The following is a 72,089-nucleotide window of genomic DNA, read 5'->3' as shown; positions in this document are numbered from 1 at the left end:
CCAATGCACTGTTCATGACGTCACATATTACACCACTCATGACATGGTCAGTGACATCAATGATGACATCACTGATGACATCATCCAGTGACTGAGTGTTTCTAAAAAGTTTAAGAATGTTAAAAATATATATATATTACCTACTGGCGGTCGCCAGTAGGTATATATAGTTAGGATTTTTTCCCTATGGGATTTTTGAAAATTCTATGTCTAATAACTTTGGCGTTTGTGGACAGAATTGGCTGAAATTTTCTGGAAAATTGAACATTTTGTTTCTGAGCAGCCCCTGGAAATTTGGGGGGGGTTCGTCAAGGGGGGGCCGAGAAAAAAGGGGGGTCACAAAACGTGTTTTTAACATTGAGTTTTCCATAGGGCGGTTGGCCTCACTTTTAGCCCGAACGGCTGAATGGATTTCCACAAAACTTGGCAAAATTGTAGGGACTGGTAGCCCGATGTGCCTTTTCTAGGTCTCAATATATGTGCTTCAGTGGATTTTGAGAAATTAACGTTCAAAAAAAGATATATATCTGTAACAGCGGACCGGGCAGCGCTCCGGTTCGCGGACTTTACGCGTAACGGAACTTCGCGTAGCGAAGCTGATTGGCTCTCCGGTGTCTGTCAACATTCTAAACAGCACGGAGCGGCCGCCATCTTGTCTCTCGGTAGGATTGAGAGACAAGAGGAGGCCAAAACAAAGGGGGAAATGACCATAAGGGGGCATAGTAGATCCTCCCTGACCCCCTAGGTTTAATGTGGAGTCTTTAAAAGAGCCCCGCGGGGCAAAAAAAAAAAAAAAAAATTGTTTTTTTGCGTGGGTAGCGCCCGGTTCGCGAACCGGGAAGCGTTCTGGGCAGCGTACTATAAGGAAAAAAGAATGATAGACTTTTCAAATACTGTATGTTAATTGATTGTTGGTTTTGTTGATTATTTTTGATTTTTTTTATTTTTTAAGCAATTATTTATTATTGTGATTGTGTTTGAAAATGTAATAACATTTCTAACATTTAACTAGTTTATGAATTACATATAAAAATGATTAAAGACTCAAACAATTTTTTAATATTACATACAATTTTATTTTTCGGATTGTTTTTCAAAATTTAATAGAACGTCTAGCATTTGACTGTCCGATATGTCCTCTTGTTGAGTGAACATAAGTTCCCACATTTGACCGTCATCATAATGAAGTAAATGATCCACAGATTCTACACATTGAACTAATTCATGGTCCCGTGATTCATCCATGAAATCTGAGTCATCATTGTCCTCAATATCTTTTTCTGTGTTGTCCTCCAGAACAATTTCGAAGGAAACATTCTGCTCACCTTCCATTTTATTGCTGTAATTTGCATAAAAAATAAATATATCAGTAGAGATAGGGCACTGTTGGGTTTAAGTTCAGACAGGTACTTGTGAGTTTATAACAGAGAAGTAATCTATGGGCACTGTATGGTTTCAGGCGTGAAGTAGTACTATTAAAAAGTGCCTGTGAAGAAGCCTAAGTAAATTCATAATTATACCACAGAAACCTAAATCAATCCATAATTATAATAAAGAAGCCTTTCTCAATGTCTAACTCTTACAGAGGGATAGTATATAACTATCTGAAAATGTTTTCAAATTTATAAAATAATATCTCAACTTCTAAAAAGAAGTTTAAGTTGTGAGTGAAAATGATCTTGCAATGTAGTTCAGGAAGTAGTAGTCAAAATGGCTGTGTTTCTCTCTCTTCCTTTATATATATTCAGGTACATAGCCAATCAAATGTCAGGTAAAAAAGTAGAAAATGAAAGTAACATTTTAATTGGTTGTCAATTCCAACACTTCAGATGTGTTTTGTGAAGTAATTTACCTCAGGGTATTTAGAGAGGTCTACAGGCTAAATGGTTAAATGGAATTTCAATCAAATTTGTGAAAATGGTAGGCATTGGTATGTAGTATGAGGTAATCTATATTTGGTGAAATTGTCTCCAGTCGCTTTTCTGTAAACTACTTTCCCACCTTTTTTGATGGTGCGCTTCCCAGGGAGCGACCCGGTACGCGAACTGGCGAGCGCCCCGGTACGCGAACCTTAAGCGTTACGGGAGTCCACCATTTTGTGTTTCGGTCGAATTAAGATACAAGATGGAGGGCAAATAATGTTCAGAATGGGTAGAAGGGGGCACAGTAGACTTATCTTGACCCCCTAGGTTTTCTGAGGGTGGCTGAGGAGGCCCATATGTGCGAAAAAAAAACATTTTTTTAAAAATTTAGCGAGGTTAGCTCCCGGTTCGCGTACCGGGTAGCGCCCCAGGGTGCGTACTTTGTTGAAAATTAGTGAAAAATTTTAGAGTAAAATAATAATTGTGAGTGATCAGATGTAGGGTAGCTCTGAGAAGAGCTTTTGGGTTTATGGTTCATTTAGGTACTTATAAGTAGGTACCAATGCACAGTCTTAAATTCAGAATGAAAATTCTGTTGCCCTCATCTGAGAAGTGAACTCCATCTCCTCTGTAGATATCTTGCATGTAGTAACGCAAGTTATTGTTGTACAGGGAGCCCATTCCATGGTCTCTCATGTAAGCTGAAACAGATTTGTTTACATGCTTCCTCGACTTCTCAATTTGTGGACAAAATTGGTTTGACCACCTCCATTTCTGTCTTTGGCATATATTTGAATATACCAAGGCAGTCTGAGGAAAAAGTGCCATCAATTGCTCAAAGGTGTCCTTTAAAAGCATTTCCAGACCTACCCCAGTCAAAGTGCCCAAATCATTACCTCCACAGTGCACAATTAACAGGTCAGGTTTTGGCAATTGCATAAAGGTTTTCACCAATGGTATCAATTGGTGACATTTTAATCCTCTGTGGCCAAACCACTTAATTTCCACATCTTGTAAATTGAGGTTAGGTAAATTCCTGTTCTCAGCATACCTCTGAGCCCAATAGATGTAACTATGTCCAACAATCCAGACAGAAAACATGGTGAGAGAAGGTTCTCCTGCAGTCAGATGAAGTGTGGCAATGAAATGGCAGTTGAAAAAATAAGAGTTTAAAATGAAAAAAACTGTGGAGTTTCTGTGTTAATGAAGCAGTAACAGTGATTGGTGGATTTTGATTGCTGAAAACAGAAAGTTAGGGTGCATGGATGAGTTGTTTGAAAGATGTATTTTGAGTGGTCAAGAAAAAATCATTAAATGAAAGAATGCACTGGATATGAGGTGCACTGAGAGTTCAGAGTTCAATTGCAACATTGTTGTGTGAACTTGCAAACACCAGAGGTCTTCCAAGACGTGGTTGCCATGCAGAAAAGGCAGAAAGGGCAGAGGGGGGAAGGGTTTTCATTTGAAAAAAAGTGAGGGAAGAGTTTTGATTGGGTGACATGAGAGATATGTGTGAAGAATTACAGCATTTCTGTGCTTTTGATAGCTGCAGACTCTGGAGTGCATACCTTTTGCTCTGCTGAAGACAAATTGGTGTGTTTCTGAGACTGTTTTGAAACTCAAAGTATTTGCTAAGGTGAGAAAAGATTTCTTTAATTTAGATAGAGAATAGTGTGCTTTAAGGAGAAAATTATGAAGAAAGTTGTGTTCTTCAAATGTTGCTTTGTCTCAAGTGTTTTACAAATAGATTTTGTTTCTTTGAGAAAATGTAATTGGAGAAAATGTGAAGTATTAGTACTGACAGGGTGTTATTGTGCATAGGAGCTGTGGAGTCTTTTCAAATTATGACTTGAAAATCGTTTTTGAGGAAAATGAATGGTTATAATATTTATGACAAGGACATAATGGTGTATGCTTCATTACAAGGCAAGTGAGTGTCTCTGATGTTATTTTTCCCATTTTAATGTAAGACCTTTCTCTGTGGAGCAAATTGCTTGTAAATATGCTCCCACCTGTGCATGGCAAATTTAGATTTTGAATGTTTGCGTTACATAGCCATGTTAAAAGTGACACAAACATGCTGCAAAGGCAATGAAAAAACGCTTTTATGTGTCTTAAGGACATTTTAAGTCATTTCTCCATGTGCAGTGTTTTGAAATTATGATTTGAAAATCGTTTTTGGGGAAAAGGAATGGTTTTTAAATTTATGACAAGGACATAATGGTGTATGCTTCTTTATAAGGCATTTCAGTGTCTCTGATGTCATTTTTCCCATATTACATTAAAAGACCTTTCTCCGTGGGGCACATTCCTTGTAAATATGCTCCCACCTGTGCATGGCAAATTTAGATTTTGAATGTTTGTGTTACATAGCCATGTTAAAAGTGACCCAAAAACTTGCAAAGGCTTTAAAAAAACACTTTCATGTGTCTTAAGGACATTTTAAGTCATTTCCCCCCGGGTGCAGTGTTTTCAAATTATGACTTGAAAATCGTTTTTGACGTAAAGGAATGTTGTTAAAATTTATGTGCGCCATATGCCCCCAAATTTCTTTTTCAGGGGTGCAGCAGGGTGTTCTTGAGACACCCCTGGAAAAATTCCTAATTTGCGATGAGCTAATTGCTAATCGCAAATTGCACCTTCATTCCTATGGGCCTCCTGGCCCATGCAAATGAATGGGTAATTTGCAATTAGCAATTTGCTCATTGCAAATTAGGAATGGTAAAGAATCGCTATTTATTCCTTAAAATTCGCTATTTAGGAAATGCAAAATAGTTTGATGATACATATGGCGGTTCATCTGTAACAAGATAAGAAGCTTAGGGATACATTTATAATGACTGGCGCAATAAAGTGGACATTACTTACTTCATTGGTAGGCCTTTACATGTATTATCTCCTCTGTATTGTTCATCAAGTGTAACTTTGATCTGCAATCCTGAGTAGGCCTCACCTTAAACAAACCTCTGGATAGGCCACACCTTATCGTCATCCTGAATTAATCATTTAAAATGCTAGGGACAGATTTATGATAGGTGTATGCCTCTTTTGCGCCACTGTGCGTCACTTTTCTGATGCAGCGGCGGTGCAAAAGATTTGCTATGATGCGACAAAATTACAAATTGATGCATTTAGGCAGATGTGTCATGGTGTAAAAAAACCGTGCCACATGAAACCGATGCAGCAGTGATGCAAAAGATGCACCATGTTGCAAGACAGGCCTCACTTGGGGCCATATGTATCAAGCTAATTAGCATTCGCAAAGGCCAAAATTCTGTGAATTTCAGCCTTTGCGAATGCTAATTAGACAAATGGTATGTATCAAACAAGTTTGATGCAAAATAAGGAATAGCAAAATTTGCTATTCCTTATTTTGCGATTGCACTGAAGGATTTGCAAATTTTGCGATTCCTTAAATGCAATGTATCAAACAAAAAATATGCAAAAAATGCCATTAAGGATTTGCAAATTACCACCAACTTCTAGTTGGTGGTAATTTGCGAATTCTTTTCAAAAAGCTTTTTTTCCAAAAAACAAAAGGTGCCATATGACGCCCATACATGCCCTTAGGGCATGTATGTGCACCATATGCCCCCAAATTTCTTTTTCAGGGGCTGCAGCAGGGTGTTCTTGAGACACCCCTGCACCCTTGGAAAAATTCCTAATTTGCGATGAGCTAATTGCTAATCGCAAATTGCACCTTCATTCCTATGGGCCTCCTGGCCCATGGAAATGAATGGGTAATTTGCAATTAGCAATTTGCTCATTGCAAATTAGGAATGGTAAAGAATCGCTATTTATTCCTTAAAATTCGCTATTTAGGAAATGCAAAATAGTTTGATGATACATATGGCGGTTCATCTGTAACAAGATAAGAAGCTTAGGGATACATTTATGATGACTGGCGCAATAAAGTGGACATTACTTACTTCATTGGTAGGCCTTTACATGTATTATCTCCTCTGTATTCTTCATCAAGCGTAACTTTAATCTGCAATCCTGAGTAGGCCTAACCTTAAACAAACCTCTGAATAGGCCACACCTTATCGTCATCCTGAATTAATCATTTAAAATGCTAGGGACAGATTTATGATAGGTGTATGCCTCTTTTGCGCCACTGTGCGTCACTTTTCTGATGCAGCGGCGGGGCAAAAGATTTGCTATGAGGCGACAAAATTACAAATTGATGCATTTAGGCAGATGTGTCATGGTGTAAAAAAAACGTGCCACATGAAACCGATGCAGCAGTGATGCAAAAGATGCACCATGTTGCAAGACAGGCCTCACTTGGGGCCATATGTATCAAGCTAATTAGCATTCGCAAAGGTCAAAATTCTGCAAATTTCGGCCTTTGCGAATGCTAATTAGACAAATGGTATGTATCAAACAAGTTTGATGCAAAATAAGGAATAGCAAAAATTGCTATTCCTTATTTTGCGATTGTACTGAAGGATTTGCAAATTTTGCGATTCCTTAAATGCAATGTATCAAACGAAAAAATATGCAAAAAATGCCATTAAGGATTTGGAAATTACCACCAACTTCTAGTTGGTGGTAATTTGCGAATTCTTTTCAAAAAGCTTTTTTTCCAAAAAACAAAAGGTGCCATATGACGCCCATACATGCCCTTAGGGCATGTATGTGCGCCATATGCCCCCAAATTTCTTTTTCAGGGGTGCAGCAGGGTGTTCTTGAGACACCCCTGCACCTTTGGAAAAATTCCTAATTTGCGATGAGCTAATTGCTAATCGCAAATTGCACCTTCATTCCTATGGGCCTCCTGGCCCATGGAAATGAATGGGTAATTTGCAATTAGCAATTTGCTCATCGCAAATTAGGAATGGTAAAGAGTTGCTATTTATCCCTTAAAATTCGCTATTTAGGAAATGCAAAATAGTTTGATGATACATATGGCGGTTCATCTCTAACAAGATAAGAAGCTTAGGGATAGATTTATGATGACTGGCGCATCACCAGGGATGTGCCAGTCATCCTGCGCTGCTGTTCCGCCACCCATGGTGTGCTGCATTTACAATGCGGCGCAGCATGGGGCAAAAATGGCACAGATGCGTGACGCATCTGTGCCGTAAAGGTGGCGCATTGCTGGAGTTGTATCGCAAGTGTGATGCAGCTCCAGGAAGGCTCAGGGGTGCCCCATCTCCACAATGTTGCGTCAAGACCTATGCCTGCTTCAAGCAGGCGCAGGGTTTTGACGTAGCTTTCTCCTATCTGATTGTAAATGCGGCACACCATGAGTGGCAGAGCAGCGGTGCACGTTAACTGGTGCATGCCTGGGGATGTGCCATTTAACATAAATCTGCCCCTTTACATTTAAGTATGTGCAGGGGACACAGAGTCGGTGAGGCTTATCCAAGGTTAAGAAGAGATGAGTCCTGTTCACTGAAAAATTAGACATAGGCTTCACCTGCTCAGCATCGTTGGACATGGCTATATAATAGCTGCAAAATGTTACTCTTGTTAAACAATTTTACTATTATAATCTCTGAGATTTGTCTCTTACTCTGCAACATATCATTGTTGTTATCTTTCTTTAAAGATAAAGACAACATCAACATGAGCGACAATCAGCAATCAGTTGATATTGACCTCATCATTGAACTCGTAATTGAAACATCAGTGGATGTTGATCCCTTGGATGATTTAAATCCCTTGGATGAAGAAGAACGTGATGAGGATGCAGATTTGTCCGAATTATATGACATAGGATGGGAAGCTGACGTGCTTGAGCCTATGGAACTATAAACATTTATTTTAAAAATTTATAATAAATAAAAAGTAAAAATGTAAACCGTTTAATTTAAAAATAAAGACACCTTCAAAAACAGGTTATGTGTAGTGTCTTCAATAAAATATTAAAATATGCTCATAAAATTAGATCAGATTCACATATAAAATAGCACAGGTAACATGAATATAAATTCCATTTCTTTTCTGCTATTTCTGTATTCTAAATTTGCCAAGCACTAAAAAATCTTCTATGTAAAAATGTCAAGTAGTGTTTTAAGTTTTTGATTACTGTTATTGATTTACTGTTGGGTAATAGTGGTTAATAACATTTTTTATTATATTTTACCACAGATTCAACTGCAGATCATTTCAAGATTTCAGCATGCCAACCAAAGAAAGAGTGAGAAAGGCTGCAAAACGTCAAAGACAGCAGGTTAATGAAAAAAAGCAGCAGTCCTCTAACAAAAAGATTTGTCAAGTCACCAAGAAAGCACCGGGTAAGAGTACAAAAACATTCATAAGAAATATTTGTAGTAAAAAAAATATTACTACAGAAAATGTTTCAGTCCAGAAAAAGAGAAGCAATTCAAACGGAAAGGAAAGGCCAATGAAAAATGTTACTGCTAGAGCAAGAGATAACTCTGTGCATGATAGTAGAAGGAAACAACAGTTTAGGGACATTCGTAAACGAATGTTCCGCAACAGGATAATTGGCAATTTGTTAAAAAATATTAAGAAAGGTCAACAGAAAGTGGTTTTTTATAAGAGAAAAAAAAAAGTTGAGAAAGTTATTGATCAGCATTTGAAATTAAACGTAAGTTATTTATTTTGATAATCAATAGAATTAGGAAGCTAAACAAGGCAATTTATGATTTCAAAAGAAATAGTAGATGGAAGAGAATAGTTAATCGTAGTAATTTTTGTGAAGTTTTTTCTGGAGAATGGATGCATAGTTCAAGCTGTGAGGCATTTTTTAATGAGGAGAGTTATTTCCAGGATAATGATTTGGTGCATGCAGTTGACACCAGTGGTCGAGCTTATGAAGTGAAAGATGGTTGTCCAGTTGAAAAAGAAAAACTTGTGACAACAGAGGCAGAAGAGGTGTTAGGTAATGAGGTTTTAGGAAGACGTGCTAAGGGTCCTGTGTACACCTGGAAGTGTAGTAGTATTTGCAGTGTGCGACAGGATTCCATCAATTTGCTTTGTGATTTTGTACGGTCATTTAATAAGAAAAGTTTGAAGCAGAAAATGAGGTTGTTGCAAGAATTAGATCCTTGCAGAGTGAGAGAAGTGACAGGTTTGCATGGTCATTCACTGGCTTGTCTTTCCAAGAGAGTATGCCAGAGTGTTTTTCATCATTTCAGGATGCTAGCAGTGCATCATAATAAAGTGAGGAAATTAGTTAGAATGTTGTATTATGCTAAGAGTCCAGCAATTATGCTTAAACAATTATGCGCTGCTCTTTTGCATGGTTCTGAAATAGATGTGAAGAATATATGTCAAGAAATTGAGTTTTGTTACTTTGGAAGTAAAGAGGAGAATGTTGAAATTGACCAAGAAGAAGCGGGTAATGTGGAAGATAGTGTACAGGTTTCCAGTACAGATAATTTCCAGAGGGAAATTGCGACGTTTCAGGTCAAATCAAGTGAGAGGCCAAATTTCACTTGTGTGTGTTGTCGACGCACTTATTATAAGAATCAGACTAAGTTAGTGGATTTATATGCAAAAAGTGAAAGGGAAAATAATAGTGAATGGAAGGATTTCGCAACATACTTGATGGCAGAAAATCGTTTTGATTTGGCATTGGATCAACGTGTGTGTACTTATTGTTGTTGCAAATTAAATCAAAACCAGATGCCTGCTAGAGCAGTTCAAAATAATCTGGAATTGGTTGAGATTCCTTCTGAATTGAAGGATTTAAATACTTATGAATCTATTTTGATTCAAAGTATCCATCCCTTTCAGGCTATTGTAAGAATGGAGCCAAAGACAGGGAAATTGCCTCCATCAGATTTACAGAGAGGATTAAAGGGAAGAGTTGTTTATTGGCCTCTAGATTTGAAGAAAAACATTAACACAATTGGAGTAGAAAAAGTGGAAGAGGAACCTCTGGTTATCTTAGTTAATGGGGTTCCGACAAAGAATAAGAAAATATGGCAAGATTTAGTGGATGTTAGGAAAGTTAAAAAGGCAACATTGTATTTGAAAAAAAATAATAAATACTATAAGAATGTATATGTTGCAGAAGAGGAAGTAAGTGAGGAAGAGGATAGCGATTTGTGTGCTGGTCAAATTGAGAAAGTAGAACCCTCTACTAGTGAAGAAATATATGAACATTATAGTGTTCATCCTTTGCATTCCAAGGAAGTCATGGGGAATGCTATTGAGTTGTTTCAAATGAAACAAGTCAAAGGGAGTCCCATTAGTGTTTGGGAGGAAAGTTTGGAAGCTCGGTGTTTCCCACAGCTTTTTCCAACAGGTCAGGGAGGAAGATATGATGAGCGACCTCATCAAATTCCTGCTTCTGAATACCAGACTTTGCGATTGTATGCAGGAGATGCTAGGTTTCGACAATGCATTCCTTATTTGTTTCATCTCCTGTTTGAAAGCGATCTGTCTGGACTGTCATATGCAGTGAACCACATCTTGAAAAGTGGTATACACATGCAAAACATCTCGGCAAGTGACTTTATGGATAAAGTCAATGTCCAAGACAGTATTTTGGATTCTCACCTGATTAATCTCATGGCGTGTCAGCGTGGTACTAATGAGTACTGGTACCGTCGTCATGGTGATTTAAAATGTATGCTGAGGAACTTAGGAACTCCCACATGGTTCCTCACTCTGAGCTGTGCCGAGTATGGCTGGGAAGACTTACTTGAATTTCTACGAGAGGCAAATGCTAACGTAGAAAACATCGAATTCAAGACACCCGGAGAACTGTGCTCTTTGGATCCAGTCAATGTATGTAGGTACTTCAATCATAGATTTGAAGCTATGATGTCTTTCATCATGAATAAGAAGAATCCACCTCTTGGAGAGGTGTTGGATTTCTTCTGGAGAAAGGAGTACCAAGCAAGAGGTGCTCCTCATATACATATGTTGCTGTGGATCAAGGATGCACCTAAATTTGGAACGGATCCAGAAGACTCAGTGATGAGTTTTATACAACAGTATTCTACGTGTGCTGTTCCAAACGCAAAGGAGAAGAAAAGCCTAAGAGAAAAAGTTCTGCGTTTCCAAAGCCATCGATGTGGAAAGTACTGTCGTCGTAAATTCCGAAACAAGGACAAGTTCTACACCAAATGTCATTTCGGCTTTCCACGACCGGTGATTTCTAAAGGAAGAGTAAACAGTTTGATGTCTTCGCTGCGACATAATGTGATGAAGAAATCACCTAAAAACACATACAATTTGAAGAGGAACGAAGAGTCCAAGTACATCAACGACTACAACCCGGTGATTTTGTCCATGTGGAATGCTAACATGGATATACAGTTTGTGGCTGATAACTGTATGGCTGTGGCTCGGTATGTGACGTCTTACATCACCAAAAAAGAGAAGACAGAATTGAAGGATATGTGGGAGGACATTTCCCATGAAAAGAGCCTCAGCAAGAAGTTGTACAGTTTCAGTCTGAAGATGTTGTCGCATCGAGAAATTGGAGCGTACGAATGTTCTGTCCGGTTGTCTTCAGCAAGTCTGTATGCCAAGTCCAGGAGTATCGTTTGGGCGAGTCTTGGTCTTGCTGCAACGCGTAATCGAGTTCTCAAACCTGTGCGGGAAATTGAGTATTTGGCGGAAAAGGAGCCAAACAGTACCGACATTTTGAAGACCAACATGTTGGATACATATTATCCAAATCGAAGCATTCACCTCGAGAATGTTTGTCTGTATGAGGTTCTTCAAAATTACATATTCAAGAGGAACATCAAAGAAGATACTGAGAAAGGAGTGTATGCTGTAATAGGAAGTGAGGGATGTCTGGTCAAGCAAAGAAAATGCCACTTGGTAAACCATCGAAAATTGAGTGGCGAATCTCCTGAAAAAAAGGAGTTTTTCTATTTAGCACTTTTGCAACTTTTCAAGCCTTGGCGTGCAGAAGAGGAACTGCTTGGAGATTTTCTCTGTTATGAAGACTCTTTCAATGCCGCCAAGGAGACCATAGAATGTCCTGCTTTTCCCAAATATGTAGAAATGTTGAATGCGGAAATTGAGCAGGAAGCAATGATTGCAGCCGAGATTGCCAGAGATAGTTCTCAGGACAGTCAGAGTTCTGCTTCATTGAGTCAGGATCCACTAGGAGGACCTGTTATCGAAAATGAAGCTGCCACTGCTATGAATGAAGTGGAAAGAGCCATGGCACATGCTCAGGAGGATGCGGTTAACTTAGAAGAGTTGGAAAGACAACTCAACGTTGAGCAGAGGAAAATATATGACGAAGTTACCATGCAAATTGATCATGGATTAAGTCATGACAAGAAAGAGTGCTCATGTACGTCGTTGAAGCCTGTCCAACTGTACGTGAGTGGAGAAGCGGGAACTGGAAAAAGTTTCCTTATTAAAGCAATTTCATGTTATTTGCAGGAAAGGACAGAGTCATCGCTGTCTTGTGTTGTCACCGCTCCAACTGGACTGGCAGCACATAACATTAAAGGGATTACTTTACATCGTTTACTGATGCTGCCAGTGGAGCATGACAACAAATTACAATATCACAAGCTATCTGGAGATGCTTGTTTTGAAGTTTCAAGAATCTTGAGGAAAATGAAACTTCTTATCATTGACGAAGTAAGCATGGTTTCCAATGTCATGCTTGCCTTTGTGCATTTGAGAATGCAAGAAGTTCTCAAAACAGAGTATGATGTGTTATTTGGTGGCAAACACATCATTGTTTTCGGAGATCTTCTGCAGCTGACACCAGTGAAAGGGCAACCTGTGTTCAAAATGCTCACGCATGAAGATACCAGGAAGTGCCTAGGCAGCATTGGCAACGTCAATATATGGTTAAACTTCAATTATGCTGAACTGCATGAAAATATGCGTCAGGCGAAGGATGAAGTTTACAAGACTATTCTACAAGATGTTAGAATTGGAAAAGTGACCGAGCATGGGAAAGAAGCTTTACATGCACGATTACTGTCAAATTTATATCCAGAACAAGAAGTTGTGCCTGAGAATATTTTTCAGAAAATTACTGAGAAGAAATCTGGAATATGTTTGATGCCAACTCTTGCAGAATGTGCCAAATTCAACAACAAAATGTTGCATTTAGAAAAGCAAGAGATTGTGAAACTGGAAGCTATTGACAGAGTAGAGCATATGGGATCAACAATTATTTTGTCTGAGAATCTGAAAACAAAATTGGATTCATTAGAGAAGAGTATATCTAAAACTGCAGGTTTTGAAAAGACTCTGAATGTGTGCTTGAACTGCCGTATAATTTTAAGAAGGAATTTACATGTTGAAAGAGGTCTGGTAAATGGATCAATGGGTAATGTTGTTGATTTTGTAAAATACAGAAATAGAGATGGAATTGAATTTTAAAAAATTAAATGTGATGGCATTGAGGAAGTACAGCTAATTGGTCGTTGTTCTGCTAGATTTTTGCTTGTAAAAGACTTATATGTTCGCCGTAAGCAGTTTCCTGTTTGCTTGGCATATGCGGTTACAATCCATAAATCGCAAGGTTTAAGTGTAGACAGTGCATTGGTGAATATTGGCAGTTCTGTGTTCAAGGAGGGTATGGCATATGTGGCATTGTCACGAGTTAGAACTTTATCGGGATTGTACTTGATTGAGTGTGATGTCACAAGCATTTGTGCGGATCTAGATTGTGTTAAGGAATACAATAGGTTAAGAAGAGAGTATGCGCCACATTTGCCTCAATATCCTTTGTTTGAGAAACGTGTGGTAGGCCGGAAACGAAGAAATGTGACCAATACTGGGGAGGTTGTAGCAAAAAGACGAAAAGTCGATGAACCTGAAATTATAAGCAGAAACAAAAAGGATTCTGTTGAAGATGTTGTTGGTTTTCAATTTGAAAACAGTTCTGGTGTCAACTGCTATGCTAATGTAGTGGTTAATGTTTTGTTTTCTCTAGAAAATGTAAAAGAAGAGATTGTGGTCAATTCTGATCAAAGATTTTGCAGTTTGTTAAATTCTGTCTTAGAAAAATGTAGCACTGATAGAACAAACATAGAAAGTGTGTCTGAAATTCGAAATCTGTTAGACAGATGTTCAGGCCAAACACAATTCTCTCAAAATATTCAGCAAGATTGTCAGGAGTTTTTAATGTATATGCTTGATGTATTGCATGCTGAAGGTGTAGATGTAGATCAGCTGTTTGGGCTTTCTTATCAATGGCAGCATGACTGCGAGAACTGTAGGGTATCAAGTACTACTAGTGTAGACTCAGAAAGATTTATATATTTAACTTTGCCAGACAGTAAATCAGTCTCCTTTAATAAGCTAGTAAAAGCAGCTGATCACAACATGGAGTGTAGCCAATGTAAATCTGAAATGATGTCCACATTATTTATACGAACATATGGCCAGTATGTCATTTTAATGTTCCAACGATGTAGGCCTGATGGAACAAAATTGACAACTTTAATAAAAAAATTTGTGGCTTCGCAGTTGTCAATATCAGGAAGGACTTTTGTAACTGCAGCAATTATATATCATGACGGTCCTTCAACAACATCAGGACATTACACAGCTTATTTAAAGTCTAGAAATGGCTGGTCATTCTGCAATGATTCTGTTTTAATTTTCAAAAAAAAATTGCCGTATGACCTTAAAAACACTTACCTGGTGTTTTTAAAACCAAAATTTTAGGGAAAGAATCTCGGGATGTGCTCTGAGGAATTTCAAGAAGTTCTAATGGCTCCTACACGATTTGGCCTTGAGGATAAGTGTAGTTCAGAGACATAACTTCTAACCATAAGACTGGACGTCATGGAGAAATAAGTGCACTTTGAATGAGTTCAGAAAAACTATTTCTTTTTATAAGCTAATTGAAGCAGCCAATCAAAACATAGAGTAGAGGGAATGTAAGTCTGCAATGCTGTCTACTGTTTTACATTGCTTTGTGATTAAAAGTGATGTAGAGAATTAAATAATTGTAGTAGTCATAGAGGTAGTGTAAGTCTGCTTCATAGTAAGCAGTATCAGTGTCATAGGAAATGTAGAACATGACTGAGGAAGAAGGGGAAGATATTACTAGTCCAGGATTGTGAAAATGATCTTCAACATTTTAATTCTGAAAGTTGCAGAAATGCCAAATGACGGGATTGGCTTACAAGAAATCCAAGAGTTATAAATGGCTCTGACAAGATTTGGCCTTGTGGAAACTTGTGGTAGAGAGCAAGAAGTCATTTATTGTATGTAACATGTTTTTCAAAATGATGGAGGTTTTCTTTCAGAAAGTGGTGGGCTGAAAGTAATAACAGCACAACAGAGTGTAAGCTGTTCATAGGACATCCTTTGACGTCATGGAAAGTAAGTTAACTTTAAGGAGTTCTGAATTCTGATTTGTTATGTTGTATGGGTTTTTTAAACACAATCATTTTGATTGTGTTTTTTTTTCCCCGCTGTTATATGATGAATACCTTCAAGTCACTGTTTTTAGTGAAATTTGATACATTCTGAGAACAGCAAAAATAAACCATTTAACATGTATAATTAATTTTGTACTGTTTCCATTTATGATGTACATTTAGAACTGTGTAGGAGGCATGGAGAAGGAGAGGCTTCTGTAAGTGTCAAAGTTCTTGCATACAGTGCTCATATTCTACGTAGTCTTTCATATGATAGACTACATTTCCACAATGAGATACCTAAGCAAAGGAAACACAGGTCATATGATTGTGGAATGAGCAAAAAAAATTGCATGTTTTTCAATTATATTACCTTTGTTTCCTAACATTACACACCACATTGTGTAGATGAGGTTTAGGCCTGTTCCTGGAGACAGAGGAGGTCTGACATTTGTTCAAGAGTGCAGTGGACATTACTCACTTCGTTGGTAGGCCTCCACATGTATTATCTTCTCTGTATTCTTCAACAAACCTAAATTCCATCTGCAACCCTGAGTAGGACTTACCTGAAACAAATCTGTGGATAGGTTACACCTTATTGGCATCTTGAAACAATCATTTAAAATGTTAGGGTCAGATTTATGGTGGCCGTGCGCCTCTTTTGCTCCATTGTGGGTCACTTTTGAGTAAAAGATGCACCATGTTGCAAGATAGGTTTCAGTTCATCTCCAGCAAGATACCATCAGTTTAAAATGTATATAATTAGCATTGTGTAGGGGGCATGCAGAAGCAAAAGCTTTTATAAGTGTCAAAGTTGTTGCATGCAGTGCTGCACTTCTAGGTACTGTTTAATATGCTGGACTACATCTGCACTATGAGATACCTAAGCAAAGGCAACACAGGTGATGTGATTGTGAAATGAGGAAAAGAAACTCCACATTTTTCAATTACATCACCTGTGTTTCCTAAGTTTATGAATGACATTGTGCAGATGAAGTTTAGGTCTGTCCACGGACACAGAAGAGGTCTGGCCTTTGTTCAAGAGTGAAGTGGACATGACTTACTTCATTGGTAGGCCTTCACATGTATTATGTCCTCTGTTCTCTTCAAACAACTCGAAATTTCATTTGGAACCCTGAGTAGGTCTCACCTCAAACAAACCTCTGGATAGGACACATCTTATTGGCATCCTGAAGCAATCATTTAAAATGTTAGTGTCTTGCGACACTTTTCTGAGACAACAGCAGTGCAAAAGATGCACCATGTTTTAAGATAGGCCTCACTTCATCTGCATCAAGATACTGTTAGTTTAAAATGTATATCTTTAGGACTGTGTAGGGGGCCTGGAGAAGCAGAAGCTTCTGTCAGTGTCAAAGTTGTTGAAAAACTGTTTGTCCTTCAATCTTTTCCCTTGTCTTTTGTAATTTTTAAATACATGTTTTAATATTTTTCAAATGTTTGTTCTCTCTTTCACAGATTGAAAGTATAAAAACAAAAAGTGAGTAATTTAACGACAATTATAAGGTAAATGTTTTGTATTCTTTTCGTTACATTTCTATCACATACACCTACTATTAGTTCCACAGCTTCATTTCTTTAACCCTCAGTTTCCTGCCTTTGCTACTTTCCTCATTCCTTTCTCTTTTACCTACTTACTCAACTCCTTCCACTCTTTTTCTCAGTCCCTCTCTTCTCATAGTTCCTCACTCTTGTTCACTCACTCCGTCTCTATTACTCTTAGTGTCTTTGACTGATCACTTTTTCACTACTTGTTCATAATGCTTTCTCTGTGTAGTTGAAGCACACTAAGGGGCATATTATGAACACAGCCAATAAAATTATTGCTGTTTTTATTGGCAGAAAACTGGTGCAAAAGTGGTTTTAGCGGCAGTTTTCTGCCGCAAAAGCGGCTTTGGTGACATATTTCTGCCGATAAAAGCTGCAAAACTTTTATTGCCTATGTTGATGATATGGCTCTATGTTATTTACATTTCTTTGCTGTTTCAATTAATCTTTTTCTGTTATTTTTGTTTTCTGTTTTCTATTTTTTCTCTCTGTTATTCCCCATGTTTTAATCTTATTTTGAACATTCACTCACATTCTCCAAGAAACTCTTCTTTGTTATTGTTCTACTCTCTTTTTTTTCTTTCACTTCCTTATCTATTTTGTTTTCCACAATTATACCCTCTTCCGTCTTTTCTTCGGTAAATAGATCTATTAAACAGTATCTCTGGTTTACTCCCTATAGCTGTCTTTCTTTTAACATCACTCTCTGTTTACTTTCCTTATACTTACTCTTCTTTTTAAAAAAAAAAATAAAATTTGGGTTCGCTCCCGGTTCGCGAACCGGGAAGCGAACTGGGAAGCGAACTAAAAGAAATAGAGCTTGCCAGAGTGCTAAACATTCTAGCAATTTTTTTTGAAAGGGGAGGTAGTTCTGAAAAGAACTTTTTTTTAATGTTTTTGTTGTTTTATATATTTTTTTAATTTTTTGAACATTTTTTGTTTTTTTTGAACAATTTTACATTTGTTTTGGTTTTTTGGGGGGGGGGAAACAACAAAAAACATGCATTGAAAAGGGCTCAACAGGAGCAAAAAAAAATTTACTGTCTGGGGCGGTTAGGGCAATTATGATTGTTATAAGCCAGGTTGATGGAATTAATACTCATGTTACCACATGATATCAATGCACCGCAGTGCAGACAAGTATATTTCATATGCCCAAAATTCTCCTGGATGTTTGGCACGGTTTCCCGTGCCTCTGCTGCTGTCAATGATATTAACGATGTTGACCTGGCCACAGGAGTTGCTGTTGGGTTTTGTTCCATGTCACGAATTTCCGCCCGGCTGTAATTGAGTGGATGCCACCTGCTCATGTGCCGATGCATGGTATAGTTCCCATAGCTATACTTTTTATCAGTCCCTCTTGATAATTTGTCTTTGCAAATGAGGCAGGTGACATACCTCACATTCACTTTCTTCTGCCCTGGAGGGAGTGAAAAAAACTGCCAAATGAAACTGGCTTTCCTATGGGAAACCCGGGGCACCTCTTCCAAGAACTGTGGTCCTTCTCTCTCCTCTTCCTCTAGTTCTTCCTCTTCCTCCTCTGTGTTGGTGATGACCTGGGGAGGTGGTCCTCTCTTCCCATGAGGAGGTGGAGGTGGTGGTGGGGGTGCACCAGCTGAAGCAAGTACTGAAGCCATTGCTCTACTATGAATAAAGGTCTTCCTCTCACAATGATGAAAGTCAGAGTGAGGAAAGAAGGAGGGGTTTTCATCATTTGGGAAAAACAATAGTTCTAAACCAATGAAAAGTGTTATTTTTAGGTCACCTGACCTAGCCTTACATGATTATGAAACCAAAAGTTAAATGAACCAATGAAAAGTTTTATTAACAAGTCACATGACCTCTCACGCTTATGTTACGCGCTGCGGAACGCGCCCCGGATCGCTTCCGGGTCGCTGCGCTTCGCGCCTCGGTTCGCGCTCCGGAGCACTTCCGGGTGCGCTAACGCGGCGCGTCATAAGACGCATTACGCGGCAACGCGATACGTCGCGCTTTCGCGAAGCGCCGCGGATCGCTTCCGGGGAGCTGCGCTTCGCGTCTCAGTTCGCGTACCGGAGCACTTCCGGGTGCGCTAACGCAGCGTGTCATAAGACGCATTACGCGACAACGTGATACGTCGCGCTTCCGTGACGCGTCACGATGTTGATTTCTAACGCGGCAGTTGCGCTAACGGAACGTTTACCGGTTCGCGGACGGGTCCCGGTATCAAATTGAGCTAACGGAAAGCTTCCCGGTTCGCGAACCGGGAGCGAAACAAAAAAAATATTTTAAAAAAAAATTATTAATAAACATATAAAATATTTTTGGGGATTTAAAGAAGAATACATTTTACAGCTATAGATATTAGCTTTTAAAAAACCAATGAAATTCACTGAAAAAACCATAGGTTATAGACCATATATAGTTAGGAATTAGCATTTAAAAAACCTTATTTTACTCACACAAAACCATTGAAATTCCATATATAGTTAGTTGTACTAACTATATATCGCGCACCCGCAATCCACTGCTGATCATGTCACATATTACATCATTCATGACATGGTCAGTGACATCACTGATGACATCACTGATGACATCTCAAATGACATCACTGATGACATCACTGATGACATCTCAAATGACATCACTGATGACATCACTGATGACATCTCATTTGACATTACTGATCACATCACTGATGACATCATTCATGTGATAATACAATGAACCTCTTCAGACTCTAATATAACCTTAGATACACTCAGTGTAAACATACACTCACAGACTGTCACTCATCCATGGAGTTACTCAGACACCTAGTCAGTCATGCAAAGAATCAATCACACCTCCATTTTCTCAACTATACAGTTATACACACCTTACTTATTCAAACATATACTAAAACATATTTACTCTCTTATACAATCCTGGATACAAGTTCACAATGATGCATACAGCCACTCACACATTCACTGGCTCCTATGCACAGTTATTTATATATGTCAACTCTCACATGTACTGTATTTTACATATGTACTTACTTTGACATGTAGCACTGAGATATCCATTCACTCACCAATACACTCATGCACACAGTCAACCGCCCATACAGCTGTTTCCACATGCACTTTTGAACCCATACATCTAGTGAATCAACTGCTCACACATCTATGCACAGAGTCATACACCTCCCAGCCACCCACACACACACTCAGTCTCCCATACAAATGCTTGGGCAACCAATCAATAACCCATATAGTTACTCATTTAGCTACTGATCAACACATGCATCAGATTACAGAACAACAGACACAATAATGCACAATTTAAAACAGTTTAGTCACTAACCCATGCACTCAGTGAGACACATTTAATCACTCACTCATACAGTCAGTCATGCACCTACTAAATCCTTCATCCAGACACTTATACATCCACTCAAGACATATTTTAACTTTACAGAAAAATACAGTCACTGGATGTTGTCATCAGTGATGTCATCAGTGATGTCATTTGAGATGTCATCAGTGATGTCATCAGTGATGTCACTGACCATGTCATGAATGATGTAATATGTGACATGATCAGCAGTGGATTGCGGGTGCGCGATATATAGTTAGTACAACTAACTATATATGGAATTTCAATGGTTTTGTGTGAGTAAAATAAGGTTTTTTAAATGCTAATTCCTAACTATATATGGTCTATAACCTATGGTTTTTTCAGTGAATATATATATATATATATATGCATACGCCAAGGTGTATTGAAGAATGAGTGGGTGTATCAGTGTTTGAATTGATGATTAGTTTTATATGTATCTGACTGTATAAGTGAGTGATTATACGTGTCTTAGTGAATGCATAGGTGAATGACTAATCTGTGTGAATGTCTGTATCAGTCTGTCAGTTGGTGTATAAGTGGCTGCATGGGTTGGTGAGTAACTACATGAGTGTCTATATGGGTTAATGATTGGTTTTCTGAGTACCTGTATTGTTGCATGAATTTCTGGGTGGGTGGGAGGTGTGTGACTCCCTGCATGGATGTGTGAGTGGGTGATTTATTGGGTGTATGGGTTCATGAGTACATCTGAAGGGGCTGTGCAGGTGAGTGTGTGTGCGCATGGCTGTGTTGTTGAGAGAATGGATGTCTCAGGGGAATATGTGGGAGTAACTACATATGTAAAAGGCAGTATATGTGAGTGTTGGAGTACATAGGTTACAATATGTGAGAGTGAGTTAATATGAGAGTAGCTGTATGGATGAGCGTGTGCTTGTGTCAGTGATTGTATAAGAGAGAAAGTATGTGCTAGTATCTGTTTGAATAAGTGAGGAGGTGTGGGTAATGTATAACTGTATAATGAGTAAATGGCAGTGTGATTGATTATTTGGGTGACTGACTAGGTGTGTGAGTAACTGTGGGAGTGAGTGGCGTGTGTAAGTGTATGTATGGGTGTATGAGAGCATATATCACTGGCTGTATTGATGAGTGACTGCCTGTATGAGTGATTGTGTGGGAGAGTAGATGTGTGTGTAGATCTATGAATTAGTGAGTGGGTATGTACTAACTGGTAATGGTGTCTATGGTTTCGAGAATGGTAATCTGTATTTTAGAGTGGGTGTATCAAATGTTATATTAGGGTGTGAGGAGGTGCATCAGATATTAAGTGGATGAGGGCATCAGTGATGTTATCAGTGGTGTAATTTGAGATGTCATCAGTGATGTCACTGGCCATGTCATGAGTGTTGTAATAAGTGACGTCATCTTCCGTGCATTGCGGGGGCGCAAGTTATAGTTAGCTCAACTAACTGTAACAGCTGAATTTCTCTGGTTTTGTATGAGTGGAATGTCAGCCTAACTATAACTTCCCTGAAACCTGTAGTTTTTTCAGTGAATATCCAAGTTTAAAAAAAAATGCTAATCCCTAACTATAAAGTCCCTGAAACCTGTGTTTTTCACTGAATTTATAATGTTTTTTAAATGCTAATTTCTCACTATACCTACATAGATAGAACGTGAACATAAAGAAGAAGAAAGAAGCCGAAAGAAGCAAGAGAAGTGTAGAAAGAAGGAAGAGAGGTCAGAATGAGGAAGAAATGTGCAAAAAGAAGCAAGAGTAGCGCAGAAACAAGCAACAGAGGTACAGAAAGATCCCTACTTCGACTGTACCTTTCCACAGACTCAGACAAAGTCACCCAATCACTACTCCTTCTCCCAAGATGTCTTAAACCTCACTTTTCTCTTGAAGGTTTACTATTCATCAACTGCTCAGAATGTTAGGCCTACCAAATGTAAAACAGCAATCCTAATCATATCACTTTTGTAAGTTTGACCAACTTTGTGTAGGTATGCATGCGTGTGTCTCTGCTTTTACCTAGTGAAATGTACATAAAAATAAACAAACACATACTTGAACACCTGTTTTTCAAACAGCATACTCTGTAGATTTGTGCACAAAAATAGCATAGTTGAGGGGCTCTATAACACCTATATACATAAGACAGGTCTGCCTGTGCAACCGAATGACAGAGCAGAACTGAGAGAACATGTAACACCTATGGGAGAAGCTACCCACTTTTTAAACTACCAACTTCAGATGCATGACCCCTTCCATGCTCATGACGAGCTCAGCTCGTCATGCAGTACAGTGCTCCTGTGCTCATGACGAGCTGAGCTCGTCATGACCACACCCGTTTTTATTGCTGTCCAGCACAGCAGCAGAATCGCTCTAGCAGCGATGCGGTGAAAACAAATAAAAGTAGACATATACCTGAGTCATGGGAGCCTGCATACCTTTAAACTTGACAGCTTGCACTTCCTGTCTGAGTACAGAAAGAGGTGAGAAACCTACAGAAATAAACAAGAGGAGTGCGGAAAGAGGCAAGAGATGTGCTGAAAGAGGCACGAGAGGTGCAGAAAGAGGGAAGAGGGTACAGAAAGAGGCAACAGGCGTGCAGTTAGAAGCAATAGAGGTGCAGCAAGATGCAACACAGGTGCAGAAAGAGGTGAGAAGAGTACAAAAAGAGGCAAGAGGTACAGAAACACGCAAGAGAGGTACAGAAAAAGTGGAAAAAGGGATGCAGAAAGAGGAAAGAGGGGTGCGGAAAGAGGCAAGAGAGGTGCTGAAAGAGGCAAATCAGGGTGCAGGAAGAGGCAAGAGAAGTGCAGAAAGTGACAGAACAGGTGCAGAAACAGGCAAGAGGGGTGTAGAAAGAGGTAAGAGGGGTGGAGAAAGAGGCAAGAGTGGGACAGAAAGTGGCAAGAGTGATGGAGAAAGAGGTAAGATGAGTGCAGAACCAAGCAAGAGAAGTACAGAAAGAATCAACAGAGGTGTGGAAAGAGGCAAGAGAAGTGCAGAAAGAGGCAAGAGAGGTACAGCAAGAGGGAAAAGGGGTGCAGGAAGATGCCAGCGAGGTGCAGAAAGAAGCAACAGAACTGCATAAAGAAGCTAAAGAGGTGTAGAAAGAGGCACAATAAGTGCATAAAGAACCAACAGAGGTGCAGAAAGAGGAAAGAGAAGCACATAAAGAGGCAAGAGGTACAGAAAGAGGCAAGAGAACTAAAAAAAGAAGCAAGAGAGGTGCAGAAAGAGGCTAGAGGGTACAGCAAGAGGCTAGAATGTTATAGAAAGAAGCAAGAGAGTTGCAGAAAGAAGCAAGAGAGTTGCAGAAAGAAGCAAGAGCAGTGCATAAAGAGCCAACAGAAGTACAGAAAGAAGCAACAGAGGTACAGAAAAAGGCAAGAGGAATACAGAAAGCAGCAAGAGATGTGCAGAAACCGGAAAGGAAGGTACAGAAAGAGGAACAAGAACAGAAAGAAGCAAGAGAGGTGCAGAAAGAGGCAAGAGAGGTACGGAAAGAGGCAAGAGAACTGCAGAAAGTAGCAAGAGAGGTGCAGAAAGAGGCAAAAGGTGTTCAGTGAGAGGCAAGTGAGGCAAGAAAGAGGTGAGAGAGGCTCAGAAAGTGGCAAGAGGTACAGAAAGAGGGTAGAGGGATGCAGAAAAGGGGCAGAGGGGTACAGAAAAAAGCAATAGAGGTACAGAAAGAAGCAAGAGAAGTGCAGAAAACAGCTAAAGGGTGCAGAAAGATGCAATAGGGGTGCAGAAAGAAGCAACATAAATCCAGAAAGAGGCAAATTAAGTGCGGAAAGAGGCTAGAGAAGTGCAGAAAGAGACAAGAGAGGTGCGGAAAGAGAAAGAGAGCTGCATAAGATTGGAGAGGGGTGTAGAAAGAGGCAAGAGGGGTGCAGAAAGAAGCAGAAGAGGTCCAGAAAAAAGCAAGCGAAGTGCAAATCAACAGAGGTGCATAAAGAGGCATGAGGGGTGAATAAATAGGCAAGAGAAGTGCAGAACAAAAATGTAGAGAGAGGCAAGAAGATTCCAGATTCCAGAAATAAGCAATAGAGGTGTAGAAAGAGGCAACAGAAGTGCAGAAAAAAGTACAGAAACAGGCATGAGAGGTGCAGAAGGTGGGAACATGAGCGCAGAAATAGGGGCAGAGGGGTATAGAAAAAGGTAAGAGAGGTGCAAAAAGAGGGAAGAGAAGTACATGAAGAAGCACAGAGGTGCAGAAGAAGGTGAGATAACTACAGAGGCAAGAGATTTGTAGAAACAGATAGGAGAAGTGCCTGAAGAAACAAGAAAAGTGCAGAAATATGCAACAGACATGCAGAAAGAGGCAAGTGAAGTACAGAAATAGGCAAGAGAAGTGCAGAAAGAGGCAAGAGAAGTGCAGAAAGAGGCAAGAGAGGTGCAGAAACAAGCAACAGAGGTGCATAAAGAGGGAAAAGTGGTGCATAAAGAAGCAAGACACGTGAAGAAAGAAGCAAGAGAATTACATAAATAAGCAAGAGAGGTGCAAAAAGAGGCAAGGGAAGTACAGAAAGAAGCTATTGAGGTACAGAAAGAGGCAAGAGAAGTGCAGAAAGAGGCACGAGTGGTACAGAAAGGAAGGGGTTCCGAAAGAGGCAAGAGAACTGCAGAAAGCAGCAAGAGAGGTGCAGAAACAGGCATGAGCGGTGCAGAAGGTGTTAACAGGGATGCAGAAATAGGGCAGAGGGGTGTAGAAAGAGGCAAGAGAGGTGCTAAAAGAGGGAAGAGGGAAGAGAAGTACATGAAGAAGCAACAGAGGAGCAGAAGAAGGCAAGAGAACTACAGAAAGAGGCAAGAGATTTGCAGAAACAGGTAAGAGAGTGCCTGAAGAAACAAGAAAAGTACAGAAAGAAGCCACAGACATGCAGAAAGAGGCAAGAGAAGTATAGAAATAGGCAAGAAAAGTACAGAAAGAGGCAAGAGAGGTACAGAAACATGCAACAGATGTGCATAAAGAGAGAAAAGGGGTGCATAAAGAAGCAAGAGATGTGAAGAAAGAAGCAAGAGAACTTCAGAAAGAAGCAAGGGAGGTGCAAAAAGAGGCATAGGGGGTTCAGAAAGAAGCAAGAGAGGTGCAGAAAGAAGCAAGAGAGGTGCATAAAGAAGCAAGGGAAGTACAGAAAGAAGCAATTGAGGTGCAGAAAGAGGCAAGAGAAGTGCGGAAAGAGTCAAGAGAGGTACAGAAAGAGGGAAGGGGTGCAGAAAGAGGCAAGGTAAATGCAGAAAGAAGCAAAAGAGGTACATAAAGAGGCAAGAGAGGTGCAGAAGAAAGAAAAAAGAGAGGTGCAAAAAGAAGGGAGGTGCAGAAAGTGGAGTAGTGTGGCCCACTGGTTAGAGGCGGCAAACCCGTAAGCAGAGAACGGCCGGGGACCAGGGTTCAATTCCTGACGCGGCAGGCTCGTGACCAGGGTCAAAAAACGGACTCGATAATTCTCGCCTCGGTGCCTACTCTAACCAGGGAACACACTCGGCAACTCTGGGCATTAAGCTTGCCTCATCTCTACAACGGCCCCCCACAGACGCCGGGGATGCCTGGTTTCACCTTGGAGATACCCAGAAAGGGACCATCTCACAGGGAAAACCAGGACGGGTTCCCCAGTGGTCTTCAGCGCAGGATACTCCATGGAGTCGCAGTGCGCTTTACAAGTACACCCACATTTACATTTACAAAAGATGTCCAGAGAGAGGCAAGAGAAGTGCAGAAAAAGGAAGAAAAGTGCAGAAAGAAGCAAGAGAAATGCAGAAAGAGGCAAGAGAGGCTTGCACACCATTAATACCTATTTAACACCCACATTAGCAATAAGTAACCGGTGCCATTCCAGCTTTGCAAAGGGCCTTCCACCACCCTATAACACTTGTTGCTGCATTTTGGTACGGTTCGAGACGTTTGAGCTAGAAACAAGGTTTTTTTGTTCAAATCTGCAGCTTATGCAGCAAATGATAGATTATGTGGCACATGCGGAAAATGAATAATTATGCGAAAATGGCGGCAGTCGAACTGTCACATAATGCCAGTGGCCTGGCTCATACCTCTGACTAGGTCCAAAATTGCCCCTCAGTGGTTCCTTCTTTTTTTTTGTCTCATTGAATACATAGTTTAGCTTCTATGGAAACGAGGAAGACTGAACCGGAGGTTACCACTCCACAACACAGACTACCATACCACATAACTACTCTCCATAATGCATAATCCCACTCTCCATAATTCCTATACACTAAATACCACATACTTTCTATCCACATAATTTCATCACTGCACAACATACCACATAATTTAACTACACACAACATACATCCGCTCCACTCCACTCCACTCCAAAGAACATTGGTAAAACAAATTTTACATTTACAACGCCAATAGCTCCAACTCTCGCAAATGAGAGACCTATTGCATTGCAAATGCTTCGTTAACTACTAGTTGGGTTTGCAGACTGCTAGAGAAAGGGGCCTGGGCCTCCCACCAGTGCTTAGGAATTCTGCTGCGTTGGACTTACGGGAGGTAACAGGAGGGCTTCTTGGTCCTCAATGTCTCTCAGGAGTAAAGTGAACTTCATCCCCAACCAATAGTATGCCGGGGGCATGTTTGCAGAGTGGTGGTGAGAGGAGGGTATGGCCTCCAACGATCTCTTAGCAATTCCACTGTATGGGACTTACTGGAGGTAACAGGAGGGGTAGTTGGACCCCAAGGACATCGTGTGGGGCCAACTACAAGTACTGGATTTACAACTACCCCTCCTTTTATTTATTTATTTTTTCAGGAGCTTTTAGAGCGCACAGTTACTCAAAAAAGTATTCCGGCTCTATAGAGAGGCAGGAGAAGAATAGCAGGGCCAAACAAGCGGAATTAGTCAGTGCTGCTAAAAAGTAAGGTTGTTGCGAAACAGTGATTTAGAAGATCTAAGAGAAAGCGGCAGAGCTTTCCAAAATGTAGGGCCCAAAGCAAAATCATAGGGGATGATGGATGGAGTGTTGAACATTGCAAGCACTCACCCCCAATCAACTGAACTGGGTTTAATCCATCATCATTCTTTAGCTTACTCCGCCACCCCATTTCAGACTTGGCCATATGCAAATCAGTCTGACCATGTGCCTCATGGGAACAGTCCAGCCCGAACTGATAATCCATGTCTTCCGTGGACTGTAAACAAGCATCCTGGGACCAGTTTCTGGCTTACTAGCCATCATCAGCCAGGCTAGCTTGAATCCAGTGGCAAAGTGAGCAAGGGACCCACATCTGGGCATACCCTGCCAACTTAGGGCAAACAGAGCAAAACCAAAGGGGATGATGGACGGAGTGTTGAACATTGCAAGCACGTACCCCCAGTCAACTGATCTGGGTTTAATATATCATCATTCTTTAGCTCACTCCGCCATCCCAGTTTAGACATGGCCTTTTGCAAATCAGTCTGACCCTGTGCCTCATGGGAACAGTCCAGCCTGAACTGCCAAACCATGTCTTCCCTGGACCTGAAACAAGCATCCTGGGATCGGGTGGACTGTTCCCATGAGGCACAAGGTCAAGACTGATTTGCATATGGCTGGGTTCAAACTGGAATGGCATGGTGAGCAAAAAAATGATGGATTTAGGCCCACATATCTGTACTGGGGTGAATGTATGACACTATTCTACATTCTGTCCATCAACTGTTATTTTTGCATTTGTTACCCCGAGTGGGACGGGTATGCTCAGATGTGGGTCCTGTGCTCTCCATGCCACTGGAATCAAGCTATCCTGGCTGAAGAGGAGTGAAACCCCGAAACCGGTCCTAAGATGCTTGATTCCAGTCCAGGGAGGCCTTGCTTGGCAGTTCAGGCTGGACTGTTCCCATGAGGCACAGGGTCATGACTGATTTGCATATGGCTGAGTTCAAACTGGAATGGCATGGTGAGCAAAAAAACAATGGATTTAGGCCCAGATCTCTGAACTGGGGTGAATGTAAGACATTGTTCTGCATTCTGTCCATCAACTGTTGCTTTTGCATTTGTCATCCCTAGTGGGATGGGAATGCGCAGACATGGGTCCCCTGCTCTTCATGCCACTGGAATCAAGCTATTCTGGCTGAAGAGGGGTGAAACCCCAAAACCGGTCCTAGGATGATTGTTTCCCAGTCCAGGGAGGACCTGGCTTGGGAGTTCGGCTGGACTGTTTCCTATGAGGCACAGGGTCAAGACTGATTTGCGTATGTATGGGTTCTAACTGGAATGGCATGGTAAGCAAAAAACAGATGGATTTAGGCCCAGATCTCTGTACTGGGGTGAATGTATGACATTGTCTCGCATTCTGTCCATCAACTGTTGTTTTTGCATTTGTCACCCCAAGTGGGATGGGTATGCTCAGACGTGGGTCCCGTGTTCTCCATGCCACTGGAATCAAGTTAAACTGGCTGAAGAGGGGTGACACCCTGAAACCAGTCCTAGGATGCTTGTTTCCAGTCTGAGGAGGACCTGGCTTGGCAGTTTGGGCTGGACTGTTCCCATGAGGCACATAGTCAAGACTGATTTGCATATGGCTGGGTTCAAACTGGAATGGCATGGTGAGCGAAAAAGCCAAGAGATTTAGGTCCAAATCTTTGTACTGGTGTGAATGTATGACATTCTTTTGCATTCTGTCCATCGACTGTTGTTTTTGCATTTGCCACCCCGAGTGGGACGGGTATGCTCAGACATGGGTCCTATGCTCTCCATGCCACTGGAATCAAATATCCTAGCTGAAGATGGGTGAAACCCCGAAACCAGTCCTAGGATGCTTGTTTCCAGTCCAGGAAGGACCTGGTTTGGCAGTTTGGGCTGGACTGTTCCCATAAAGCACAAGGTCAAGACTGATTTGCATTTGGCTGGGTTCAAATTGGAATGGCATGGATTTAGGCCCAGATCTCTGTACTGGGGTGAATGTATGACAGTGTTCTGCATTCTGTCAATCAACTGTTGTTTTTGCATCTGTTACCCTGAGTGGGACGGGTATGTTCAGACGTGGGTCCCATGTTCTCCAAGCCACTGGAATCAAGCTATCCTGGCTGAAGAGGGTTGAAACCCCGAAACCGGTCCTAGGATGCTTGTTTCCAGTCCAGGGAGGACCTGACTTGGCAGTTCGGCTGGACTGTTCCCATGAGGCACAGGGTCAAGACTGATTTGCATATTGGACCTCGTTTCTTTGCTCTGTTACTCTGTTGGGTGAAGCGCTGGGATGCTCCAGGGTAACCATGCGCTGTACAAGACTGTTATAATAATAATAATATGGCTGGGTTCACACTGGAATGGCATGGTGAGCAAAGAATCAATGGATTTAGGCCCAAATCTCTGTACTGGGGTAAATGTATGACATTGTTCTGCATTCTGTCCATCAACTGTTGTTTTTGCATTTGTCACCCCAAGTGGGACGGGTATGCTCAGACGTGGTTCCTGTGCTCTCCATGCCATTGGAATGAAGCTACCGTGGCTGAAGAGGGGTGAAACCCTGAAACCAGTCCTAGGATGTTTGTTTCCAGTCCAGGGAGGACATGGCTTGGCACTTTAGCCTGGACTGTTCCCATGAGGCGCAGGGTCAAGACTAATTTGCATATGGCTGGGTTCAAACTGGAATGGCATGGTAAGCAAAAAACCAATGGATTTAGGGCCAAAACTCTGTACTGGGGTGAATGTATGACATTGTTTTGCATTCTGTCCATCAAATGTTGTTTTTGCATTTGTCACCCTGAGTGGGATGGGTATGCTCAGACGTGGATCCCATGGTCTTCATGCAACTGGAATCAAGCTATCCTGGCAAATCAAAAAACACTTTTCTTATGGAAATAAGGTCCTAACTATAACTACCAATTGGCAAACGCCAATAGGTTGTATGGTTAGGGTATTTCTTATAATTTTGTTTTGTCCTATTTGTATACTGGAACCATGCGATACAAAAGGGGATGATGGACGGAGCGTTTGAACAAATCAAACACTCACCCCCAGTCAACTGATCTGGATTTAATCCATCACCATTCTTTAGTTCACTCAGCCACCCCAGTTCAGACATGGCTATATGCAAATCAGTCTGACCCTGTGCCTCGTGGGAACAGTCCAGCCCGAACTGCCAAGGCATGTCTTCCCTGGACCGGAAACAAGCATCCTGGGACCGGTTTCGGATTCATAATCCTCATCAGCCAGGCTATCTTGAATCCAGTGGCCAAGTGAACAAGGGACTCACGTCTGAGCATACCCTGCCACACTTAGGGCGAACAAAGCGATACAAAAGGGGATGATGGACGGAGCGTTTGAACAAATCAAACACTCACTCCCAGTCAACTGATCTGGGTTTAATCCATCACCATTCTTTAGTTCACTCAGCCACCCCAGTTCAGACATGGCTATATGCAAATCAGTCTGACCCTGTGCCTCGTGGGAACAGTCCAGCCCGAACTGCCAAGCCATGTCTTCCCTGGACCGGAAACAAGCATCCTGGGACCGGTTTCGGATTCTTAATCCTCATCAGCCAGGCTATCTTGAATCCAGTGGCCAAGTGAACAAGGGACACACGTCTGAGCATACCCTGCCACACTAAGGGCGAACAAAGCGATACAAAAGGGGATGATAGACGGAGCGTTTGAACAAATCAAACAGTCACCCCCAATCAACTGATCTGGGTTTAATCCATCACCATTCTTTAGTTCACTCAGCCACCCCAGTTCAGACATGGCTATATGCAAATCAGTCTGTCCCTGTGCCTCGTGGGAACAGTCCAGCCCGAACTGCCAAGCCATGTCTTCCCTGGACCGGAAAAAAGCATCCTGGGACCGGTTTCGGATTCATAATCCTCATCAGCCAGGCTATCTTGAATCCAGTGGCCAAGTGAACAAGGGACTCACGTCTGAGCATGCCCTGCCACCCTTAGGGCGAACAAAGTGATACAAAACTTAAGTCAAGCTATCCAGGCTGATGAAGGCTGATAGCCAGAAACCGGTCCTTGGATGCTTGATTCCGGTCTGGGAAAGACATGGCTTGGTAGTTCGGACTGGACTGTTCCCATGAGGCACAGGGTCAGAGCTGATTTGCATATAGCCAGTGTCTAACCCAGGGTGGTGTGGAGTGCAAACAAACGATGGATTTAGGCCCAGATCCTTGTACTGGTGTGAATGTATGACATTGTTCTACATTCTGTCCATTAACTGTGTTTTATACTGGAACCATTGCATTCTTGTTTTTGTGATTTTGGTTCCATCTCACATGGGCAACTTGTGCACTGCACATGTATGTACGACAATATATACAGAGTAATATTACAAATATTTCATGGTTTTTCATTATTGGTTATATGGGACTTCTTTGTTCTACATCTTACTACAGTTTTGTTTATGTGATTGTGCCTTTAGTTTATCAAGTATACATATATAGTTCCAATGAGAAACATTGTTGTTGATAAAACTATTTAAGACCCTTGTTTTTATTCAGTAGGAAGTTGGCTTTGGGTTTTGATTGAGCACTTCCTAAAAGTGGCATTTCTAAAACAGTAATGTTGAAACCACCTTCACCAGTAAGGAGGATTTATCATTACCATTCCAAACATATGAGACATGATAAAGCGACTCCTCTCTTTTCAGGAATTACAGCTTAATAGTGAATTAAGGAATTCTCAATGCTGGCCTATTAGAGGGGTAGGCCTCATAGAAGTGAAAAATGAAATAGGCTATTTGCCACTACCAGGACATGCCAAGCATGTAAGTACATGCACTACCTATTGCTTACATGGCACCCTGCCCTTAGGGTTACTTAAAGCCTACCTTAGGGGCATTTAAGGGTTGTAAAGTAGTTGTAAATGAAAAAGTGTCAGTAAATTGCACACATAGGCATTGCAGTGGCAGGCCTGTGACAAGTTTGAAATGCAACTTCTATGGGTGGCACAATCAGGACTGTAGCCCATTAGTAGCATTTAACTTACAGCCCCTAGCTATATGGTATACCACTTTACAAGGGACTTACTAGTAAATCAAAGCTGCCAACCGGGTATACACACATGTAATCATGTTTAGGGGAGAAGCACATGCACTTTAACATTGGTTAGCAGTGGTAAAGGGCTAAAGGTCCTAATGACAACATAAAGAGTTCAGACAAAAGGTGAAAAGGAAGGCAAAATTGTGCCCACAAAGGCAATTCCTGGGCCATGTTCTGGTAAACTCCAGAAAACTTAACAATTACTTCCTAGTTTTGAAGCCATCATGTACTGCCTATTTGAGATCCACAATTTGCAAATACAAGTTCCCAAACTGAGAAGGTATTATCTCAATTGGCAACTGTTTCCAATTGGCATTTAATGAATCAATAATTTGAAATTGTCAGATTTTAAAGGATTGCAAATAAAGTAGCAACATTACAAGTATGCATGCTTTTGTAATTCTGAAATGGCAATTACATTTCATTTGCAACTACTTAATGACGAAAATATGTGTTAGTAAAACTGTTCCTTACGAGAATAGATAGCTAATATTGCTGCAACTAATTGCTACCACGCAGTACATAATTTGAGCCGGTGATTTCTGGTTCACGGCACCAGCACGTAATTCTCATCATCACACTTATGACACTCTGCCACGTTGGGGCGCTGTTCATCTAATTTAGGGATGAGTAGAACATCTTTTTTGTATTAATACATTATGCATTAAGAAATACTAATACCTGCCTCCTCAGCCATTCCTTTAGCTTTGGAGACCTGGACTAATCTGAACAGTTGGACTTGCAGGCGACAGAGATAGTCAATAGTTGTTTTTGTACCATTATTGGCAGTGATGATGGGGAGCAGATCACTTACAGACTCAGCATCTCTCGACACTACCATTCCTCAGCCTTCAATCATGAAGTGTGGTGGAGTAGGAGACGTCAAGGTTGCTACCCTCGGGGTTCAGCAGTTGTGTGATCAGTTAAAGGCAGACGTGGAAAAACATTTTGGGGACAACTACAATGAATTTGTTGCCATTGAGTTCAATATTCAGGTTGTTGCTGGAACTAAATACTTCATTTAGGTTCATGTTGGCTGTGAGTCCTATGCACATCTGTATGTATATCATCCCCTTCCACATACCGAGAAGACAGCTGAGCTTTCTTCCTGTCAGACGTCAAAAACCAAGCACGACTCGATGAGCTACTTCTGAACCCGCGGCTCCTGCCCCCTCGCCCACTTAATCATGAGTAGCACAGTTGCTTGATTTGTCGAAATAATGGATTCTGCCTTTGCTGCTTCTGTGTAATGAATTCCAAGTATATCAAATTTACTTTTGCACATGTTTTAATAAAGTTAAGTAACCAGTAATAATGGGGCAATTAGTGTTCCGAGCTGCAGTGGCCTCCTGGACAGGGCCCTGAGACTTATATTGTTACAAATTAAGCACTGCTACCGTATTTATTAAAGAAGAAATGAAAAACAGTCGAAATCAACCATTAACAAAAATGTGAACTTTCCTATACTCTACAATGGACAATATAAACTTTCCATTTCATGGGGAAAACCTTAAAATATGTTGGTGTATGTCACCACTGTACCTCTATCAGACTAAATCTATAGAGTCGAAGCACTGCAAAGCATATGTTACTGTTCACCAATTCAATAATAATAACAATATTAATAATAATATCTTTATCGAACTACAAAGCATGAAAAGCACAACCATTCCACGAGATTTGAATCTACAAAGCGTGAAACACCGCACATTATTGATCATATTGGGGTTATATGTGTCCAGTGTATTGTTAGGTCGAGCTCGACGTGCAATCAATGCGAAGCATTGATTGTCGAGTTTGACAACTATTTCTGGGAATGTAGACACGAGTCCGACGCGCGCTTTTCCATCCTCTGAATCGCACTTGCGCAGACGCACACACAGTCCCTGCTTTCGCTTGGCTCGCATGCACTAATGGCGCATACACAGCCAACCCCCACCCCCCTGCACACACACACACAGGTGCGCGCACACATACACACGCTGCCGCCCCCACCCCCTCTGCACACACACACACACATACAGACACGCACAGACACGCACGCATACACACGCCGCTGCCCCCTACTCCCCCTGCACACACACACACACCCCCGCCCCCCCTTACAACTAAACCCCACTCACCTCATCGCCGCCACTCCTGACTTCTGCAGCCACCGCGGAGCCCCGCGTCACCAATGCTGCTCTCTGGCACTCCGTGGATGCGGGCTTCACGCAGAAGGCGGAAGTCCCGCCCCACGACCGGCTTCACGCTGCCGAACTTCCGGTTGCTAGTTTGCCTATGCTGTAGAAGTTCTATGCATTGGGGTTCGTGCATATTGGGTTGTCTTCTGAAACCTGGTAATTTGGGATGTTTGGGTACAGGGATGCCTTGCGCTGTGGTTCGGAGTAAACAGGTGGGTGTTTTAGGATGTGTCCTAAGCTCATGCACGTCAGACTGCTGGGGAACAGGTGAGCAGTGAATCGTGTGCTCGAGGCTTTAAATCAGCGCAGCATTAGCAAGAAACGCCACCACTGCGGGCCCTGGAAGCTTCCGGAATGGCGCCTCTCAATATAGCCAGCACCAAGCCGCGCTTTAAGTGCAGCCTTGAAGGCGCTCCACTCACGCGCGCCCCCGCCCCCCTTCGCCAGGTGCCGCTGCCCAGGGTGGCGCCTGACATGCCCCTGACACCTATTCACCTCGTCCAATGATTAGACCGCTGCTTCCTTCGTCGCAGGCAATTATTTCCCCCCTTATTTTCAGGAACCATAGAATTGCAATCATTCCGTTACTTTTATAGCGCTGCGCTGGTACAAGCCGCATAGGGTTTTATGAATGCAGCTAAATTATATATTCCCTCCTCCCCCTCGCTCTCTCTAGCTCTCCGTCTCTCCCACGCACCCCTGCCTCCCCCAGCTCTCTCTGACTCCCACTCATCCTCTCCTCTCCTCTCCCTTCCTGACTCTCTCTCCTGCTCATTCCACCGCCCACATGCGCTCACCGCCTCTCTGCCCCCACCCGGTCCACCTCCTCCAGCCCCCACTCCCGCTCTTTCTCTATCATTGTGGTTTGCTCTAAACATGGCAGGAACTCAAAGCCACAAATCTTTAAACACAAATTCACCGACACACACAGACAAGTAAAATGCATGCACACACAACGACTTGTCACACACAGGCATTTATAAATACATACAGTCATACAGATGCTAACATGCAACCCACACCATGCACAGTTACCCCAATACGCACACACACAAGCACAAACCCACACGTTGATACAGTTACATTCATTACTGTTACATATATGACCGCACAAGCACTCACGCACATATGAGCTAATTCAGACATGTACAGATATAAAAAAATATAAAGCAAAGACAGACAGATACATGTAACAATTGACATAACGTGCACACAAGCACAAAAGCACCCACGCACAGACAACAAACGGATACACAAACAGAGAAAACACAAAATACAGACATAAGATTCCATAGATAAACAGCAACGGTTGCTGTTTATCTATGCTGCAACACACACATGCAACCGCAAGCAGACACGCAGCACACCTACACTACAGCACATCACAAAGTGTGTTATATTATGGCATGCTCTGAGCGTGTTTTTATAGTACATTTCCAGCCCAGCATCAATCTGCGCAACCATTCAACAACAACTGGTTCAAAAATGTTCTCTCAATGTTTCAAACTTTATTACAAATGTCACAAAAAGATGTTAATATTTCACTTCTGTTCTTGGATTTTCGTCACAATAAAATACACTGAACATAATCTTCACAAAAGTTATTTACAAAAGTTTAAGCTATTGCCATTATAAATTAAAATCCCTTTTATTTAAGTATTAATTATTTTTAAAAATTAAAAGCCATTGTAATTTGTAATAATAATTCAGCTAAGTCACGTAAATACAAAACATGTTGCATTACAAATGCTATAGGTGTCACATTTGCGAAAGTTATAACTATTGGCATTGTAAATGACAAAGCTATTAATTTAGCTATTTTCAAAACCAACACATAAATAAAAAAAAATGTCATTTACAAGACCAATAGCTCAAACTTTCCTAATGCGAGACCTATTGCATTGCAAATGCTTGTTTTTAGTGTTGGCATTATCTTTGGAACTTTTTGCAGAGAGATAAATTAAGGGGGGCGTGTGTGAAGCGCTTCTCTGTGCAGACTTTTATGGAGGTCATCTCTTTCTTTACACATTTCCTGATTAAGGAATAATTGTCCCCTGCTCACGTGGGCATTTGTCACACTTATAACTTTAAAACAGTAAGTCATCCATTTACTTCCCACTTAACGGACTGCGGTTGTTAGACGCTAGATGCAAAGTTTGCAAATGCAGTAACAAAATATCAAGCGTGTGCAAGTTTTATTTGCTGAAAGCAGAATGTTATATCTCAGATAACATGATATTTTATTTGGTACATGTTTATTCTTTCTGCATGATGCCTTACGATCTGCGCTTATGTCTTATAAAGTTACCGTTTTTGTATTACAAAACATCAGAACAGATGGACTTAATTGTTTAAATAATAAACATTGTGCTAGCAGCTTTATTCAGCTGCAAATAATATATTTTTATGAAATTATTTTCTTTCTGTTACACTGTTCCCAGGTCTAAATACACAGTCGTTGTGTCATACTACCATAAAAAGGCATATTAAACGAACGAAATCAATCAATATAAACTAAAGTTTTGAAAATATTGTTGTAGAACAGTAGAACCTATATTGAAACTGACAACTGTGGCTTGCTCATATGTAATGCATAGCACGGTAGGTCGTTTATAAGTAATGTCTTTTATTAGTAGAACAGAAATATTGGGCCATATATAAAAAAAATATATAAATGCACAGGAAAAGGGTATTTTTGTTAAAACATATTCCCAAAAGGAAATCTTGAATGCTGCGTCAGGAGCAGGTTTCCCAGCTCAGACCGTCAAGGGACATTTCCTTTAGAGCACCACTCCTCCTGTGTAGAATGCAACTTGGTGTAGAATTACCCAGAGGTGGACAGGAAGTGCCCCCTTACCAACGCACAATTCTTTCCCCTTGATTTTCCTGGGGAAAAAATCCCCCTGGAGAAAAGCTTGATCCGCCCCCATCAAATAGAAAGTGTTTCTTTCACCTTCTTATCCTAGATGGGGTTACTCCAAAACTTAGCTGTAGAAATCTTACAATTTGAAGGATGAGAATGGTTCAGATGGTAGTTTACGAATGCCTTTAAAGTACATGTTTGTGAGCATTCCCAAACTTCCAAGATAAACCATTACTTGGTATGCCTTCCTCTTCGGAGGGATTAGCCACTGTAGATTTCTCCACCCTCATCCCGTGTAGTGGAGCCATGTATAGTAGTAAATGCTTCCTAGAAATCATTTTCTTGAAATCCTGGCAGGCATAAATGAAGGCCTCTTTGGCTGTAATCATATGTATCTGGCTAAAAGTGCATTTGTGAAAAGGGTCTGCTCTTTAGTTTACTATACATAATGAATCTTGGCTAAAACAGCTAATTTCCTTGCAAGCACCGTTTTGTAGATCACGTTAAACAGTGATCTAGATTCACAATAATTTATTCAGCATGCTGAAATGGTGTAAAATTCCAGATATAGGTTCTAGATATTCATTTGTGTTGTGACTATTTTATGAAGTATGGCCGATCGTGTGGCTATGTGTTTTATGCTTCTTGAATAATTTAAACAAAGAAACCCCTCTGACTTCTGCGAGACATTTTAGACAGAAATCATGTTAAGCCAACCAGATAGACCTGCCATTAAATTAAAAGCTGAAGCCCTTTCTCCTTTCCACTCACTTCCCCTTCCCATGACACCCACTATTTGTTAGCAATAACAATCCAGGTCAAATGATTGGCTGTACTCATATTTAGCATTTTACAAATATGCTTAAATACAATGGAAAGATTTGTTAGTACAGTATTCCTGTCTAGCTGATAATTTAACCATCTGCCAGGGCATATGTAATCTACATACTGTAGGACGCACTCCTACTTGCTGTGTAAATTACTTAGCTGCCGCAGAAGCTAGGTCTTTGCTTAATAAGCACAAGTAATCAAATAACTATAAACCCGCCAATTCTCCAGTGATTTAAGCATTTTAAATTATTATATATTTTACCAGAGAATATAAATTACTGAGCTATACTATTCAGCCCTCTTAAATCTTGATAAGAACAGTGTTTTTACAAAAGAGAATCATTAAAAACAATTAACATTGAATAGAATGTAGAAAACATATCAGAATACAAAGAAAAAAAAATAAGAGGTGGAACACAAAGTGAAGGCTTCGAAATCTACAGTACAGACAGAGGAAGACTTGTAATATTCAAGAGATGGTGAAGTGAGAAAGAAGGGGACCGATCTAGAATTTGTGCTTGGGTATCGACGAATCACTCAAGGTAGTCCAATTTTTACTGCACACAGAATTCAGTGGAGCCTTTTACTGCACACATAATTCAGTGGAGACTGAGCTGAGGGAAGGAGGAGAAGTGTATCCCATTGCACTGCACCTGCTCACCACGAGATCTTCTTAGTCGCTCTATGCTGTCAGCGCTTATGCATTTCATAGTGAGTACTGCCCCTTGTTGTCTGCCTGGCAGTGTGAGTTGAACCATTCTGAAAAAATTGCAATTATATTTATATAGCACCTCCGACCCCTGATGTTCTAGCGCTTTACACCAAGCAGCACGCTGCTCCAGATCCCTAGGTTAGCGGTTATTCCAGTGTTATTAGCTGTTATAGGGATTAGTCTTGTGCACTGAAGTAAACTATTCCATGCAATCACTCTAATTTCTTTGTAGTACATTGAATTAACATGAATTAGGAGAGCTTATTGGTTGGGCAATGCAGGCCTGTGCATTCACAGAGATGGTCGGGGGTAAACAGAAGCGCTAGAGGTAATTGTGTATTGTCAGTTTGCAGGGGCTTCATTTTCAGAGAATGAGAGATTGTGAAGTATGAAATGAGTGGGGATATTGCAAAATATATTAAAGATTAAGTCGCACATGCATGTCCTTAGAGAAGGTGGTGCTCAATGCCGGAAGGAATAGGAAAGGTAGAAGGCAGCAGATGTCCCCTTGAATAAAAAAAGGAAAAGCAACAATCAGAAGTTTTGAGTAATGGTCAGGTTTCATGCTGGTTTTAGAAATTTAGAAAATGCTTTTTAAGATAGCATGCAATCTGAGCATGTAACACCATGGAAAGTAATATTATTCGCATTTTCCAATGCACCCGCATTAGTATATTTCTCTGATCAGACAAAAAATGATGTGATGTGGAATAACGGCATAATTTGGGGTATTTTGCGCAACATGAAATGTGGGCAACTATGTAAGATTAAAAAGGCGTTACAAACATTTTGCTTGGGCCTATAAATTATATATTCTGCATGCTTGGCATTCAGATACACAACACCTTCAACACGAAAAATGATAAACACGTCAAGTATTTTGTATGGGGGACCTCGAAACCCAGATAAAAAATTAACAAATTATACATCCAGAACAAAGCAGGTGAGCTCTGGGTCCCACACATGAGAACATACTACGTAGATAATCACTTTTGCCAGCTAATAAACTGCAGCCCCTAAATTGAAGATCCGCCTAAGTCGACCGCTATAGAATGGAAAATGGTGAAATGCACATGAATTCTCGATGCTATATTCAAATTCTGGGCTCAAATACATCAACTATTAATCCAATTATAATATGCATGCAGAAGTCCTGGAGAGCTTTACATAGATTACTCTATGTATGTTTGCAGCTTCATTATCTGACCCAATATGGAACAACAATAGTGTTTAAACAGGTGCATCCCTCATTAATTAGAATGTTTGTACTCCAATAGGTATAGGCAACATAGATCACTTAGTACACTACAATGGCATCAGGTCGTTCACAGAGTTGACATAGGAAAATTACTTGGATATATTGCAAATATGGAAAATCAACTAACCCACTACCCACATAGCCAACTTGACAAACAATAACCCCAAATCACCCATTCTAATTTACATTGATAAGAAAGGGGAAACCAAAGTTTTCTAGTACATATAGTACTTTGATTGACTCTCAACATTGTAATCCTACATCGATGCATCCAATGCATTGTGACAAGAGATATTAATAACAGTTATGAAGAGTGCTACATTTGGCATCCTTGGCGTGGTTTCCTCTGACTTTTTACCTCTACCGCCTGCATTTGTTAATGTGGTATAGATTTCATTTTTGCTGGCTTGGATGCTTTGGACACTTTGCCTCTGTTGATCAGTGTCAAAGTGCAAGTGATCCCTGTGTAAACTGTAATTATGATTGGTTATACATGATTGGCACATTTGATCTACTGTTAAGTCCCTAGTAAAGTGCACTGAGTGTGCGAGGGACTGTAAAAATCAAATGCTACTTGTGGGCTTGCAGCACTGATTGTGCCACTCAGAGGAGTGGCCCCATAAATGTGTGTTTGACCTGCCACTGTAGTGTCTGTGCATGTAGTTTGTAACTGCCATGTTGATCTGCCAAAGGGCACCCACTTGCCAGGCTCTAACCTTCCCTTTTATTACATGGAAGTCACTCCTAAGGTAGGCTTGATGTACCCGCATGGCCAGGGTGCAGTGTATGTGAAAGGTAGGGCCTGTATTGGTGTGTTTTACATGTCTTGATAGTGAAATACTGCCAATTTCATTTTTCACCACTGAAAGCCTGACTGTCCCGTAGGATAACATGGGAGCTGCACTGTAACATCTTACGAGTGTAAATTGCCATTGGGAACAAGATGGAAAAATTAAATTTTAGCCTCTCTGAACTCAGAATTTAATTACCCATCTTTTATTAAAGGTGGTTTTTAAATTAGAGCATTTGAAAATGCCTCCTTTACAAAGTTGGCATATTTCTGTTTAATAGTCCAGTGTGCCTCTGCATGTTTGTGTAATCACTGTATGGTTTTGGAGTGACAGAAACTGGGGATGTTCATTAATCCTACACAGTCCAAAAGGGAGTGGTTGAGGTGTGCCATGCCTTTCCTAGGTGACTCATGGTTGGGCTGAATAGACCTGAGATGCATTTAGAGTAGTGGGTGGAGTTTCACTTGCACCTGCCTATTCTGTGTCTGCTTTGCACAATGCTGCCTCAACCTCCTGTAGGAAAGGCAGGCCAGAGAGCACAGAACAGGTGTAGCATGGGCTCAGAGAGCCGTGCAAAATATAGAAAATGGGGTATAAGTATTGGACCTTAAACCCAGGGAATTAGTTCACTTCTGGACTCAAGAGGAACCTCTGCCAAGGAGAAGAGATGGAGAGCTATAAGGAGGAGTACTGAACCTTTGGAGTATGTGCTTTGTTGGGTTGGCCTACATTTGCTGCTTCTGCCAAGGAGAGGAAAAAGACTGGAGCTTTGCTGCGAACCTGCTTGCAGAAGCATCTCCAAGGGTTTGTGTGTGCTTGCTTCCTGTTCTCTGAAGTCTCAGAGACACAAAGATTTCACCTGCACCCACTCACCAGCCCCTGTACTCCTATGTGGACTCCTGTATTCAAAAGGGTGCACTGAGAATTGTGTGGTTGGTGCTGCAATGCAAGAAGAACAACTCCGACGGCATCAGTGATGCTGACAGAAACGTGATGACCTACACCGAGTCCAGGGTCACTCCTCGTGAAGCACACAGTGCACCACCCCACCTGCACCATAGCTCTGATGCCTGCAGCCATCGGTCTTCCTGATGCCACGCTCGCACCAAGGTCATCACTGCCAGCACCAGCATCACTGATGAGTGTGACTTCACAAACTTGTCAACTTTGCAACGCCTCACCATAACTGATGCCTCATTGCCGATGCTGCCTAACTTCCCTTTCCTGGACGTGACATCTCACCTACTCAAGGACTCAACACCTCACCTTCCCCATGGCAGGAGGGATCTGGCTTCACCTCAACACTCACACCTCACCTCCATGACTCTGTGCATCACTGTTGACTTAATATCAATGGTACTGTTTTTTGGTAGTCATTGTGACTCCTTGCCCAGCCCCCGCACCTCGCAGTCAGCGCCGTACTTCGGATTACTGTCTATCACGACATCGTAAAAGCCCTAAGTGGAGATTTTTTGTTTCTATAGTTCTATTTTCGAAGTAACTGTTCTAAGGATGAGAACTTGTTGCATGAATGTTTAAATTTTTGTTGTCTTGATTATGTTTGGTTTAGATAAAGATACTTTATTTTTCTAAACTGGTATGGTGTTCATTTGTGGGTTTTCACTGTGTAACTGTGTGAGTCAGTACAAATACTTTACACATTGTGCTATAAATGGGGGTCTCTAGTTGACAATGGTTGGCACCGTTGTCCAAGTAGGGACCCTTTTTCCTAGACAGGGTAAGTGGGATATACTTCTAAAATAACCCCTGCTCACCCCCTTGGTGTTAGAAATGGGATTTCTGGTTGGCTAGGGCATGCGCCTAGGCCAGGCAGAAACCAACACTCTAGTCACGGCAAGCGAGTTACACACTGAAGATAACCCCTGCTCACCCTCTTTGTAGCTTGGTCCAAGCAGTCAGGTTTAGCTTTTAAATCCATCCATGCAAAAGGACCAACTTTCTTAAAACACTCCCTCTGCCCCTACAGACCATCACGTACATTACGATCTTCTTCGGCTAATCTCCTCGAGATTTCAAAAACCAGGAAATCAACATGGGGCGATAGATCCTTTGCAATTGCCACTGCCAAACTGTGGAATTCACTGCCAAACCAAATAAAAAATACTACAACTTTAATACCCTTTCGTAAACAAGTAAAAACATGGCTGTTCAATCAATAAACTTCTACCCAGTGACTACTCTATCCATGCGGCGAGACACCTTCGGGTATTCGTGCGCTTGACAAGTTCTATTAAATAAATACATAAATATCCCAGCGGCAATGTGTAAAGCGTTAACGCAACACACTCACACAGCAGCGACACACTAGACACACCACAAAAGAAACTCCACACAAGGTTATGTAAAAATAGCCTTTGTATTATCCATAAAACACATTAGAACACACAACAAATATACATTGTGCCACCTGGCACTTGATATTACTTTACAGGGGATTATATACATGCCAGGGCAAATCTGGCCACTTTCATCACCATTAGAATCACAAGTAGTGAAAATAAAACAACCAGTACCTACTGGTATTAGCACTTAGCATATATCCCATTATGCATTAACATATTAGGCAAAAAGGAGAACAACCTTTACAACGCGGTTGTTACACCGCGGTATGTTTACATCTCGGGCATTACAACGCAAGTCATTACAACGACTTGCGCTGGATGCCGCTCTAAGCTAAGGAATAGTATGATTTACTATTCTAACACCTTCCCTACTGTTACGTAGGCTGGAGTTGGAATAGTAAATCATACTATTCCTCAGTCCAGCGACCCCCAGCGCAAGTCGTTGTAACGACTTGCGTAGTAACGAATGTGATGTAAAATACCACGTTGTGAATGTATGCGTTGTAACGTCATACATTCGGCAAAAACCACATTATGCATTAATCATCTTAGCAAGGCACCACAGTAACACTAACAAGGTGCATTCATTCAATTAGGGCCTTTAGCCCCACCAGAACACCAGGTGCTCCTAGGCCAACTGGCCTTCCTCGGGGGGCCCGTCTTGGGCTCCCACGCAATGACCTTTATGCACACAGTCAGGGCTCTAGGCTGAAGATGCAGCACTCCCTTTTGTCACCGGGCTGCCACTGCAGCAGGGTACAGGCCCAAAAGGCTGATACCAGAAATGAGGGTGTGAGGGTTCAACTCACCCTTATCTCTCCTGAGACACAAAATTCCCCCAATGTTGCACTTGCCATGATCTGGCAGTGCAGTGGGAGCCTCTCACCAGGGTTCCTATTCGGAGGAAAATTGACCCAAGCAGGCACCAACAGTGTGATCTGTGCGCTCCACTCACCGGGGCTTCTCCTCCATTGTGGCAGCTACCCGCGATCTGGCGGTGTAGCTGTAAGCATATCCCTGCACCCGCAGTGCTTTGTAAGGGCTCCACTCACCAGGGCTTCTCTTCTACTCCAGCGCTCTCCATGCTCTCAGTCCAAGGTCATCAGGGGCAGACCTTGGCACAGGCAGGCCAGCACATAGGGACCAACAGGAAACAGCATCTGGGTCCCACGGCGGTTCCTCCTTGCCCAGCAGTCCTTCAGCTTCCCGCAGGTCAGCAAAAAGTTGCCTTCATGGGGTCACAGCCCCAGTACTTATACCTCAAATGTATTTGTTCTTCCTCCTGGCACAGGGCACTGGACCTAGTCCAAACCAGTTCTGTGGGTTACTAACAGTGCTTTTCACAGATTCTTGACAAGTTTACAGGTTCTTTACAGTGCTCTTGTTATCTTGTTAGGTAGGCTCTGGCCCCAGACACACCACATGGGGGCGGAGCCAACATTGTGGAAGGCAGGCACATACCTATTCAGGGTCAGTGGCTACTCCTTCCACTACTCCAAATGCAGATCTGCCTATTCAGCCTAGCGCGGACTCACCGCACCTCACCAGCCCCTGTCACTCCAGAGCCAGACATACAATACACATCAGGCAGGCACAAAGACACATAGCACACAGAAATGCCCACTTCTAAATGTGGCACTTCTAAAATAGTGATAATAAATCTGCGCACACCATTACACAGCATTTATTATCACTATTCCAAACATGGTCAGATCACTATCTGTTTCCATTTTCTATTATTTTACCTAAGTTAGGGCAAGTAAAAGGAACGCGTCTCACGCTGAAGAGAAATTGGAATAAGTTGACCAAAATAGCACTAAGCTCCATTTTGCAAGACAATCCTCCCGCCTATCGGCCCATCCCGATGCTGATGCAATCTCGATACACCACTGGATTGCTACGGCGGTGGAGTCGGTAGCACCGGGTAGAGTGGTGAAATCAACTAGATTATCCCCTGCTGCCCCATGGTTCTCCAATGCCCTTAGGGAGAACAAAAGCAGATGTAATAAGCTGGAACGACAATGGAGGTTGAGCTACTGCGAGAGAACAAAGGCAAATTATAAAAAAGCATTAAAATGTAAACAGCTAGACTGAACCACATTGCGTCATGTATTTGAAATGCTAATGAGTCCAACAGCTAGGTTCTTAAGGTAGTTCAATCTTTTTTTAAGCCCAGGGTACTGGAGACAGAAGTAACTTCATCCCCAGCCCTGTGCGATAAGATTGCGAACTATTTTGATAATAAAATCTTAAAGGTCTATGAGTCATTCCGGGCCACAGAGGCCACTTCGAAAGGGGATAAATCTCCGCTCATAGGGGAAAAACCCAGACTTAGCGAGTTTACACCAATTCTGCCGCAGGATGCCCTAATTGAAAATCAGAAATGCCATTCAGGAGCCCCAGCTGATCCATGCCTTCCCAAATTATGGAAGATGTAATCCTCCTCACTGGTGGATGGTTTACTACACATCTGGAACTCCTCTCTAGAAACAGGCATCTTCCCAGATAAATGGAAGCATGCAACACTTCTCCCATTGAAAAAAACCAAAATGGAGACCCGGGTGATATAAAAAATCTGCGACCTATCTCTTTATTACCCGCTCCAGGAAAAATGCTGGAAAAATTGGTTCAACGTCAATTGACCAGCTTTATTGAGCAGAATGGGGCTCTGCATGATACTCAATCAGGCTTTCGAGCAGGATTTAGTACGGAGACTGCTCTCCTGGAGGTGGCAGAGTCGATAAGGTAGTCTTTGGATTCAGGAGCACCAGCACTGCTGGTGCTCCTGGATCTTTCTGCGGCATTCGACACTGTTGATCACACTATCTTGGTCCAGCGCCAAAAAGAAGTGGGCTTTGAGGGTAAAGTACTCACATGGGTGACTTCCTATCTGAGGGGACGTACCCAGAGAGTCGCCCTTACGCCATATAAATCTCAACCAAAACAGCTCTGGTGTGGGGTGCCCCAGGGCTCAGCTTTGAGCCCTTTATATTTTAACCTCTACCTAGCTCCTTTGTTTTCCCGGATTGCCAACTGGGGACTGAAAGCAATTTCCTACGCCTACGACATCCAGTTGGTTTTCTCTTTCAAAGAGCAGACGGTGGACGGTTTTAAGAATTTCAAGGGATGCCTACGCAATATAGCTAAATGGATGAATTCTAATTAATTAAAGCTAAATGGGAAAAAACAGAGGTTCTGTTCTTTGGGCAGGGAACTCTGCCAGAGTCAGCACTATGGTGGCCATCCACTCCTCCATCCCCGGCCACCTCTATTCGCAACTTAGAAGTGAAATGGTATTCGAATCTCGCCATCTCAGCTCAAATACAACAGATCTCTGTGACCTGCTTCAGCAAATTAAAAAATCTCCGGAAAGTCTTGCATTTTCTACCAAAAGATTGCCGCAAAACAGTAGTACATGCCACAGTAACATCTAGGCTAGACTATGCCAATGCTCTGTATCTTGGCCTCCCTAAATATGCAATCCACCACCTTCAGATGATTCAAAATGCGGCTGGGAGACTGGTTTGCCGTATACCATTCCGACACCATGTCTCTCCGAATTTACATAAACTCCACTGGCTTCAAGTGGAGAAAAGAATCATAGTTAAGGCCATGACAATGGCCTATCGGGCTCTGAACGGAAACTGCCCGGGCTATCTGAAGGAAAGACAATGCCCTACAAGCAAAACCAGGTGTTGGTTTAGAATTCTCTCATTTTGCTACAGACCCCACGCTTTGAGATATCCCGGCTAGGTGGGAGAGCATTCACGGTCAGAACGGCCTTTTTGTGGAATGCCCTACCAGATTACTTACGAAATTCCAAGTCAGAATTTTGCTTTAAAAAGTCAATAAAGACGTTGCTTTTCAGGGCAGCTGCAATGAAGGATCGATAAGCGTACTACTCCTGTTGACGCATTCTCACCTGATGTTTCTAGCGCCGGGACACCCTGTGTTGGGGGTAGCTGTCACGCTTAATAAACCTCAGTATTATTATTATTATTATTATTATTATTATTATTATTATTATTATACCAAACTTGATCCAGCTACTCCTCTCAGATCAGGAATTACCAATGAAACACTTATCAGGGAATCCTCGAAACATTCCAATGAGAGAGCAACCTCACAGTAGTGAGAAACCAAAATGGCTGTTTGTAACTACCAGGACATGCCACACAGTTAAGACACATGTCCTACATTTAACCTACATTGCAAACTGCCCATAGGGCTAGCTAGGGCCTGCCCTATGGGTGACTGATATGTAGGTAAAGGGGAGTCCCAGACGTGGCACCTACTTTATGTGCCACATCAAAGCGGCAGTAAACTACGTGCTCGGGCCCTGCAATGGCAGAGGCCTGAGACAGGTCTGAAAGGCTACTTTGGTGGCTGGCGCAATCAGCCCTGCAAGCCCACCAGTAGCATTTAATTTACTGGCCTGGGTTATCTGAGATACCACTTTACAAGGGACTGATAGGTAAATTAAATATGCCGAACAGGTGTAGACCAATCTCACCACGTTTATCTATAGATAGCACATGCACTTTACACTGGACAGCAGTGATAAAGTGCCCAGAGTCCTAAAACCACCAACACCAGGTCAAAAACAAATATCAGGACGAAGGCAAAATGTTCAGGGATGACCCTGCAAATAGGGCCAAGTCCAGCACTTGGCACAAGCAGACTTGCTTATCTCAGAGGCAGTGTGTAATGCATTTGTGAACACACACAGTAATACAGTGAAAACACTACAAATGGACACCACACCAGTTTAGAAAAATAAGTAATCTTTATCAAAAACAAACAAGACCAAAATGACAAAAATCCTCAGTACAGTAATAAAAATATGACTTTCAATTGATAGAAATAGTTCTGTTCAAAGCAAATTGCAGACAGTACACTTTTCACACAATGTACCTTGGATACGTTGCACACACAAACAAAAGAGTCTCAGGGAAGGTGATGCGTGGGTTCCTTGCTTCGGAGGAGGTTATGCGTCAGTTGCTTACTGCTGCGCAGGGGAGGTGATGTGTTAGTTCCTTACCGGCGAGGAGGTAATGGGTTGGTTTCTTACTGCACGGGGAGGTGATGCATCGGTTTCTTACTGCGTCCCCCAACAATGCGACAGACCTGGCACCTCAATGCAATGTGTGACGGTCCAGGACAATAAGTTGGTTCTTGCAGCTGCACAGCAGGTTTTGTGTCAGAATCAGTGCATTGATCTCAGACTTTGGAGATCGGTGCACCCGATGCGGCATGCAGCGATATCTCTTCGTTGCGTTGCTTTTCAAGCTCCCAACAGCCAGAACAACCTTCTACAGCCTACAACAGCTACGGGCACCTTTTGGCAGGTCATAACTCCCAGCAAGGAAGTTCAATGGAGCTGGGGGTGAGGTCTTTGTGTCCTTGAGACTTCAGAACAGGAGGCAAGCTCTTCGTCAAGCCCTTGGAGATCTTGCGTAAGCAGGGGACACAGCACAAAGCAATTCCTTTTCCCTTTCCTTGGCATAAAGTAGACACTGCAGGCTAATCCCAGACAGCAACACAGGGGCAGTATTCCTCAGTTTATCCAGCTCTTCTCCTTGGCAAATGTTCTTCTTGGTTCCCAGACGTGATCTTTGAAATATTTTCTCTCCCTGAGACTTCTAACAGGAGGAATGCTGTACTTCAAGCACTTGGAGGATGAAAACACTGTCTAGTCCTTTCCCTGACCAAGACAGAACCAACCACTGCAGGCCAACCCCGACAGCACACAACACATGGGGCAGTACTCCTCCTCCAGCTTTCCCTGTTTTTCTTCCTGGCAGGTTTCTTAGACCAGCAGTAACCCAAAGTTCCTTTGTCCCTTGGTGGCAGAGGAGCACATTGCCCAGCCAAAACCAGTTCTGTCCTATCTGGTGCAGCTTTCTAGCAGGAGGTAGAGACAGCATAGTGCAATTCCAACAGGGCCTTTTCGGGTGCTAGTGAGAACTCCTCCCCCTACTCTAAATGCAGCCCAGTTCTATTCAGCCCAGCTTTGACTCATTCGGGAAAAGCAGGACACACATCTACCCCTCCCCCCCGTAACTGTCTGGAAGAATTTACCTCCCCAGCCCCTGTTACTCCAAAGCCAGTCAATACACAAACCAGCAGAGGCACACAGGATGGCTAAGCAAGAAAATACACACTTTCCAATAGTGTTATTTTCAAACACATATAAAAATCATATTTACTAAAAGATGCATCTTTATATCCTGAGTTCAGGCATACTAAACTTCATCTTTCGATCTTGCCCCAAAGCGAAGTTATATTTATAAGATGTTAGAAATTAACTCCCATTCTATTCTATGGTACAGATAACCTTTCAATACTAAAACACTAAATTGGCAGTATTTTTCTATCAGGACATGCCACACACATCAGTGCATGTCCTAACTGTCATATACACCACACCCTGCCCACCGGGGTACCTTGGGCTATACTCAGGGGGGACTCACTTGTATTAAAAGGGAAGGTTAGGGCCTTGCAAGTGGGTGCACTTGCCAAGTCGACATGGCAGTACCAAACTGCACACAGACACTGCAGTGGCAGGTATGAGTTGCATTTACAGGCTGCTTATGTGGGTGTTACTATCAGTGCTGCAGGCACACTAGCAGCATTTGATTTACAGGTCCTGGGCACACACAGTGCACTGTACTAGGGACGATTATTAAATCAAATATGCAAAACATCGAATCACCAATCCTTAAACACAATTTACAGCGAGAGTATATGTACTTTAGCAATGACCAGTAGTGGTAAAGTGCCCAAAACACATACTATGGGAAAGTACAACCCTACTGGAGAGATGTATAGAACCAATTAGATTCCAACTTGGATTTAACGGTAAGCCCACCTAATCACTCAGCCATTCTGCACTACATGACCAGTTACAAAGTACCCACAAACCACAGACAGCTAGCATAGGCATTAGTAATATAAGAGTGTGTTTTTCATGAACAGTGGTGTGCTCTGATTTACCTCTTCGATAACGATTCTAACCGTACGCCATTCAATCGTAATGTGAGAATGTCACTCGTCCCAAAAATCACACTAGCAGACAAGGTTCACTGCAAGATTATTTTTCAGATCTTTAATCTTATTTTTCAGGGGCCTCACTTATGAGGCCATGCGTCACTTTTACGCTGCCGGTGCGTCACTTTTTCTGACGCACCAGCAGCGTAAAAAATGTGCCTTGTTGCACCATATTTACAAAGTGACGCATCTAGGCAGATGCGTCACTTTGTAAACCCCTGCGCTACATTATACCTACGCCAGGTATAATGTATGCAGGGGGGGCGTTCTGACGCAAGACAGGGTCATAGAAGTGACGCAGTGAAATCTATAAGATTTCACTGCGCCACTTCTAGGACACAAATGCGTCAATTTCTTATGCCTGCCTCACAGCAGGCGTAAGACTGACGCAGGCCCTTTCACATGGGGCTTGCCCCATGTGAAAGGACACATTGCTGGAGTTGCGTCACTATTGTGACACACTCCAGCAATGTGTCACTTTAGCGCCATACAGATACGTCAGAAATACTGACATATCTGTAACTCCTTGCGCCATGATGCGTCATACTGTAAATATGACGCATCATTGGTCTCGCAAGGAGGGCGCAGTGAAAAGTGACGCATCGCTGTTTTCACGCAGCGATGCGTCACTTTTCATAAATGAGGCCCATGTTCTTTAATACGGAATGTGGGGGACACTAGCACATTGTGGATGTGGGGACTGGTCTGTAAGCTGCGGTATACGATTAATATTTTGATCCAAAGGGTATAGCATGCTTGCTCTTAATTTAGTAGCATGCGCAGAGGGATATTCCAAGGCACATTAATGTTTTAACAGGATTTCGGTGTTTAAGCTATTCCTTAGGTAAAACGCTACTCAATATAGTTAATCCTGTTATTAAATAACTGGTAATATTAATTGCTGCCCTGATGGAGATTGCATTTCCTACATATCCAGCAAAAACTATTTTTCCATAAACCCAAAATGCGAAACTTAGTTTTAATGAAAAAACAGTTCTTGTGAAGGTCAAGCAAAGCACTTGGATTCAGATAGGAGAGCTCTTAGGCGTTCTGTGAGATGGTGGTTCAAGAAGGTCACTAAATGGAAACTTGGGTCCCATGCACCATGGCACAGACAATCAAAAATCTAATAATAGGTACTACCCAGTCACAGCTGAACCCCTAGGAGGAGAGTATAAAACTGCAGAGACAAAATCATATACTGACAGCTTTCGAGATTTTATATGATTGCATTTATGAAAGTTGGGAGTTGGGATACACAAAGCAATGGCTGTGCATGGCGACCAATCTAATATATGTTTAAGAAGCATGTTATTGCTTTCCTATCCTGTCGTGTTATTTGATAGTATTCGGCCTAATGTTGCTGGCTGCTCGGTGGGCTCAGAGGGAGGCGAGGTGCAATGCACTGCTACTGGGGGAAAGCAAAGCGTGGTCGGAAATGCATGCGTTTCCATGCATCCTGCAATTTACACTAATTGAAGGCTACAAGAATGATGTGTGTTTATACTGTAGAGGAGGACCTCAGTCTAAGAAATCTGACAATGAGCCTCATAGATCTTTCTAAGTGTCCAGATAGAAGGAAGTACATGTTAAGTTACTAGAGTCTTTTACTTTGTCAAACCGTGTTTGTAAACAAAAACGTGTATTCATGTTTTAGTTCTTCACTTGAGGTAAATACCTTTTAAGGAACGGTTCACCCTGGTGTGAAAATACAAGCTAATTTTTCTGACGTATGCACTATCTCTTACAGTGAGGAACCAATTTCAAAAGTGCTTTATTCGAGTGTTACTCATAAAAGCAGACATACAACATATAATAAAAAAACAATTAAATTTACATAGTCAATTAGACATAAGCACATAGGTGATGTTTAAAACAATACAAATATGAAATAGCAGGTGCAAGTTCATTATAAATAAAGGTGCCGAATTAATAATCACAAGAGGCAAATGTAAAAAAATTCATATCATAAAATTTCATACCGATGATACGTTAAATGAATATGTTGCATTAAAAAGAATAGACACTAGTCTAGCAGTCTCTGACCAACTAATCAGCATTTACAGAGAATAGACAATAGTCTAGCAGTCTCTGGATTACAATAAATTATTACAGAGAATAGACATGTATCTAACAATTACTGTTGACTAAACGATAAATGGTTACCCTACCAACAATCTCTGCCTTATAGTCCAGGCCCACCCCAGGTACTTTGCGGTAGCAATTATAATCCAATTTACAGAAGTAGATCTTACAATCCGCAATGCTACCATACTGCTTTTTGTGCCTAGGTTCCTGCACATAGGAGCCAACCAAGCTCGCCTAGGTGCAGAATACATTGGGCAAGAGAACAGAAAGTGACCAAGAGTCTCATTTCCTACCCCACAGACTGGACAAAATTGATACACCCCCTGCTTTCCATTTAGATGTTAGATTACAGAGGGGGAGGGAACCTACCCTCAATTGAAAAAGCAATTTCCTGTCCTTGGGGTTTGATATGTAGTCCCAATACATTTCATAAATTGGGTACAGCTTGATCTCTAGATAGCTAGTGGTCATAGACCCACTATTTATGCTAAGCGTGCTCTTATTAACAACATGTTCCCAGTAAATGTTTTTTAAAGTAGACTTGGAGGGAAATAAAGCCCCAGCTGGATCAGTCCATAGAGCGTTAAGTCCTAGTTCAAACAAAGCAATCTTTAATGATTTAAACCATTTGATTTTATTATAGCAGTCGGCTTTGACAACATCTTTAAACCCATTCGCGTAGTGGGAGAGCTCCGGCGTGGTCCAAAGCCTGCGCCAGTACAAGATCGGGCGCAGTTTGGCCTTATCAGAAATCTCTCTCCTACCTAATTCATATCTTAGGGGCAATAGCGGACTGCTCTGGGGGGCACCTATCAGTGTCCTATAAAATTTATTTTCTGATGTTTGGAGTTCCTGAAAATTTTCGTGCCCCCATAACTCCGCACCATACAAGGCAGACCCTATTGCTTTAGCCTCATAGATTATCAATGGTGGTTTAATGGGCTTAGTGAGCGATTTTCTATGCTCCTTAATGATTGTGCCAGCTAATTGCTTGTGCCTTAAAGTAGCAATATTAAGATGTAGCTGCCACCTATTGTCATTTGAAATATGAATCCCTAGGTAAGTAAAAGATTTTACAACCTCCAGGATACGACCAGTCAGGGAAATTTTGGATTTGAAATTTCTGTGGGGATTGAAAGCCATGAGTTTTGTCTTTGACCCATTCACCTCCAATCCGTGCTCTACACAGAAATCATCAAATATTGCCAATGCTTTTTGCAACCCAGCTGGTGTTTTAGATAAAATCAAGGTATCATCGGCGAACATTAAAATTGGAACTTTTTCACCTGCAAGAGAGGGAGCATCAACTGCCTGAGATTGCATGCAAGAAACCACACCGTTAATAAAAAGGGTAAACAGAGTAGGGGCCATTGAACAACCCTGCCGAACCCCACGCTCAACTGGGAATTCGGCGGTGTCGTATCCGTACCCACCCCAGCGAATTTTAGCATAATTGCCCTCGTGCAATCGCATGATTAAAGACAGCAGTTCCACAGGGACCCCAAGAGTCTCAAGGACTTCCCACAGTTTAGCCCTTGGTACCAGGTTGAAGGCAGCCCGCAAATCAACAAATGCTGCATACAGGCTGCCTCCGCCTAACACCACAGTCCTCCACTGAATCAGTTGGAGACGGAAGACTTGGTCCACAGTGCTGGTTGCCCTGCGAAAACCGGCCTGATAGGGGGATAAAATTTTGTTATCCTCAGCCCAATCAAGCAACCTGTTAACAATTACTCGCCCCACTATTTTTTGGATAGTGTCGATCAAACTAATAGGGCGGTAATTACTAGGCTGAGCGCGATCTCCTTTCTTATATACCGGGATGATGACAGCACCCCGCCATGTTACTGGGATATCTGCGCCTCTGGCAATATGATTTATTAACAGGTGTATATATTTGCACCATCTTACAGTGTCGTTTAAAAAAACGTCTGCTGGAACCCCGTCAATGCCAGGGGCACGACCACTTTGAACAGTTTTGAGGGCAGTCAGTATTTCACACTGCGTAAAAATGTCGTCTTCTGCCAAAGAAGAGGGTGGGCATATACTGTCAACAGACTGGTCACTGGAAGCGTATTGTACGCTAAAGAATTTTACCCAGGCATCCTGGGGGACATTATTTGTACTGGCATCTTCAAGCCTGTCGTGACCCCATTTGACTATATGCCAAAATAACCTGGAGAGATTTTGGTCGCTAGCACTCTTTAGCATGTTCCAATGGGCTTCATCCCAGTCTTTTTTCGCTTTAGTTATGCAATGTTTGTAGTGATTCCTAGCTATCCTAGTAGCCTCCAAATTTTTGTTCTTGATTGCGGCACCCAAGCGGGCCCTAGCCCCCTTACAATCCTGGTTATACCATTTAGCAGGCCTATAGGCCCCAGACTTCTTTTTATTTGCCGGTTTTAAGAAATGGCGTTTTATTTCTTTGAAAAGGTCATCGTGGACCTTGGTAACATTGTTTTGGGTAGGAGAATGCCCAGCCTCTCCCTCAAGGGCCAGTATAGCCTTATCAGTTGCCATGCTTATTTTTTCTAAAACCAGCGGGTCTGTTCTAACACTTGTCCACCTCAGCCTGCGCAAATCATTGGTGGGTACAATCAACGGTGGAAGAGATTCAGCACGGGTACTTGAAACAACATCAGAAAGCCACCATTTATGGAGAGCACATAAAGGATTATGGTCACTCTCGAGCCTTTCCAAAACAACCATATCAATGACAGTTGGCCATAGGGGCAAGCTACATATGACGTAGTCAATGCGGCTCTTATTTCGACCATTATTAAATGTCATAGCTGGTACTCTGTCAGACATTGTCCGACCATTGAAAGCCCTTAACCCATGTTCGAGGCACATTGCATTTAGACCAAGGATATCCTCAGTCCAGCGTGTTATTGGGGTTGTATTAAGAACGGGGATATCCCAGAACATATCTTCCTCCGTACCCAAATGTGCCTCGCCAGTGTCTAGTGGTTCGAAAGTGCGATTTAGGTCGCCAGCTATTAGTATGTTTTTCCCAGATGAGTGAGTTTCTAACAACTTATACAAAGACAAAAGGACCTCGGATTTTCCTACACTGCCCCCTCTAGCGTATACATTGTAAATATCAATGGAGGTAGATGGGTTACCCTTTAGTCGAATGAGCTGGATGTCTTTTTGGTGGAGCTCAATGTTTCTCACATCAATCATAAGAGACTGGCGGACCCATATGGTAAGTCCCCCCAACGGACGCCCCTTTGGGCCCTTGGTGGCCGGAACATAGAAGTTCAAGTAGCCCAATGCAAATACAGGATCACAGGCCCACGTCTCTTGAAAAATACAAACATCGTACAGACTGACAAACCCAAACCATTCTCCACAATCCATTTTGGAACAAAGCCCGGCAATGTTCCAAGACAATAAATTCCCGGTAGCATTTACCATTATTGGGTAATTACTGTGAACTGACCCAGTTAGCGTTGAATCATCAATACCATTGACATTTATATTTGCTGTAGTTAGACCAGCTCTAGTTACAAGATTGTGTGTCACATTTTGTGAAACTATTGAACAACTAGACACCTCTATTGGACGTGCAGCCATAGGAATTTGCAGCAAGGTGATGGGGTTGGATGGTAGTCAATCACATGCATCTAGGTTGGAAAGAGTAGAAAATCTATTTTCCAATCCTATGCCCCACTCAGCAAAATCGGGATTCTTGCTGCCCCTCTTAGTTACAACATTCCATTTTGTTCTTAGTGTACTGCAGTTGGGGCCTCTGCCTTTCCGTGGATAGAAGAAATCTAAGGTCAATGGGACAATTGGAGTAGATCTTTTTTGTGGTGGGTGAAGGTTAGGCAAGATATTTGGCAAAACCTCGGGGTCAGAGAAGTTAAGCACGACACAATCCCCCTTAAATTTTTTTACCCTATTCCCAATCCACTCAACCCTTCTTGCGTTCACCAGCTCTTCGGATAGTTGCTGTTTGCCCCAGGCAGTTATGGCCATATTATTAGTTAGCCATGATAACGATTTATTTAACAGTGATGAAGTTGATTCGACGTCGCCTGGAGCTAGTGGGGGTACATTTGCAAGAACGAGGACTAATGGTGAAGCTTCCACAACAAGCTCAGATGATCCTTCCGAGGAATTGGATTCCCCGTAGAGTGAAGCAGTGGGTACATCTCCAGAGGGCCTATCAGATGGGTTTGTCAGTAAAGTCAACGGAGGGTTTGGTGCAACAACAGGAGTCGGTCCGTTTAATTTGCAAGATTGAATTTCACTCATCAATGGCTGGACACTTAATGTAATAACTTCTGGGAGTTTTCTCACTTCCCCCAGAGTTTGTCCTAATAGACCTTCCAGTTTGCTTACCTCAGCAGTTAATTTATCTATTTTACTGATCAGGGGTTTTACCATCCCTTTGATTTTTGTGTCCATCAGGCAACATAGTTTCTGAAGTAAATCGTCAGAAAGGGTCACGTAAGTTTCCCCAGTCAGATCTTCCTCGTATTCGTCGGTTGTTTTCCTTGGCGGCATAGCAACTTTGTTTTTGGCTGATCTTAGACCTCCACGCTTTTGAATGGCTTTTCTTTTGCCCCCCGAAACCCTCGGTGCAGGAATAGGGGGAGCAGTGGAGGTAATAAACTCACTGTTCGTAGAGGGCACAGTCAAGGCTTCAATGTCACTGTTTTCTTCAGTGCTAGCTACTATGCCACTGGGCTGAATGCTATTTGTAACCAGGATGGAGTCGTGTGCCTCACCCAAGAGGCTGTTGTTTAGCAGAGCGAATGAATCCTCTGTCTCTTTATCTACCAGTGGTGATTGTATAGGTGATTCTAATCCCAAAGAAGTCCTTCTATCACTATTAATTTTCGTCACAACTTGGACAAGATAGTTCTCCATTGTGTTTGAGACAGGGGTTAACTTTTTACCAGGCATTTGATCGAGCAAAAGTACACTTGAGACAAAATGTTATAGCTCACAACAGCAATGAGAAGTGTGTTTACCTGGTATTCAGCGGGCCTGGTGTACTTTATCCAATGATGGGCATTTGGTAGGAAGGGCAGAATCCCTGGCCCAACCCAACCTTGGCCGACCTCGGACGGCCTCAGACGGCCCGCCCTTTGCCCGGGCTTCGCCCGGCGTCCCGCGAGACGGGGGTTACTGCGAATTTAAGCACCTCCTGGCGCGCGCTTGACGCGGCAGCGCCACAGAGGCTGCTGGGACCGGTAGTCTCAACCCTACACCGCGCTCCGCTCGGCAGCCCGACTCTGGGATGGTGTTGGAGTCCGGCAGCGGGAGGCGGGAGGGCGAGAAAGCAGACGGCAGATGGCAAAATGTCCAGTTGGCCTCGTGCTCCTGACAAGGACAGAGATCCTTCTTGTGACAGCAATTCAACAGATTCACTCCCCCAGTGAGGAACCAACCGCAGTAAGCTTTTGAAAAGCTGATGGCAGCTTAGTGTTAAACACAAAAGACACTGGTTCGGTTTGATTTAACTCCTCAATTTTCTCAAATTTTCCAATACGAAAAAGCAGTGGTAAAGTCAACAAGGTAGACATTTTCATGGTGCGAGCAAAAATACTCAAACTACGCAAAATATTGTTAATATTCTACATTTTAGTAAATTCAACAATGAAAACATTGTAAACATGGTCCGGTGAAAAAATAAATATATATAGCTGCTGCTTTGGCGGATTTACATTCCCAATGAAAACCGTTATATCTTCTCTCATGTTTTAGAGAGAGGTTTCCCCAGAATCATAAGACAGCTAGTCACCTTTTAGGTGCAGTTATTCCAAGACAAAACTCCTCAACTAATCATAGTGCACAAGCCACAGGCGCTGAGACTAGTAAGCAACCTATAGATCACAGGTTTGACTTCAAGCAAGTGTAACTGAGCCATTCATCCTTCCGATTTCGAAACATTGATTAACATTAAGTCAATATGTGGCGGAGCGCGTTATTAGCCTCCTGGGCTTAACGACACGCTCTGCCACTTCGGAAACACAAGAATGCACCATATTTACAAGAATGTGGTGCAGCCTTGCGTTTCCCCCTGCCATGGCAGTATGTTTCACAACTTAGCGCCAACGCAAGGCACCCTTGCACCAGAGCGAAAGGGTGTCTGTGTGCAGGGGAGGATTGGTTATGTGTAGGATGGTGTTCCTTCCTGCACATAAACAATCCTAAAATGCCATTTTGTAACTTTCATGTGTGCGGCTTCATGCAGCACACATGAAAGTTACAAAAAGGCTTTTTTTAAAAGGTTTGTTTATGTACAGGAAGGGACACCTTCCTGTACATAAACAATCCATGGCATTTTGCTTTTTCCATATGTGCTGCACAAGTCAGCACACATGGAAAAAGCAAAAACTAGGAGAAATAATGCAATTCTCCTCGTTTCACCCTCTCAAGACCAGGGTTTTCCTGGTCTTAATCTTGGTGCTGCCTCTTATGTATGCCATCCTTTTACATAGGGGGCAGCGTCAAATACAATGGGTGTTGCAGTGAAACGCCCGGCACAACACCCACCGCACGCCCCTTTCACGCTAAACATAGGCCCCCCCAGTTTGCAGACCTCTGCTGTATGATCACAAGATCTTGCACAACAATGGAGGAAGACTGTACCCATCAAGGGTAGCATTCATCACTTCTGGGCACTTTCACCATAATTGATGTCGTTTAAACTGTACCATACAGACCAATCCAAACAGTATGTACGTGCAGGAATGGCAGCATCTTTTTTCCACTGTTCTACATCCACACCCAAGTAAACCTTAGATATAAATGGAAATCTTATCTCTTAGGATTTGATGGATAGCAGAGCTAACTAAGGACGTTAAATATAAGGTCATTTAGCAAAGGAATATTAGGCTACCCATGAGCGCTCGTTTGCAACCATTTAGGAGGTTTGCCTCACCCAGTCCCAAGTCTCCCCATTTTCATTCCAATATGCCATATCAGAATGAATCAAAGTAATAGAAATTCGAAAGTACTACAGCAGTGCAAGGACAACGCGAGACGTGGATCATTCTCCATCGATATGGGCCAATCATTTTGAACTGTGCCTCGTGCTAAGCATTCTAAGGATAGCTGAATGCAAACTGCAACCAACAATCTGTAATCAAGGCGTTTTCTGCGTATCTGCCAAGTTTAAGCATGCTACGTAACACTACTTCAGAGAGCAAATTTTTTGATCAACCACAATTTGCATCCTGGGTCTTGATTTCTACAAGTCCCAATTGGTGGTACTAGCTTAATCGCAATGAAAAGGGGACTTATACAGCAACTATTTGGGCAAAAAGAGAACCATGAAACCCAATACACATGAAAAATAATGGAAGGACTCTACACACTCAGAAGTTGAGAACAGAAAGGCAAGTAGGTAATATAGGCATGGAGAAACAAATTTGTGCAATTAACAGGCATGACGTGATCAGATGCAGTGAGAAGCTGTGTGTGTGTTAGGGGCAGACAGTGATGGCAGACTTGAGCAGCGAAGTCAGAAGAGGTGGGATGGCACAAAGATGGCGAATGATGGAGGAGGGGCTTTGGCAGTGATTAAGCTCTCTGAAAACAAAGGTGAGGCAGATGTAACTAAATACGAGATGGGGTCCTCTAAAGTACCAGGAGAGGAAGAGCCACGTTATGCACAAGTCTCAACCAAAATAACGACTGGAAATACGTGCGCTCAGGACCGGGGTACATCACCACCCGCCGAGACTCACTGCATACCGCCATGGTGACAGGAAGCGGCCATGTGCGGGGCTCCTTCGTCAGCTCCCCAAGTCTCCTTCACATATTCTCTGGCACTTTCGTTCTCGACACACCGCCTCTTCCACCGTCCAACTCTAGAAAGACAAGCCGAGTACCTCCTCCAACAAACGTTGGCAAGCGAATAGACGAACAATTATTTTGAGACGTATTTGTGGCGAGCAACCTAAACATGTTGAGCGGGTTACGCCTACATATGCAAACTGTTCTGCATAAGAAATACCTGACTCACAGTCCCAAAAATTAAAGCGGACCACGCATGGAACTTACAAAATAACAAATGTAAAATATAGTGTTTACCGAATAATTGAAGTAGGCCGTGTTCCTCTGAGAGTAAACGATCTAATCCCGGTGGGTGAGGCCAAAAGGAGACAAGGCAGCAACACAGAGGGACTAAGAATCCTCCCTTACAATCAGAAGCCAGTGTTTTGCCTGGATGCTGATTCTAGCCAATTAAAAAGATGGGCAGGTCTTCTACTCCGCCTCAGAGAGCTTCGGAAACTGTATTGATTCCAAGATGCTCTTGGATGCCGAGAGCAGCGCATGCGTGCTGCTATCACCAGACAAGACCTAAAAAAGGGTAGACGTAGAATTGCCTTCTTAGAGTTTTTCCCTTTGTAGCATTACTGGTGGTATAGGGTGATCAGCTGGCACACAAGAGAGTTAATTTCTGGGTTGACAATATGTCAGTTGTCCAAGTAGTGAATAGGCAGTCTGCCAGGGAGCTGCAGTTGTGAGAACTGATGGGAGTTTTTATATTACACTGCTTCAGACTAAACAACATTTTTAGGGACTGACACATGCCTGGTGTGGACAATGATATTGCTGACACTTTGTCTCGTTCACAGTGGGAGAGGTTCCATGGGCTGGCTATAGAGGCAGACAAAGTGAAGACACAGGTGTCGCAGCAGCTGTGGACCCTAGGAGAAAGAGGATTCTCCAATCGGTAGCTGAGTCTTTGGCTGTTTCCACAAGAAGGGTATATTTTCAGGCTTGGTCCGAGTTTTCAGAGGGGGCCATATTGGGGTCATAGGATTGGGAGAGGATGGAGGATGTTGTGCAATTCAAAGGTAACCATCCTGGGCAAGTGGCCAGGCATTGCATTCAAGGGCAAGCTCTTACAGGGCTATGCCCCTGCAGCTGGCGAACTGGAGCGGATGATTATGGAAGGATGGGTACGGAAGGCAGACAGGGTGGCCGCATTAGGAGGCTTCTGTCACTCGATACATTGAATGCTGTTCTTAAGTCCCTACAGAGACTCTGTTCTGACACTAGTGAGACAGTTGCATTCTCCACACTCATGTCATGGATAGTTTTTGGGGCATTATCGGTATCAGACTATACAAGACAGGTTGAGAGAATAGGGGCTTGCTGAAGCAAGAAGTGTGCTGGGACAAGAAGGCTTGCAGGTTTGGCTGTCTAAGTCTAAGACCAACCAAAGGAAAGAAGGAAGAAGCATCACACTGACATATTACCTTATGGTGGGCACTTGTCCAGTATGTTGGACTACTACCCTGCGGCAAGAGTCAGATACTGAATGGAGGGTCTTTAAGCACAAGGATGGTAGGCATGTTACTACTTTTCAACTGCTGTCCATTCTGCTGAAGGCACTGGGGTACATTGGATTAAACCTGAGTGGACTTGCGGCACATTTGTTTAGGATTGGTTATGTTCTGTTAAACAAATGTGTGGAGTGCTTGTTTACTCGAAGGCGTCTTGGCCCGGGGTGCATTGTAATACAACTGGAAGACCCAATTGCATGTAAAAAAAGTAATGTTCTTCTTGAATAAGGTATGGAAGGGTATGGCCTCAATATGTAGGTGAAGGTTGTTCCAATCAGACACTGTCCCTGTAACAAAGCTCCGACCTCCTCAGTTAGTCCTAAAATATCTGGGAACCAACGATTTCTTGGCACCAGAGGAGCGCAAAAGTCTAAAAGCATGTCTGAGAAACCCTGTGCCTATGCCATGAAAGGTCTTATGGGATGTGCAAGGGACCTTGAATTTAATGTGACTTCTGATTGGTAGCCAATGTAGCTTATGGATTCCTTGTGTGACAGACTGGAATTTGAGAATCCCCAAGAGCAATCTGCAGGATTTGGAGCCTTTCTAGGAGTTATTTCCTGCAGGTTTACGTAGAATCGATTGCAATAATCAAATTTGGACAAAATAAGAGCAGGGATAACAGTTTTTGGGGTATTAGCTGGGGTGTAAGAGAATTGTCTTGATCATCCTCAAAGTGAAGGACATGGAGGAAGTAACAGCATTCACTTGGCATCCGAAATTCAACTTATTGTCAAATGATGACTCCTCGATTCTTAAATTTTGTTACTAGAATAGGGGGGGGATCCCAGTTCGTCAGGCCACCAAGAGAGACCCTAACTGGGAGAAAGGTTTCAAAACAAGACCAACGCAGTCTTATCTGAGTTCTGCTTTAAAAAATTATTGTTCATCCATTGGCTGATCGCCAACATGCAGTCATGGAAACAGAAGCAGTTGTTGGAGACTTGGTTGAAAGCAGAGATGACAATTTGAGTTTCATGGACATAAGATGTAAGGGAGAAGCCATGTGCTTTAATCATCATTGTCAGCCATGTAACATATATATTAATTAAGGATGGACTGATCAAGGTATTCCTGGAGGACCTTGCACTGAAGGGACAAGGGAGATGAGGAAAACTGGTCAAGAGTGACTGTTTGTACTCTGTCAGACAGGAAGGAGGATAGCAGGGCCAGTACTTTCTCTTTAATGGCTAATTTACTTAGACAGTTGATCAAAAGTGTGTGGTCAACCGTAACAAAGGGTGCAGACAAGTCGAGAAGAATGAACGCTTACGCTACTGCCCTATTGAATGTGACTCTGATCTCTTCTGTGGCTTAGATATGAGTGGTCTCTGTACTATGTCCTGGCCTGAACACAAATTGTGTTGGGTCCATGCACTGGTTACTATGTATGAATCGGTTCAGCTAAAGATTCATCTCTTTCCATACCAATTTGGCTGGAGGAAGGCGGGGAACGAAACGATAGTTATTGGGATCTGTCTCATTTAGATTGGTATTCTTTATGGGAGGAAGAATGGATGTTTTCTTCCATTGGGAAGCATGAACACCAGTGCTAAACTTAGAGTAGAATATAGCAGTGAAGTTGGTAGCAATTAAGTTGGGGACCAGCTTTAGAAGTGATGGATGCCAAGGATCTATAGGAGGGCCTGGCTTGGCAGTTGGGATCATTTTAGATACAAGATCTCTTGTGACTGGGGAGAATTCTTTGAGGTTTTAGTGATCAAGGTGCCCCTCTGTGTTTACATCTGTAGAGGTTGGGGTATTCAAGACCTCAACATTTGAGTTCATACCTCAACTTTATTTATAAAATGAGAGACCAATGTGTCACAGGAAGCCTGACTAGAATTAGTTGACTTGTTACATTGAGTTTTGGTGAGTTTGGAGACTACCTTCCTTGGAGAAATTTTGGCCTGCTCTATTTGACGAGTATAATATGAGCATTTCTCTTTTATCATTAAGAGTATATAACTAGACAATGCAACGTTATACAAGTCTCTGTCTAGTTCATCATAGTGTGAATGCTAGATCCTTTCTTGTCTTCTACATATTTATTTTTCTTTCCTGAGTGTCTCCGTAAAAAAGGACCCTGATGGTGTGCTCTTGCTTGCAGAGGAGGACTTATTTGGGGCTTGCTTAATACATGTGGAGTTAAGCCAATTGCCATAGTCCAACACGGCTTGTTCGATATCAGAGGAAGCAGTGGGCTGAGTGTGTGCAAGTTGCTGAGTAAGTTCGACTGTATTTATTTATTCCAAGCCCAATAGCAGGATGGTTGAGCCAAATCCAGGTTATGTTGTGCTATCTGCAGGGTGCTAATATTAAATAGAATAGCATGGTGATCCGACCAGACTAGTGGCTGGATCTCCGGTAACATGATATTGAAGTTATTTGAGAAGATGCCATCGAGAGCATGCCCTGCCTGATATGTGGGTGCGTTGATAAGTTGTACCAGATCTATAGCGCTTCTGATTTCCAGAAGAGCCTCAGTGTCTACCTGAAAAAGCTCTGAGACGGAAATTTAAGTCACCGAAAATAGTGAAGTCTGTATCAGAAATACCAACTTCCAGCAAGGAACCTATGGAATTTCCCAAGCAGTTTCTAGGGCCAGACGGACAATAAATTAAGAAGCACTTGAAATATTGATTTTGGAGGAGTTCTAAGCAAAAAGCGAATGCTTCACAAACCAAAGATGGAACTGTCTAAAATGTGGCAGTGAAACATTTGCGATAACTACGAGCAAGGCCACAGTCCCTTTTTAGCTAGGTGTAGCTACAGAAGCGGGCCGGCAGGGTTGATATCAGGAGAACATCATGGACCTGGGTATATGCTGGTCAAATTGTTTTGGGAGATATGTCAGGGGACGGTTGATAAGGGTCAGTAGTGTGCAGGTTATCAACTTTGTTTCTTTTTCAGGTTTTGTTCCCGGACTCCAGGCTTCAGGGCTGAACATCTAAACTCTGGGCCACTCCTTTGTGAAGTGGGCAGAGCATCATGCTAGGGGCAGTGGCCACTTTGGAGATCTGGAATTTAACGGAGCGTTATATTCCATTACTTGGTGGGTAAAGGGGGAATGCTGTGGATGGAGCACCTTTCCTGTCTGAATAGGCATCTAGTGGGAGGGAAATGTTGTGATGTGCTTTTCCTTCACTTAGGGGAAAATGACGTGGTGGTTCAGAAAGGCCTGCCAATTATTAAAGCCATGAAGGAGACTCTGAGGGAGATCCACAGGTTATGGGCTGGTTGCCACATACTTTGGACCGATTTCTTTCTCCTGAGACTTTGGTGTGGGACTGTCAAGCCCCCAGCTATAGGCAAGGCCCAGAGAAAATTAAATAAAGAGATATGGGCCTTCTGCAGAGACACTAGTATTGGTCGGGTAGATCACCCGGATCTCTGTTTCAAGGATGTTGAATTATTAAGAGGAGATGGTGTTCATATGTCCTTTATGGTAATGGAGCTGTACTTGCTGCAGATACAATTGATATCGGCAAAGGTACTGGGTATTTAGGCCTGAGGACATTTTCCTTAAGGGCACAGAAGGGGCTAAGGATGTGTGGGGGGTGGCAGAGAAGAAATAGGGGTGTATCCTTCCTTCCCTCCTTTTTTCCGGGTGGTGGTTGGCTGAGAAGTTGTCATGATTTACAGAGGTTTAGTGTTTGATAGCACCAGTTCAGGGTGAAATGGGGGGGGGGGGTAGGCAAGTTGACACTGTTGTAAGCGTATTTAGGACCCTAATTAAATATTCCCAATTCATGCCCTTATGTGGTTATAACAAATAATATCCTTATAAAGGCATAAGAATCATATTCATATTTAGTCATAGCCAATGCAGTCCAAATACGGCAAGGCTACTCCCATAGACTCCTAGAAAGTACAACGCGTTCTTTAAACAAACCAAGCCTCCAGCAGCCCGGGAATTCCCCCTGCTTTTGTTTTGATTTGTGCAAGAACTCCTGGAGTCCAGAAAGAACTGTAAGTTCTTAGTGACGTCTTATGTCCAACCTTACGTCAAACCCGGCACCTTCCAGGGATAAATATACGAGCATTTGCCTTAAGCAAAGACACGGTGGTTTGGAGCAGAGCGGCTATCTACTTGCCCGACGCCCAGCTGATGCGAGTGCTGAAGGAAGCCGACCCTCCCATTTGACGCACTGAGAGAGACGCTGTCTTTTCTCCTGCAGAGAAATCCAGCCCCATTGTTTCCAGTCACCCTTGCGGGTTGCTGGGAGATAGAGTCCTGAGAGAGAGATACAAGACCTCCTTCATTCTATAAACAAGGTATGGAGCTGATTAGATCCTTAGAGAAATCTTGATGCAGATTCTTGGCAAAACTATCTTAACTTATTTACTCCTTCCCACGTATTAGGCTTAGGTCAGGTACACCAGGGTAGGCGTATTTTAGAAACACCAGTTGATCAAGTTTAGTCAACTTTTATAATTGTATGTATTTTATGTATTTTATCCGTTTTAAGTATCATATGGCTCAGAAACCATATCAATGCTTTTACAGTATTATTTTTATAATACTCCTTTTACTGTACGCACTTTACTTTATGACAAGTATTGCAATTGTGGTAATTCACTTCTCTTGCATGAGGAAGAGGACTGCTCAATAAATAACAACTTTTATTGAAAACGCCCGTCTCTCTATTTCTCTGCACTCTGGTGAAACTAAGCCTGCACGATTGACTGAGTGAAATAGCTGTCTATTGTTTTCACACGACTCTGGAGATATACTCCTTATTCTGGAGGGAGCAAGGTTGTCATGTTTATGCGGTTGTCGGAAACTAATCCCTTCTTGTCTATTCAGGAAAGTTAACACCTTCTTGTTTACTCGAGAAAGTTTCTAGTGACCTCTGAGCTAGCTGGCATTCATAATTAAGTCTAACATTTTCAATAGAGACCTAGTCAACCTCAGTTCTACGTCTAAACTATCGTTTATGTTATTCCCATGCGCAGAGCCTATTGGGATTAGAGGAACTACACTACTTGGTGCCCAACGTTTGGTAAGGCGATAATCTAACGCAAGATACTAGAGTAACTCAGTCGTGCTTTTCACACAGACCCTTTTTCCCGTAAAAACTCCAATAGACGTCTGGATTGGGTAAAAAGTTAATATCCGCCGGAACTTAGTAGGATGAAAAACCTATGTATTAGTTTTTGGTTTAGTCAATGTTAAAGGATACAGTGTTCCAAAATATTGTGCACCTAATCTTTGTTTCCTTGAAACTTGCTCTGCAACAAAAAACTTTCTGTAGAATGCAGGAAGGTAATGAAGAAAGAGATGCTTTGGCAACTCAACTTCTAGCGGATGACAAAAGTCTCCAAAATGAAGACCCGAATATTATAATCATTCCGTTAAACGTAAGAAGAACTAGAACTATTAAACTTATAGAAAATGGACTATCATCAAGAGGTGGTACAGTCATATTTGAGGTAGAGGCCCACGAATATCGGCAGACGGAGGTATTCTACTCATGGATACATTTTCCTGAAGCAAATCAGTTAACACACGATTTCTACTATTACAAAATAGAGGAATCTCCAGAGGAATACGCCCCTTTCGAGGACGTTGAAATTCCACTAAAATACCAAGAGCACCTGCTCTGGTTTAATGGCGCCCTAAAACATCAAAATCACATCACAAGGCTCGGTCCACTAGGTACACCAGGAGCCACGTGGCTAGTTCTAGCCAGCTACACACCACATCCCGACATTGAAAAAATGTCAGATCGAGAACTTTTAGTTCAGCTAAAACTATTAATTAAAATACACAGACAATTGGTCCAATATGTCATGCGGACTTCAACAGTCCAACCAGCAAAGGGAATTCCACAACACACCCCTCACCAGGGGAACACAAATAAAATCCCACCACAGAATATACAATCAGCCATTGGCAAAATACCCGCAAAACGGGAACAAATTCCGTTCTGGTTAGCTCAAAAAATCACTCAATTAGAGGCAGTATTTCCTGATACTACACCTCATGACAAACACAGAATTCTGACTATCTGTCTTCCAATGGGATCGCACCACATGTGGAGGACTGTGACACTTGGGGCACAGTCTTTGCTTCAATGTACACAAAAACACATGGGATCCGAGACGCTACTATCGAGGATGGTTTATTGACCACACAGGCAACTACCACAAACTGATATTATTATTTTTGAAATTGAACATTGAGCCAAGGGGAGACATTCTTAATTGAAGACAGAGACTCTGCACATATTGATAAGGTTAATACCTGGCACAATATCGGACATATATGTTCTCCTAATGGAATAGGACCATTAAGATGAGTCTAACATAGCGAGGTAATCCAATCCCAGGAAATATATATACACGTATGGATGAGGATTTCGGATCAGAAACACCCAGCGTCTGGAAAATTATTTAGCCCTGAAGAAGTTCTGGTAACGGAACGAAACGCGTTGGCTGGTGTTTGTATGGACTATTAAAGGAACATTGAATTCCATATATCTTTTTCATCATTGCTCACGATTCAGCGTCTGTATGAATGTGAACGGCCTAACGAGTTAATACTCTTCAACGAACTATTGGACATTTAACTTTGCAGCGGTGCTTTTTCATTTATAAAAAATATAGATTATTTCCAATTCTTTGGATATGCCCTTGGGGACAGGGGGCATTTGAAAATTGCACGCCAGTACTTTAGAAATTAGCAACACAAATTATATTGGTGATATTAGGATTGGTGCTTGGAACAGGAGTGGTCCACTGTCCGTAGTTCTGTTACATTAAGACAAAAACACATGGTGTTCGTCTATGGCGGTTATACCAGACGTATTAAGACAGATTCAAAATGAATACGGTCCAGAACCTGCTTTAACTCTAGGTATGAAATTACTGAAAGACTTTAAGCAAGTCTCTGCTATATTACTAGCCAACATAAAAGGAGAAGCAGCATCTGTGGCGATCCGCCAGAAATTGAAAGAAACAGATATAGCAGAACAACCTTTTGAACTTGCCAGAATCATAGAAAAATCCTATGAAGAACTAGGTAGAGATAGTTTGGGTGGGAAACCACTAAAACACCCCAACTAACTGAAAATCCTGAAATAACATTTATTAAAAATAATCTCAATACTCCAAAAAAGAGGTGGGAGGGTAATAGACAGTTTCAGTCCAGAGGAAAGTCTCCTCAACGAAGAGACAGATCTCCAGAACGAGGAGGCAAGTCTCCACACAGGCAGCCCTCTGAGAAAAGATACAACCTTAGAGATAGGGATAAATTAAGAAAACCTGACAGATATCAAGATATTGATACACGTCCATCTCGATCTTTTCAGACTTCCTCACAGAAATTGGAAAGAAGAGGACGGTCAGAACAAAAGAAGAGCACGTCAAGCCCAAAGACAATGAACCTGCTCATCAAAGTAAAAAATTACAATATCCAAGAAAGAAGGTAGCTAGTATTAAAATAAAACATGCCGAGAATTCTGAGGACACAACTGAAAAACGGAGAATGGGCCCTGACAATGCTAGACAGCGCAGCAGAAGTGACCATAGCTCGCAAGATCCTGATGAATCTTCTGGAGACAGTGGACACGAATGAATACATTCAAGTGGAAACTGCAGACACCAGAGTTAGCATACCCCATAAATTGTACGAAATAACATTGCGTATAGAGGGGACAAAACTAGGAAAATAAGGGGTCTCTTTTGGGATAACCTATCGAAGGGCTATGATATCCTTCTAGCAGAAAAAGACTGCCCACCAGAGTTTGTCAGGGAGTGCCCACATGGCGAAGAAATGATTATGCCTGCCTTCTCAAATCAAATTCCAATTCATAAAAAATACACATTTGCTAGAAAATGGGCAGTGGCCCAAGCCCCTGGATTATATAAAAATCATGTAGGATGGGATGAGGTTTCTCCTCACCACAAAATTCAGTTAAAAACTCAACCCACTTCACAAAGGCAGTACCCAGTTAAGCAAGAAGCTAAAAAACAAGTCAGGGAGATATTAGATCAACTTGAATATCTAGGGGTGATTAAAACATGCACCTCACAAATGAACAATCCTTTGTTTCCTGTCTCCAAGGCAGACGATTCATATCGTCTAGTTTTGGACTACAGACACCTATACTCCTGCTGCAAAACATTTGCAGTACAAAACTCACACAGTGCAGCACTAATTAATAATATCGTGCGCAAAAAATATAAAACAACATTAGATATTTCAAATGGTTTCTTTTGTCAAAACATTGCACCTGAAAGCAGGTATTTGACCGCTTTCTCAACAATGGGGGCGCAAAAACAATTTTGCCGTCTCCCACAGGGATTCAAGAATAGCCCAGGATTATTCTCAGCAAGGGTAACAGAGTTACTACAAATATATGATGATGAGGCATTATCTTATGTCGACGACATCTATCTCACAGACGATGACCTGGAGACTCACTTAAAAAGAGTGAACACCATAATACTTGGGTTCGCAGCTGAAGGGTACAAATTCAACTTTAAAAAGTCACGAATTGCCCATCTAACTGTCCTACTTTAAGGATATGAGTTATCAAGTGAAAGCAAAAGCCTAGCAGACAACTTCTTAGAGAAGTGTGGTGTACTCCAAGCTCCAAAAACACTGAAGAACTTACAATAAATTCTAGGTTTCCTGAATTTCGGAAGAACATACATTCTAAATTATGCAGAGAGGGTTAAACCTCTATATAAATTAATAAGACCTGATTTCAAACCAATCAATTGGACTCAGAAACACACAGACATTTTAAGATCATTACAAACAGACATGTTAACTAAAACAAAACTGGAAACACGCGTAAACGTACGCAACCTTGTAATCCGAGCCATCACAGGAAGATGCAGATTCACGTACCTGACCTCTAATGAAGGAGAAACAGTACCAATAGCTTATAAATCACACTTGTACACACAAGCTGAAATGAAATTCAATTCTACTGAAAGAATTCTAACTGCGGTTCAAACTGCTGTAGCAAAAGAAAGAGCCCTCGCACAAGGTAAACGAATAATAATCGTTACACCAGTACCTACCCTAGAAGCAGTAACAAGAGCAAGCATTCCCAATGCTAAAGCTTTACATCCACAATGGATACAATGGGTTAAATATCTTGCTGCATCAGACGTAGTATACGAATTTGATCCTAACTTAAAAACAGAAGAATTTCTCCAATACGAATATGAATGTCCTCTGCCGACCAAAATCCTGCCTCTCGAACATTATGGCTGCATAATATATACAGACGGTTCAAGCACAACCAGCAGTTGGGGGTAAACAAGCATACAGTGCTGCGTGCCCGATTGTTAAAGGTCGTTGGCACGAAGGAAAATTCAGACCACTGGTCACTAAAACTCAATCTCTAGGAGATTGTACAGCTCAGCGAGCTGAACTACAGGCTTTTAAGATGCCGCTTGAAAATACAGATCGCGAATTCCCCACACTAATAGTGTGTGATTCTTATCATTGCGTCCAGTCTTGCAACGAATACTTGCAGAACTGGGTTGAAAACGGTTTCAAAGATGCAAAAGGTGGCACAATCAAGCATAAAATGCTTTGGGAACAAGTAGTTCTTTTACAGACTACAAAAGACTCACGTGATACATACACTGAGTCATCAACGTGATGGCGTTTACGTTGCAGTGAATTCATTGGCTGATGAGGCTGCGAAGGCTGCTGTGCAAACGGCTTCCGTAGCTGCCATCACCCCGTCAAAAACAAAATTAGACAGCGAGATAATGCAAGCTGTCAGTGCTTCAGTAAAAGACAGTGGTAAGACACTCCCGAAAGGCTTCCCAGTAAAGTACTCATACATAACTGATGCGAATAATGTTCCTTTTGCTCGAATCCCTGGAGTGGGGGATAGAGCAATTCCAAACATGGAACACAGGTTAGGACTAATTTTAGCAGCACACGAAGGGCTCGCTTCGCACATGCTGGTATTTCCGCCACAGTATCATTATTAAAACAGAGATATTGGTGGCAGCGCATGAGAAAACAAACTAGAAACTATGTTCTAGAATGTGAAATATGTCAAAGAATGAAAGTATCAACAGTGAAACGACCAGCACAAACGCCCCTTCTAATCTCAGATAAACCATTAGCATGTGTTTACCTGGACCACTGTGGTCCCTTACAAAGGGATGGCAACTATAAATATATCATGGTCGCAGTGGATTCCTGCACGAGATTCATTTGGATGTGGCCCCAGCGCTCGGCTGACGCCAGAACTGTTATAAAAGATTTGCGAGTCTTTATCGGCAGATACGCAATTGGCATGCTACATTCTGACCAGGGTCCTGCGTTTAGCTCTCGAGCTTACAAAGAGGCCATGACCAGCATGGGCATTGGATTGCGGTACTCTAGTCCATTCCATCCCGAGGGAAATGCGGTAGTGGAGAAAAAAAAACGTGACATAAAGCAATCTATAACAGCAAGGGTATTAGGTTCGGGTGACGGGTGGGTCAAACATCTAACAAGTGTCCAACGTAGTCTTAATAATCTGCCAAGAAATTCTCTAGGAAGTATCACTTCATACGAACTTTTGTTTGGTACTAGAATGATCATCCAGGACCTAGATTGTCAAACTTCAGTGGT

Source organism: Lissotriton helveticus, chromosome 2_2, assembly GCF_964261635.1.
Source record: "Lissotriton helveticus chromosome 2_2, aLisHel1.1, whole genome shotgun sequence".
In the NCBI taxonomy this organism is placed as follows: domain Eukaryota; kingdom Metazoa; phylum Chordata; class Amphibia; order Caudata; family Salamandridae; genus Lissotriton; species Lissotriton helveticus.
This window is presented reverse-complemented; position numbering follows the sequence as displayed.